At 42.0% G+C, this 72089-nt stretch overlaps 5 protein-coding genes across 5 annotated transcripts; 1 reads left to right on the forward strand and 4 right to left on the reverse strand.

Moving 5' to 3' along the window:
* Positions 1-989: 989 nt before the first annotated feature.
* Positions 990-2106, reverse strand: LOC138940348 (uncharacterized). Its single transcript, XM_070309175.1, has one exon. The coding sequence runs from the start codon at positions 2088-2090 to the stop codon at positions 990-992; it is 1101 nt and encodes a 366-aa protein (XP_070165276.1). The 5' UTR covers positions 2091-2106.
* A 7273-nt stretch (positions 2107-9379) lies between these two features.
* Positions 9380-10105, reverse strand: LOC138940197 (uncharacterized). The gene has a single exon (XM_070308823.1). It carries the CDS (start codon positions 10103-10105, stop codon positions 9380-9382), a length of 726 nt encoding a protein of 241 aa, XP_070164924.1.
* Positions 10106-22007: 11902 nt separating this feature from the next.
* Positions 22008-25790, reverse strand: LOC138940353 (uncharacterized). Its single transcript, XM_070309190.1, has 2 exons — positions 25496-25790; positions 22008-25027 (listed from the first exon to the last, which is right to left on the reverse strand). The coding sequence occupies exons 1-2, from the start codon at positions 25788-25790 to the stop codon at positions 22008-22010; spliced, it is 3315 nt and encodes a 1104-aa protein (XP_070165291.1).
* Positions 25791-27412: 1622 nt separating this feature from the next.
* Positions 27413-48648, reverse strand: LOC138940354 (uncharacterized). Its single transcript, XM_070309191.1, has 3 exons — positions 48160-48648; positions 30901-31219; positions 27413-30432 (listed from the first exon to the last, which is right to left on the reverse strand). Exons 1-3 carry the CDS (start codon positions 48646-48648, stop codon positions 27413-27415), a joined length of 3828 nt encoding a protein of 1275 aa, XP_070165292.1.
* A 4814-nt stretch (positions 48649-53462) lies between these two features.
* On the forward strand, positions 53463-54663 carry LOC138940355 (uncharacterized). Its single transcript, XM_070309192.1, has 2 exons — positions 53463-54379; positions 54528-54663. The coding sequence occupies exons 1-2, from the start codon at positions 53463-53465 to the stop codon at positions 54661-54663; spliced, it is 1053 nt and encodes a 350-aa protein (XP_070165293.1).
* Positions 54664-72089: the final 17426 nt, after the last annotated feature.

Genomic DNA, 72089 nt, shown 5'->3' on the forward strand with positions numbered 1-72089 from the left:
AAAATGATTCGCGCGGCGGTAAACACGTATCTTGCAACCTGTCGACGCAGTCAATATATTCGTACGGAAAGACGCCCTTCCGTGTTAATAAATTGAAATTGTCATTCGATAAATTTTGAAATTCAGATTTTAAAATTTTGAGTTTGTCTTTATTCAAGAATGATGCCAATTTATCGAGACTAGCTGTGAGAAATTTATACGAATCGATAAAACGCAATTTAATATGATGTTTTGATTTCTCTTCGGTAAGATTAACATTTTTCGTAAATGATATATATTTTTCCTTTGTTATTGGAAGTAACTCGATTCCCCCTTCGAACGCTGTAGCTATTTCCTTGATAATGAAGTACGCGTCGTAACCGGATAAATTATGAAAAACTATTGGAATGCAAAAAGAATCTTTATAATTTAGATTACAATTTGAATGCGCGGGACCTCTGTATCGCCCGGTCAGATGGCAATGATCGCGTACGCGTGTATCGTCTTGTACAAATGGTTTCTCGCAAATGTGGCATTGTGTCGCGCTATGAAAATTTTCCCATTCATCAGATGTTAAATTTACCATGGGGACATTAGCTGATAAAATACTTTTTACACACAGTGCTAAATTTTTAAGTTCTTCGACGAACCATGATATGCAATCGATATCGCGACGAGAATGATACGCGGATAACGAATCATCGTACAAACAATGTACATAATATGCTAAGCTAAATACTTTGTGATGTTGGTAGTTTCTCTCTTCCTCCGTCTTCTCTAAAACGCACTCCAGATCGGCGTACACGACGAAAGGAAGCCGCTCCTTCCGATTATAGTTGTTGAACGTGAGCCACTTGTCCTTATCGCTCGGTAATCGGATAGCGCACTCGTTCATCTCGCGACAGTCCACCGTATGTGATTGTAACTTGTTGTTCGAGCCAAAGTAGTGCAAACATCTGTAAAAGAAATAATTTTTAATTTTTGTTCAAAGATTTCTGTAATATAATTTATTAAATATATACGTACCGATCGCAGATATATTGTCTTCGTTTGCCACAACTCAATTGCGAGCTCACGAGGTGGGATAGATTCTTGATCCACGCGAAATGTCCAACGTTGTTGTTTTCCACGTACAACAGGTTGACGTGTTTGTCTTTTTTCAGCTCACTCAGACGTATCGGGACAATGTTCTTTTCCTCGATACTATATACATTGATTGAGATATTGTCGGCATGTTCGAATTTTTTAATTTGATTCACATTCACTGGAAACTCAATGTCTTGGAGATTCAGCACTGTCGTGTAATGCGGGTACGAAGATTCCCGATAAACATAATTTTCAGCTGGGTATAGAGCGGCGACCACAGACCACGCGAAACACGCATTGTCATTAGATTGCACGTTGATTACTGCTCTCTTCATCGTTATTTCTCGCGGTAATTTTATGTGGCATCCTGCGCGCAATGGATTATATTTATTTATATTTACATTTAAATCGAGTATTCGTGATAATGCCCACCCGCTATCGCGTTCTTGAAATTCTTCGAGCGATGCTAGAGTGGGCTCGACAACGCGCCGCTCGTACCATTCGCGTAAATCGGATGTGCGAAAGAGTTCATAGTTTCTCGTATTGATACTTTTATTTGCGCGTTTATCACCCGTCACAAATTCACCATTGAACACTGTATTAATTTTCACATTAAAGTGTTTTTTCAGCATGGTTTGCACGTGTTTGAGCACAATGTCTTTAGCATCCTCGAAAAATTGACGAGGCTCGATGTGATTATGATTTATAACCGCACCAGTCAATATGCGGCTCTCGAACGCCGTATCGATCTCTCGCCAAATCAATCCGTGTTGCCGCGTGCTGCATCCTGCACCCGCGTGTACAAAACGTGTGCGTAACGAGTTCTTCAATCCCTCGAGTCGTGCAATTCGGGCAATCAGCGATTGTCGAATCCCAATCGATAATCGTGGACGTTTGATTCGACTTTGCCCTTCTAATGATTCGATATATTCGTCGCATCGTTGCTCCCACGCAACGTACTCCTCTATCGAATTCACCCTTGCAGATTGCTCGCGTAGATTTCGTTCGGCATTGTTTTCCGCCATATTTCCAAATTTATACAAAAAATTTTTTGCTTACAAGATGTGCTTATTAACAGCTCTTGTCTCGGAACTCTTGGCGAAAATACTGACAGGATGTGCCTCTTTACCATGATTTTATATTCTATCTTGATGTCTCTTTCCATCATGTGTATCTAAATCTTTATTTCGCGATTTGTCACGTACATTTTGGCTAATGTCGATTATTGCATTTTGTCGTCTAGAGATGATGTCAAATCCCAGATGTATCGCAAAAGTTTCAAATTACATGCAGCTGTCCAATGTTAGTGCAATTTAATCATGAGGATTATCCTTATATTATAGGATTTTGTCATGTTTTGAAACGCGTTTGAAATCTGATATCTATAGGCGATGTCATCGCGAAGCAGCTGCACATCGGCGCTTGCAAATTTTATATTACGTTGCATTTTTGTGCATTCGGCTAAATCTCACATCTGGTGATGATGTCATCGCGAAGCAGCCGTATATCGGCGCTTGAATGGAAAAATTGAAAAAAATATCGCGTCATCAATAATCCCCCACCACATTGCAATTTTGAAACGCTAATACATATTTTAAATATATTCAATACGTTCAGTATTGCATCAACCACTTGTGTGAAAGGTTCATATAAAAATGTATCCTACTGAAGGAAGCCGCATGAATTATTACGTTCCGATTCAAGATGCTGATGAAACTTCACCGTGTAAGAAGAAATGTAACAAGTAAGTTTTAATTAACTTGAATATTTTTTATACTTTTTAAATATTTTTTATACTTTTTAAATATTTTTTATACTTTTTAAATATTTATATAAATAATATTGTTTTTACTCCCTAGCATTTCATCCGAGTCTCGTCGCGCGGTTCGTATACTCGGAAGACGATACGCCTTAACTCCGACGTCGTACAAATATTTGGACATTGGAATAAACGTTGGAGCTGTATCTTGCGTGGAATTGGTTCTCGGCGATAATCGGGGCAATCAAATAATATTGCCCTTTGAAACGTGGAAATCGCTAATGCAGAAACGTGCGGACATTGAACGACTTCTACAATCGGCTGAAATCCCATTGCGGATTCGAGATTTGACATTCGAAGTGGTTAAAATATCTGATTCGAATATTATAAAAATTGGATTATCAAATAATTCTTTTTATATGAAGCCGCCAACTCTATTCTATTTATTCGATTTTGAAAAATGTATAGATCATATGTATTACTGGTTATGCGAAAATACGCATATTGTAAATGAAAAATTCAAACAATTTGTAACTGTTTTATAACAGAATAATATCGCTAATGTATGCGACGCTACAAAAACTATACATGAAAGTGATATATTTAACAGCGAATCGCTCATAGATTGCGAGTTATTGACATGTGCTGTAAATGATATTCTTCACGAGGCTTGTAATAAATAAGTGATTTTACTAATTATCTGTGAATTTAATTATTTATCCCATCCTTTATGTATGAATAAAACTGTGTAATAGATATGCACAGTCTGCAAAACTTAAATTTTTCTCTCGACACACTCTGCTAAAGATGTAGAAAAAATGATGAGGTAGATGAGACGTGATACTCCAGTTAGAAGGAGACAAAAGATATGAAACTACAATATATAATTGAGAGGAGTGTGTAACGTTATAATACGCAACCGTCTTCATCCTTACGACAATCTTAACAATATGTGTTATGACTGATCAAGAAGTTATTATTATTGAAGATGAGGATGTCATTCTCGAAGATGACAACTTGATGGAAATTGAGATTTTGTCGGACGATTCATCAGACGAAGACCGCATACTTTCTGAGGATTCCGATTACAATAGTGATTGCAGTAGTGTTATTACGGACATAAATCAACGTACTTTAAACCGAGTTGAAATAAATAGTTTAGGTGCGGTAAAAATGTGCTTTTATATATACTTTTATTATAAAAGTGAAGACAAAAAAAAAATTTGCACATGCTGTTTTATGCGTATTTCAGATTTATTTTCGAATATTCGTGTTGTGCGAGAACATGAAAGTGCAATTTATGAACTAATCCTGGGATCGTTTTGCAGAGAATGTGGAAAACCGCTGTACCAGATAATGCCCTGCAATATGTGCCCAATTTGCACAGTATAAGCTGGACAAAACTTGTGTTGTGAAAAGACTTAAATAGGAAATATGGGGGCCTCCGAACATTTTGCGGAATTAGAACAATTTCTATGGGAGGATTTCATACAGGTGAACTCGGTGTGTGCATGTGAGTTATGGGAAAGAACATGCCTTAAATGTCTTGAGTGGTTGGAAGAACAGTACCGACACGAGATGTTACAACAGGGGCATGGAATTCAATCGCTGGCTAGCTGAATCGCGCGACTTGAAAGTTTAAGACATTCGTTACGTACAAAATACAAACCTTTAGATGTCCGTGTCCCAGCGCTATCGACAAACACTCCTGTCACTTCAATTGTACAAATGGTGCAAGGTCAAGCAATCGGTTTGAAGAAATCTCGTACAATAGATTTGGATCATTGTCTGCGAGATCATTATATAGTGATGTCCAAGGATCGGGATTTTGATATATAAAAATGTATCTATTTAAAAAAATATTATATTAATATAAATTTAATTTTTAATATTTAATATTTTTCTGTTTCAGAAGGAGCGCCGCCTATATATATATTATTATTATTATTATTATTATTTTTATTATTATTTTTATTTTTATTTTAACACACACACACACACACATTGTAATATACACACAATTATGAAATAAACTTATTATTATTATAATTGTAATTAAAGTATCAATTATTTCTACACCTTCTTCTTTCCTTTTCCAACATGTATGCCTCGCGCTATCTCATCGGTACATGCATGCCTCGCGCTATCTCTCTTTATCTCTTTCTTCCGCGAACGTCATCCTTTTCCAACACCAATGCGGACGCTATCCTTGTCCCTCGTGCCTGTGATCGCTTCGCGCCGCCTCGCATATGCTCTCTCTCGCACCGCCTCGCGTATGCTCTCTCCCGCATCGCCTCGCGCTATCTCATCGGTACATGCATGTCTCGCGCTATCTCTCTTTCTCCCGCGAACGTCATCCTTTTCCAACACCAATGCCACACCTACTCGCGGCATCGTACCTTCGCGTTCCTTCTTCCCCGCGGCCCCTTACCTACCGTTCCGCCGCGGTCCCCCTTCCCCTCTCCGCGGCCCCCGCGCCTGCCGTTCCGCCGCGATCCCCCTTCCCCCTCGCCGCGGACCCCGCGCCAACCGTTCCGCTGCGGTCCCCTCCCCCTCTCCGCGGACCCCGCATCTACCGTTCCCCCGCGGTCCCCCTTCCCCTCTTCGCGGCCCGCGCACCTACCGTTCCGCCGCGGTCCCCCTTCCCCTCTCCGCGGACCACGCGGCTACCGTTCCGCCGCGGTCACCCCCGCGTGACGTCATTCCCACCCCATGACGTCATTCCCACCCCCGTGATGTCATACCCACCCCCATGACTTCATTCCCCCCCCCGACGTCATTCCCGACCCGTGACGTCATACCACCCCCTGACGTCATTCCCACCCCGTGACGTCATCCCCCCCGTGACGTCATACCCCACCGGTTTCCCCTCACCCCTCAACCCCCCTCAGAGGACCATGGCTTAGAACCGGCCTAGATACCCTACTTGCGTCGAAAGGGCGACGAGGTTTATGTGAAATGGTTAGGAATGGATGAATCGCACAATTCTTGGATAAATAAAACAGCTGTATTATGCTAAAAATGTATTTTTATTAAATAAAACTACATATATTAAATATAACTACATATATTAAATTATTATCGCGTTCCATACGAGTTCTCTCTCGCGCTCCATATAGATTCTTTCTCGCGCCGCTACGCGGCCGCCGCGTCCTGCGTTCTCTCTTTCGCGCTTTATACGGACTCTTTCTTACATTCTATATACATTCTTCATCGCGTCATTAAGCGAACGTCGTATCTCGTGGTAACCTTTTTTTCGCGTTGCTCGATATATAACACTTTCTAAAACATAATAAAGAGTCATGGAAATCATCGATCTGTCTAACTCGCGGCTAATCTCGACCCGATTTGTGGTAAGATTCGTTGCGTTCTCTTTCGCTTGCATGTAGCATGATATGCTCTATGCAAATGAGAGAGAACGCGAGAATTTGCCAAATCGAGTCCAGATTAGAGATTTAGACTGAATGGTGGTTTCCATGATTTTTTATATCGCAAAAACACGCGCGAGTTCGTCTTTTTGACGTTATATACGAATTTTTTTTCGCGTTCTATACAAGTTCTCTCTCGCGCCGCTACGTGGCCGCCGTATCCTGCGTTCTCTCTTTCAAACTTTATACGTACTCTTTCTCACGCTCTATATACATTCTCTATTACGTCACTATGATAACATCGTAACTCGCATTAACATTTTTTTCACATTACTCTATATAAAACACTTTCGAGAGCATAATAGAAAGATCGTGAAAATGTCCGATCGGTCCTATTTATAATAGATTTTAACAAAATCTATTACATATAAGACTGATCGAATATTTCCGCGATTTTTTATTAAAATCTATTATAAATAGGACTGATCGAATATTTATTTTTTTATTTTTTTATTTATCGCATTTTCGGATATACAAATTATATTATTTATAACAACAAATTATATTATTCGCGCAAAACGCGCGTTCTTCGAGACGATTCGTAGAACGTCCACCGATGTTTCGAGTCTCGAAATTCCAAGTCAAAGAATACAAACCTGTGATGTAAAATTTGTATATATTGACATGAAATTTAGAAGCGCGTCTCTTCGCGATAATTCGTAGAATGTTAACCAACGTTTTCTCATCGCGCGTTCTTCGAGACGATTCGTAGAACGTCCACCGATGTTTCGAGTCTCGAAATTCCAAATCAAAGAATACAAGCCTGTGATATAAAACTCATATATTTTGATGTGAAATTTAGAAGCGCGTCTCTTCGGTATAATTACGATGGTAATATATTATTTATAAAATATGTTTATACTAACAATAAAGACGATTCGTAGAACGTCCACCGATGTTTCGAGTCTTGAAATTCCAAGTCAAAGAATACAAATCTGTGATGTAAAATTTGTAATGTACGACTATAAATACTTGTTATTAGCGCGCGCGTATCTGTTGGAACATTGACTTAGCCCGCCGCGTATTCCGCGTTCCACGAACATCACCATATCAATGTCGGTTAACAATTCGAATCGCACACCCGTATACTTTAACATAGCGTCCCATGTGTATCCCGGTAACGTGTAATAGTACGCGGGATCTAAATTATAACTCCTCATCCACGCGTCGCGAAAATTTTCGAAGACATCGGCCAATAGAAGAACGTCGGTCTTTAAATACAAATCGCTATAATCGCCCAACGTTTCGACGCGAAACCGCTCCCAGACTCTTATCGCACGCGTGTAATCGCTCTCGGATATCGCGTCACCGGTTAGCGAACTGTGAAAAACCTCGCACGGCGGTAGACGAGTCTCCAGTAATTTATCTACGTCGTCGACATACTCGTACGGAAATACGCCCTTTCGCGCGAGAAGCTCGAAATCGGCGTCGCTAAGATCGGAAAATTCCGAACGCGCGATCCTCAACTCGCTCTTGACTAGATACGACGCCAATTTTTCGAAACTCGCGCTTAGAAATTTGAAAGAATCCACGAAACGCAATTTCAAGCGTCTCCCGAACCATCCCTCGTCCCACGCATCCTCGACGTTCTTCGTGAAAGAGATGTACGTTTCTTTCGTTATCGGCAATACTTCCACGCTGCCGGGAAAAGCGTTAGCTACATCTTTAATGATAAAATGCGCATCGTAGCCCGATAAATTGTGAAAGAATATAATGCGCCGGACCTCTGTATCGTCCGGTCAGATGACAGTGATCGCGCACGCGAGCGTCTCCCGATTCGAACGGTCTCTCGCATACGCAGCAGCGCGTCGCGTTTACGAATCTCTCCCATTCGTCCGGTATAAGATCCGTCATAGGAGCATCGGTATCGAGAATAGTCTTCGCGCGAAGCGCTAGATCGCGCAGTTCTTTAACGAACCACAATACGCAATCCTCGCCGCGATAAGCTCTGTAGGTCGAGCTCACGGAGTGGCCTTCATTTGGACACAGTACAATTGGACACGGTGCAAATGGACACGTTACAAATGGACACGAGATTGTGCACACGGTTCAATTGGACACAGTGCATTTGGACACAGTAATTTTGGATACAGTAGCTTTTGGACACATAAGAAAATACGCATCGTTTACTTGGACACCGCTCAATTGGACACTGTTCATTTGGACACCGTTCGTTTGGACACAGAAAGATGCGCACCGTTCATTTGGACACCGTTCGTTTGGACACCGTTATTTGCCCACTGTTCGTTTGGACACCGTTCATTTGCCCACCGTTCGTTTGGACACCGTTCATTTGCCCACCGTTCGTTTGGACACCGTTCATTTGTACACAGAAACATGCGCACTGTTTGTTTGAATATGTAACAGATGGAGAGAAATAAAAATCATTTTGGGAAAATATAATCAGTATTCTTATAACACTTTATACTGGTAAATCTATGTAAAATATGAAATCGTGAAAAGGAGATACATTTGAAGGTTATAATATCTGTCAAAATAAAATATATTCATACTTATATATCTCTGATACTGATGTCATTAATTTTACATTGCTTTTAGCACTTTGTTTAGCCTTTCGCATATTTGGATGTCATGCATGGATACAGTGGGTTCCGCCCCCCCCCTGCGGGGGGGCTCCACTTCCGGAAGATATAACCTAACCCAAACCTATTTCTTATTTAAAACAAAAATTTGGTGTGGATTACGTCGTATAATTTAAATCAAATTTTGGTGTCCAAACGAACGGTGTCCAAACGAACGGTGGGCAAATGAACGGTGTCCAAACAAACGGTGGGCAAATGAACGGTGTCCAAACGAACAGTGGGCAAATGGTGCTGAACGATAGATGTGTTCGACGTTCTCGTCTCCTCTTTCTTCTTCAGCACACATTCGAGATCGGCGTACACCACGAATGGAAGTCGCTCCTTTTTACTATAGTTGCGAAACTCTAACCATTTGTCGTCTTTGGTAGGAAGGACTATAGCGCACTCGTTCATCCTTCCGCAGTCCATGCTGTGAGCCGATAACTTATCGCTCGTTTGAAAATAGTTCATGCATCTGCGACATAACGCACATTTTAAAATCGCGCGCATTATCAACATCGCGCGACGATTCTTTTAATTCGTACTCACCGATCGCATATATGCGATTTACGTCGCCTACCGCTCAGTTGCGAGCCGACGAGTCGCGACAGATTCTTGATCCACGCGAAATGCGTCGCGTTATTTCGTCGCGTCGTATCGTCAAAATACAACAGATTAATATGTCTGTCCTTTTTATCGTCAGTAAGACGCAGAGGAACGACGCGGCAACCGCCTTTTCCCTCCTTTTTATCTCGAACGGTGTACACATTGATAGATATGTCGTTAATACGCTCGAATCTAGTAATTTTGTTCAAACTCATAGGAAACTTAACGCCCTCCATATTCAGCACTGTCGTGTAATGCGGGTACGAAGATTCCCGAACCACGTTTTTTTCAGCTGGATACAGAGCGGCGACCACCGCCCATGCGAAACACGCATTGTCATGAGATTGCACGTTTATTACCGCTCTCTTCAACATGATCTCTCGCGGTAATTTAACGTAGCACCCCGCGCGCATAGGATTGTATCTGTTCACGTTCACCGTTAAATTGAATATTCGCGATAACGCCCATCCGCTATCGTGCTCCTGAAATTCCTCCAACGAGGCTAGAGTAGCGTCGACCACTCGCTTCTCGTACCACTCTCGCAAGTCGGAAAGAGGTAGAAGCTGATAATTCTTCGTGACGATAGTCTTAACACCGATCTTGTCGCCCGAGACGAACTCGCCGATGAACATGGTATTGACTTTAACACTGTTATATCCATCCATAACATCGCGTATTCGATCGAGCACGGTATCTCTAGCGTCCTCGAGAAATCGCCGAGGTTCAATATAATCGAAATTAATAACCGCGCCTGTTAAAACGCGTCTAGAGAAAGCCGTCTCGATCTCGGACCACGAGAATCCCTCGCGTCTCTCTACACCGCCTCCCACGCGTTCGAAACGTTGACGCAGATCGTCTCTCGCGCCCGTCAATCGAACGATTCGAGCGATAAGAGAATTGATCGCTCCGGTCGATCTCCCCCGGCGCTCGCCTCGACACCTCTCCCGCAGAGACTCGAGACACTCGTCGCACCGTCGCGCCCACGCGCGATACGCGTTCTCCGTCGCGACGTCCCGCGCGCTTTCGAGAAGATCGCGCGCCTCCATCGTTTCTCGATTCGTTACTCGTCGTCTAACGAACGCCAAGATTTTTTACAAATAAACCACGTCTCTTCCTTGTCGTAATTCTCGATATAGAACAAAGCTCTCGTCTCGCAGCCGGCGCACCAATTATTCGACACGTCGAAAACCTCGTCGACGAGATCGCAAGCGGGCACCATCTCGCTATACACCGTTTTCGTCACGTGCGTCGATACGCTTTTCGCGAAACTCGAGCTACGCGCGCAATACGCGCAATATCTCTCGTCCTCCTCGAAATAATTTCCGTTCTCGAATCGGCAACCGAACTTAAAAAACAATGCACGACGTGATTCACCTCCCACGAAAATTTCGGAATTCCGTATCGCCGTTTCCAATTGCGATAAAGCAAATAGCCATCGGCTCCGACATTCGCGAAAGGCTCGTCGAATCGCGTCTCGCTCGCTTCTCGCACGAACTCTTCCGCGAAGCCGATCTCTTCTATACAGTACAAACGGTCCTCTATATAACGTTCGCGTAGTTCCTTCTTCAAACAATTCGGTATCTTCAAATTCCGTATATCCTCGATACTTCCGATTCGAACATTCACCGCTCTTCCGGCTAATCTCGTTAAAGCGCTCGGCGCGCGCTTCATCGCGCCGCGAAATATTCTCGAACGTACTAATACCTCGAGACCGTCGCGGCGTCCTTTTATAACGGGGAAAAATAGCGAGGACGCGCCCCCGATTAACCGAGCCGGATACTCGCTCTCGGACGCGTCTCGCCACCGGACGCGCGACGTCGTCGGAAAATGGAAAAAAACTCGCCATCTCGCTAAAGCGACAAGGGCGCTCGTATCGCCGCTAACGCGCGCCTCGAGAAGAGGAAAGCGACGAGGGACGCCCCTCCGTCCGCTCGACCGCCCACCGACGATCCCCCGCCCTTTCGACGCTGGGCGCCCGCCGTCCGCTCGCGGATCGCGCGCTAGAAGCGTCGCGCGCGTCCCTAAAGAATCGCGACAGCGGATCGCGCATCTAGAAGCGGCGCGCGTCCCTAAAGAATCGCGACAGCGGATCGCGCGCTAGAAGCGGCGCGTCCCCCTAAAGAACGAGTCGCGTCAAGGTCGAATCGGGAGGAACCCCGAACGCCATCTCTCGAGCGCTCTCGGCGACTCGTACCCACCGCTCCCCCCGGCCGCGCTTCCCCTCTCACCCTACTTACCCCCCTATACACCCGCCCAGCCCGATCTCCATCCCTCGGGCGCCTACAAACTGCTCCGAAACTATTTCTCTCTCTTCCTCCCCAACGGTACCCTCTCTCTCACACTCACGACAAACTGAGCCAAAACCGGCCTTACTATCCTACTGCTATGTTTTACTAAATTGTTCGCACTTTTTCAGAGGTAATGCTTATTTCGAAAAATTAATAGATCATATTTTATCCAAATATACTACTACGGTAAATGTCCAGATTAACTTACACCTCATGGATCGTTTTCATTTTCACATATATTATAGAAAGTGCCCTCTATAATATATGTAAAAATGAAAATGATCCGTGAAGTGTAAGTTAATCTGAACATTTACCCAACAATAATTTTAAAATAAAGAAAAAAATACCATTACTTTCATCGATTTGCGCGAGAACATATAAATTAATGTTTAAAATCTAATGTGAAAAACGTTTGGTACATATGCGTAATAAATAGTCTTTTCAACTAATAAATCTTCAAATAATTCGAAAAAATAAATCAGAAAAAACCTCTTATGTAATAAAACAAAGCTTAAAACCATTAATTATGTTAATATGAAATACTAATGTATAAATACTTTCATTGCAGTTAAACAAAATAGAAAAAAGAAGCGAAACAAAATATAAAAATACAATAATAAGATTTTCACCTTTGAACACGCTGTCGAAATTCAATATCACCGATGGAATCGTTAAGAAATGGATCGAATGATCGCAAACTCGTTCCCTGCGGCAGTTCTCGGCAGTTTTCGGCACTATTCTCCGCAGTTTAAAACTTTCAATTTGTTAATTATTTCGTCAATTCACGAATATTGATAGAAAATGCCAAAATGTACACACACTTGCGACAGTTAAACACGAAATAAAATAAAATACAAAAATCCGACAAGATCTTAAGCTTTAGGAATGTTATTTGATCCGTGGAGCTGTCGGCACTGACTGAAATGATATGGCAGCTTGTTGCCAGAACGAGGTCCCGGCTAACATGCACACAATCAAAGAACCTCGTACACATACTGCGCAGAGCGCTCTGCGCAGTACGTGTACGGGGTTCTCTGATTGTGTGCGTGTGAGCCAGGATCTCGTGTGGCAACACAGCTATGGCAGTAGCGGCAGCCGGACAACCAGTTCACCGCGGAATCGAGATGCTTATGTTTAACAAAAGACGAATATCTATAGTTCTTTGTTGCCGGCAATACTATGAAGCCGTTTTAGTAAATTTTTAATTTTACTTACCATTGAACATATATATCTATATGCACTTGAACCAAATTCACTTTCCTTCACAGAAAATGAAACATACGCACTTCAGAATACACTTACACATATTAAAATGCAATGATTATTCCAATGAGCTGTATATAATCCATGCGATATATTTTATAAATCATTAAAATATTTATATTTTAATGTAATAATATATCTCATTCGGCTGTAAAACAGCCATTGGAATGTGTACCTCTCGCCATTTGAGCCGAGTAAATATTTGTACTGATGTACTTTACTATTTATTGTAAACTCGGTTAAATAAAGACGTTATTATTATTATCATAACAATAAAATTGCGTGTCACATTAGTTTTAGGAGAAATCCATAAAATTATTAATACTATAATCAAAATTCAAAATACATATTGTTGTGTCCGCGGATCGAAATCGATATAACTCGAATCCGCGTGACACAACCGACACTCGCGTATCGCAAGTAAATAATTAACACTCCTTTGAAAGAACGAAAGGAACTTTAATATAATAACACAGAACATTATTATACAAGGAACACAGAACAATAACGGTTATCGTAATCTCGAATACGTCCGCCCGGAATGGCATCCGTCGTGAGACTCCAAGATGGCCGATCTCTCCTCAGATGAACGCCGTTGTTTAACAACAACCCTTAGCAACGTTCTCCCGGAGACGGGTACAGCAGATTCAGGAATAACGGTCACAGACGACCCGTAGGGACGCAACACTACTCCCCCTCTTCAAGATTGTCGTCCCGACAATCAATGGTAGAAGGGCTCTTCTAAATTAAATGGGTTGATCGTTGTCCTCCTCTTCTAAGGCGTTGACTCCAGGGTGCCTTAATGACTTCCTGCTCTACCCTGAGCTGCTACTACAGGTTACCGAGCGCCATTATTTATCGGCCCCAATCACACACCCTCCAGGAATATACAGGATACTGCCATCGAACCCGCTTGACAAGAATATCCAATGTCGACTCCAGGGTACAAAAACGGTTTCCTGCCCTACCCTGAGCTGCTGCTGCAGGTTACCGAGCACCGTCAAAATCCAGAACCCAATCGACTTCGATAAATCTTGAAGTTGCAGTAGCTGTCCCCCGTTCTTCGCCTGATTTCCGGAAATATCCAATGCTGCCGCATCTCCGCATCTCAACATAAGGGAGCGAATCTTCGGACAAGAGGGGGGTAACACCCGTGGACCCACCGTCCTTCTAAGAGGACACCTCAAGTCCCTGTCTCGGCATTCGCCCTTCGTCCCACGGGAAAACCACGGTCAAAAACCGGGGAGAGACAAAGTCTTCAATGATGGTCTTTGAAGAATAAATTTCGAATGAAGATTCTATAAAACATCTTCTTCAATTCCTTAAGAAAAAGAAACAGAAAGAAAATTAACAAATATCAAGTAACATAAACTATAAATCGGGTTTCGGATGTGATTTAAATCTGCCTTTCATGATACGAAGCTAATCGATCTAAATGAACTATTTTATTTCTATGCCTTCTAGACTTCCGGATACAATAAACAACATCATTAAGCTTCTTAATTATTTCATAAGGACCTTCCCAATTGCTTTGTAATTTGGGAGACCTACCAACAATCCTACGAGGATTAAACAACCAGACTTTCTGTCCACACTCAAAATGAATTTGACGAGCCTTTCGATCATAGTAAGCTTTTGCTCTTGAAGACTTCATATTTAAGCGTTGCCTAACCCTATCATGAATTCTATTCAATTTTTCTTTTAGTTCCATCACATAACTTTCTTCCGAAAAACTTTCTTCCACTCCAACTTCTGGAGGACTACCACGAAGAAGATCTAAAGGTAGTTTCAAATCTCGACCAAAACATGATTCGGCTGGAGAAATTCCTGTAGTCTCGTGTTTGGCTGACCTATAAGCTAATAAACACATTCCTATCCAACGATCCCAATCTCGTTGATTTTCCGCAACAAACTTAGCCAAATAATTTATAATTGTTTGATGCTGTCGTTCGACCAAACCATTGGACTGAGGATGAAATGGGGTAGTTCTGGTCTTTTTAATTCCCAATAAACTTGACAATTCGTGGAAAACACGAGAATCAAAATTCCTCCCTTGATCGGTGTGTAATTCTGAAGGTACACCGTATCTTGAAATTACTTGATTTACGAAGACTTCCGCAACAGTATTCGCCCTGAAATTCTTCAACGGAAAAGCTTCGACCCATTTGGTGAAACAATCAGAAACAACTAATAAGTATTTATTCCCTGTAGAAGATGTCGGAAATGGACCCAAAATATCCATTTGCATTCTCTCAAATGGAACTCCAGCGTTATAAATTCGTAATTCAGATTTCCCTTTATCAAAAGGTCCTTTTTTAGCAATACAAACGTAACAAGACCTGCACCAATTTTTAACGTCCTGCTTACAGGTGCCCCAAAAAAATCGTTTTCGGATCTTTCCCAAGGTCTTGTTCACTTCGAAATGTCCACCAGAAGAAGAATCATGAGCTTCTTCCAAGATCTGCCGAATTCTCCTTTGTGGAACTACAATTTGAAAAACAGAAGTCTGTAAATTAGGAAATTCCCACTTCCTAAATAAAACACCATTTTTTAAAACGAGAGAATCCCACTGCGACCAATAAATTTTGGAAAACAAATTTTCTGAAACAATTTCCTGCCAAGGAGGACGCTGATCCTTTTCTTTTCCAAGTAAGATCTTCGCTATCGCCGGATCTTCTAATTGATCCTTTCTCCAATTTCCTAAATTTTCCAACCCAAAGACAATTCTTCCAACGAATTCCTCCTTTTTCAAATCAATTTTGTTGCAATAGTTGCAATTGATTTCTGCACAAGGGCGTTTCGATAATCCATCAGCGTTCCCATGAAGTTTCCCTTTTCGGTGAAAAATTTCAAAATCATATTGCTGGATTCGCTCTAACCATCGCGCCATTTGTCCTTTTAGATTTTTGAATGACATCAACCACCGTAAAGAAATGTGATCAGTTCTAATCACAAATTTACGTCCGTATAAATAGTGATGAAATGACTTCAATGAATCTATAATAGCAAGTAACTCTCGTCGAGTTACACAATAATTCCTTTCTGATTTCCCCAACACACGACTATAATAAGCAATAACTTTTTCTGAGCCGTCCTGAATTTGAGATAACACTGCCAATACCATGGTTTGAGGCGTCAGTATCAAGCAAAAATTGACCTTCATTCCTGGGAAAAGATAAAATAGGAGAGGACATTAAATGTTTCTTTAATTCCTGAAAAGCTGATTCGCACTGTTTCGTCCACACAAACTTTGTCAAATTCTCGGTCAAAGAAAATAATGGCTTAGCTATTAAAGAAAATCCCTTCACAAATTTTCTATAATAAGAACAAAAACCCAAGAAACTACGTACCTGCTTCTTGGTGCGAGGAACTGGCCAATCCCTAACAGCAGAAATTTTCTCAGGATCCGTTGTCACTCCTCCTTCAGAGACAACATGACCGAGATATTTAATTTCCCTTTTGAAGAAAGAACACTTCTTCGGATTCAATTTTAAATTGGCAGAGCGCAAACGCAAGAAGACTTGCCTCAAATGGTTCAACATCTCCTCGAAATTTTTACCGAAGATAATTACATCATCTAAATACACCAGACAAATCTTGGATAATTTTCGTAAAACCTTTTCCATCAATCGCTCAAAAGTAGCAGGGGCATTGCAGAGTCCAAATGGCATACATGTAAACTGCCACAAGCCATTTCCAATTGAAAATGCTGTCTTCTCTTTATCTTCTGAACGAATTTTCACTTGCCAATATCCGCTCTTCAAATCTAACGAAGAAAACCAAGAGTTTCCGGATAACTGGTCAAGTATATCATCAATCCGAGGCATTGGATAGGAATCTTTTTTAGTCACGGCGTTTAATTTCCTGTAGTCGACACAGAATCTAATCGTCCCATCTTTCTTTTTCACCAAAACCGCAGGAGACGCCCATGGACTTTGTGATTTCTCAATTACTCCTTGACGTCTCATATCTTCAATAATCGTATCTACCTTTTCCCGCATTTGTAACGGAATTCGTCGGGGAGTCTGTTTAATTGGATTAGAATTGTTCACATTAATTTCATGCGCCTCCCCATTACAATTTCCAGCCACTATTTCCTCCGAAAATATATCCTGAAAATCTACCAAAAATCGAGCAAAAATATATCCTTCTGTTTACTTGAAAAATCTTGAGATTCCTTTTGAAAGAGTTCTTTCAAAAATGTAGGAACTTCATTTGTACAATCTTCAATGCGTGAACATAAAAACTTTTCTTTTTTTTCCACACTAGGATTGCCAAAGATTGGCTCAAAAATGTTTTCCAAATTAACCATGGACAGAAAATCATTTCCCAATAAACAATCTTCAACTATATTAGCAACAAAAACCAGAAGTTCTACAGAACATTTTTCCAAGCTAATCATCACGATTACCTTGAATTTTACGGGGACTTCTTCCCCCGTGGGATATTTTAAATGAAAAGAATTATCAAGAGGGATTCGCCGCTTAGGCATTCTAACAAAATTACTCCTGATAAGAGACACATCCGAACCCGTATCAATTTTAAAATTACACAATTGTTCATCAATAAACCCTTTAAAATTAAACAATTTCTTATTATTAGTGCCAGTATTATTGCTAACATTTTTACAATTACATAAATAACTTTGTAATTCTATTGGGGCTCCTTGTTCTCGCGTCGAACCTGCCCCGAACAGCTCGACAAAATTCAGTTTCCCCCTTTCTTTAGGAATGGACACTCCGCTCGAAAATGGCCTGAGCCTCCACATTGCCAACATTCTTTTACAAATGTTTTATTATTATTTGTGCCAGAACTTTTGTAAAAATTTTTATATTGTTCCTGTTTCTTTTCTTTAGCTTTATCGCCAGAATTTCCAGAACTTCTTTTATTGTCAAATTTGTTAAAATTATTTCTATTCCCGAAATAAAAATTCCTTCCTCTAGCGAAATTATTTTTATTATTATTATTATTGCCAAAATTGAAATTATTATTCCGTCTTTCAAAATCACTTTCCTGTATAACTTTCACCGCCATGGCCCTTTGTATGGCCATTTTCAAGGAGGTGATTCCCTCCAACTGCAGAGTCCTTCTTACAAATCTATTAGACAACGCGGTAACAAACTGCGCGCAAGCAATTTTATCTCGAACTTTTCGTGCGTGCATTCGGGATATGCTAACTGCGAAAGCCGTTCAATTTCAGAGCCCAAGGTAGCCTCATCTTCCCTCAACTTTTGCCTTCTGTTTGTAAATTGGGAATAATATGACTGTGACAAAAATCCTTCCCCAAACCGCAATTCTAATTTGGATTTCAATTCCGCGTAATCGAGATTCTCAATATTAACGACACACTCCAATACCGCACGCGCCTTTCCTCTAAGACATGATACGAGAGCGACGCTTTTCGCAGCGTCACTCCACCTATTTGCTCGCGCGATTAACTCGAACTGTGAGAAGAACTCCCTTAGCGGAACAGTCCCGTCAAAAATATCCGGCTTTAATTTAAAGCCTAATTCCGTATTAATATTAATTGAATTACGCGCGTCTCTCTCAAAATTAGGCGTAACATTAGGCATAAAATTTCTGTTAATAGAGCGACTTAGCTGGTTGTTATCATCCAGCAGACGAATCCTCTGCTCCATTCCACGTAACGCTTCGTCGCGTTGGCGTAGTTGTGTCTCAAATATAGCTCGCTGCTCATCGTGTTGACGCAATTGCGTCTCAAAATCTGTTCGCTGCTGCAATCGCTCCTCGCGTAGCTCACGGATATCACGCATCGCTGACTGAAGCGTAACCGTTTCCAATGATGGTCCCGATGTTGTAGCCGCCGTTGAAGTCAGACGACTCCTCTTTCTCGTCGTAACTCCTGCCGTCGGCGAATTTTCCTGTTCCATCTCCATTTTTATGGACGAAAAAACACACAATTCTCCAGAAAATCGTCCACTCCGTTGTATCCCGGACGAGCCCCCAAAATGTTGTGTCCGCGGATCGAAATCGATATAATTCGAATCCGCGTGACACAACCGACACTCGCGTACCGCAAGTAAATAATTAACACTCCTTTGAAAGAACGAAAGGAACTTTAATATAATAACACAGAACACTATTATACAAGGAACACAGAACAATAACGGTTATCGTAATCTCGAATACGTCCGCCCGGAATGGCATCCGTCGAGAGACTCCAAGATGGCCGATCTCTCCTCAGATGAACGCCGTTGTTTAACAACAAACCTTAGCAACGTTCTCCCGGAGACGGGTACAGCAGATTCAGGAATAACGGTCACAGACAACCCGCAGGGACGCAACAATATGTATCATGACATGGATATTAGGAATAGTTGTATAACGCGATATCTTTATACGTTTATAAAAGGAAGTTCGTGTAATCATTATAAATGTTGAGAACATATCTCTATTTAGCTTAATATATGGTTAAATATAAATAATATAAAATATATTTAAAATATTTTTATTAGTCGTATAATATTTTAGTTGTAAAATCATGTGTGTATATATTATTTTTGTGCAACAGTTTATTGACGTTTTAAAAACATAGATTATATTATTTATACAATAGTATTTTCTAAACATTTATAAATGAGATCTTTTTCACAAATTATATACGTTTTCAATAAACGTTTTTTCGATTACATAAATATACGATTTTAAGGAATAAAATAGACATAGATACATTCTAGAAATTAAATCTTTCTTTTCGTATACTCGTATACTATTTTTCAACGTATAAAATTCGTTTTGTATTATAAAAACATAATAAAAACGGATATCATTATCGTATATTATATGATCGTATAAAAATCATAAAAATTAAAACGTTTATCTGGTATACTTATACCACTTTTATACTAATTCTACGTTTAATAAACGCTTAGTATACCATCATGTGTTTATTGGGAAGGTCGCGGGACGTAACTATTGTTGAGATTCTTTAATATAGATTTAGGCTGCTCTGCATCTGGAGGTCTTTGGTTGCCTAAATCTGAGCGCATTAGTGGGAATTGTCGCGGCGGATTTTGTAGTTCGCGTTGTCTTTCGACTTCCAGATTTTTTGAAATTTTAACGGCCCATTCGATGGCCTCGTCTAGTGTGGCAATATTCCGATATTCCATACGCGTGATAACATTTGAGGGTAAGCCGTTTATAAACGCTTCGAGGACTTCCTCCTCGACGTCGTCATGGAACCCGCGATGGTTCTTTCCTTGGCGTCTGTTCCCATCCAATATTGCGGTTTTTAAATCTTTGATCCTCCCCGCGTATTTTAGAATGGACTCGTTGGGTGATTTATAAGCGTTGGCTAGTTCTCCGCGATACTGCGCAACCGACTTGTTTGGGACAAAGATAGCTTTTAGTTTATCTAGAAGATCTACGACGCGCATATATATATTTCCCTCAACTACTTGATACGCGTCGCCTTCAATTTTGTTCATTATGAACTGTACAAGTTGTGGTTCTTGTACGGGATGCAATAAATCTCGGGCGCGCTCGCATGCGCGAGCAAATTGGAAAATGGAGATTCGATACCCGTTAAATGGGGGAATATTCGCTATCACGTCTTTTATTTTTAAGGCTGGCATTACTACGGGTGGTACCTCTTCATGTATGAGAAGCCTTCACTTGCGCACAGCACAATTGGACACGTTGCAATTGCACACTGTGATATTAGACACATAAAGTTGCGCACCGTTCGATTGGACACATTTCAATTGCGCACGGTTCGTTTAGACACATGTTATTTGCACACCGTTCAATTGGACACGTTGTTTTTGGACACAACACATATTTTTGTATAATTTAAAATACATACACACGCATGTATGCATGTATAATTTTGAAATTTTTTGACATTTATTATTAATTTCATTTGGTAAATAAACGTTTGTTACTGTTCGTTTACACACAGTTCTTTTGCGCACAGTTCTTTTGCACACATTTCTTTTGCGCACATTTCTTTCGCGCACAGTTCTTTTGCGCACATTTCTTTAACGCACATTTCTTTTGCGCATATTTCGATCAAGCGTGTATCGCATCTGAATATTCATACATTCTGACTGTTGATATATTTAAGAAAAGGCTGTTACAACTGTGATTTCTTGCTGTCAGATTTGCTGTAATCGCTTATAATTAGAAAAAGAAGATGAAAAAGCTTATAATTATTGTAGCCGCGCCTTCGATTTACACGTCCACATTAACAGAATTTATTTGTTTCGCCGATCGGAGAGATAGGACGTAATTGATTTGTCCGGGTTTAGTTTGTTGAACAGTATTTATTCCTTTCGACACCAACTCCCGGACCGTCTTAGGTAATCGCACGCGACAGCAAGATATGAGCGGACACGCGAATTATCGTTTAATTATAACTTTATGAGCGTGAGGCGTTCGGTGTGCTCCCGGTGAAGGCTTGCGACGAAGTGTCTTAACGAAAAACCTTCTCTGCGATCCACGTACAATAGTTCTGGTTGATACGGGTACTACAAAAAAGGAGGAATTTCGATCGTTCGATTCCGAGAGCCAATCGGCTATCGACAACGAGGTGTTTGTCAGAATCGAACGATACGAAGAAACCGCAAAAACGGAATGAAAACAAGGCTTCGCACGTAACGTCTCGCTTTAGAACGTTCGAGAAACAGAATTAATAATATAATTTATAAAACGCTTACTTTCTTGAACATCCCGCTCGCCTCGTATACCGGGTAGGTTACGAAATAACTGGTTAAATCCTACCACCATAATCGATACACGGCATCTTAATGATAATTCTCGATCAGACGGTCCGAAGAGCTCTACAGCAAATTTTTCAACATACAATAATAGGAAAAGAGTACCGATAAAGATCGTTGGTGATTCAATCGAAATACATGAGTTAACTTAATCAGTAAATCTTAGCATAGGGTTATTTACATAGGCGTTCTTAGAATAGATATATGTACATATACAGAGCGTGACGATAATTAAAGTCAAACTTAATTATTAACGCATAAAGAAAACGCAAATTAATTTAAGAGCCAGTGTCACTTGATATCGGTAGCTGACAGATCTGCGTTATTGGTCGCTTTAGAGTGGTTTTGGCAGTACGCAATGTAACTACTCGGACATGCCCATCCGATCCCGGATGTACGTCTAATATTCGGGCGAGTTCCCATTTCGAAGGAGGTGCCAAATTATTTTTCAATAATACCAGCTCGTTAATTTTGAGCTCCGGTTCGTTTTCTCGCCATTTACGCCTTTGTTGCAATGTATGCAAATAATCAGAAGACCAAGAACGCCAGATCTGCTCTAAAAGCGCACGCACTTGCTGCCATCGAGACAGCCGATTCGAATCGATATCTAAAACAGATTCTTCAGGCGGACTTACTAACGGGCGACCGACTAAAAAATGACCCGGAGTTAACGCGGAAAAGTCATTCGGATCATCATGTAACGCGGAAATTGGGCGGGAATTTAGGCAAGCCTCGATTTGACACAGCAGCGTAGCGAACTCGATCTGCGATAATGTTCGGGAACCAATCGCTCGTTTCAAATGAAACTTTAATCCTTTGACACCGGCTTCCCAAAGTCCGCCGAAATGCGGAGCAGAGGGAGGTATAAAATGCCATTTTATGTTATCATTAGCGATAGCGTCTTGTATTTGAGGGTCGGCGACAAGTCGCTGAAAGGTAGTGTTTAATTCGCGGTCCGCGCCTTGAAAATTAGTGCCGTTATCACTGTACATGTCGGATGGAAGACCGCGACGGCTTGCAAATCTCCGAAAGGCGGAGAGAAAACCGTTAGTAGCGTAATCATCTACGTATTCTAAATGGACGGCCTTTGTCGAGAGACAAATAAAAACGGCAACATAATATTTTTTGGATCGTTGACCGCGGCCGACTGACGGAATAATATTCATCGGCCCGGCGTAATCGACGCCTGTGTGCGAGAACGGAGCCGAAGGCGTGACGCGGGGCTGGGGGAGATTCCCCATCAGCTGTTGCGAGGTACGTGCGCGTTCGCGTACGCACTTTACCCAACTACGTATAAGAGATTTTACACTGGTGCGCGCTGAAATTATCCAATAATTTTGGCGTAAAATTCTTAACATCAATTGAGTGCCTCCATGAAGAGAGGCTTTATGAGCTTGAGCGATTAATAATTCCGAAATTCGATGTTTCGGTAAAATTATAGGGTGCCGTTCATCATAACTGAGTGACGAATGGTCAATCCGCCCGCCAAGGCGAATTAATTTATCTTTCCCGAGAAAGGGATAAAGCGATAACAAAGAACTGGATCTTGGCAGTAAACTTTTATCGTTTAACGCTTGAATTTCGGATGGAAAATGACGTTGTTGCACGTAACGAAGCCAAAACAAGGAAGCTTCTTTGAGTTCGGCAGTGTACACATAACGGAACTGACGCCAACGAAGGATAATTGAGGACAAATCGCGTTGTAATTTAGGCCTGGTCATTAAATGATTATTTAATGTAGAACCATTGCTCGTTTTGCACGACGCGTTAAATACTACGCGAAGTTTCGTCGTGCAGCTAGACTCGCGTAGTACCGGATGATGCGGTATATACACCGCTTGGTTAAGCGTCGGATTTTCGTCGGAGACAGGTTCCATATGACCCATAGATTTATATTCATTTAAGAAAGAATGATAGGGTTTCGCGAGATCCGGATTTTTTCGTAGGCGTTGTTCTAATTTCGAATAAAGAAGCGCGGCAGTTTTGCGCGAAGATCCTATATCGAGCGGAGGGTTGGTTTTAAATGGTAACCGTATTATATAGCGGCCGTCTTCGGCACGCTTATGTGTTTCGATAAAATGTTGTTCGCATTTTTTATCTTCTTCCGACAGCTGAAGTTCGGAAGAAATTTCCTCGATCTCCCAAAATTTTTGAAGGAGAGAATCGAGCGAAGGAATTGTTACGCAATTTAATGAAGTCGCGGAACCGGTAATTGAATTAGAAGTGCCGGTAGGACCGGATAATATCCATCCTAAAGCAGTAAGCTGGGCCGTCGGAGTTCCGGTCGGACCATGTTTTACCTTTTGCTTTAATAACGATCCATATAAATCTGATCCGATGAGCAGATGGATCGGATGATTGCTAAACGGATCCGGATCCGCGAGTGGTAATTTCCGTAAATGCGGCCAATAATCTACGGTTTTAGTCCTTGAGCCAGCGTATGACGTAATTTTTTGATATACGAAAGCAGTCAAAGAAAAGGTTGAGGAACCTCGCCCATTACAAGACTCGAGAGTAAGAGACACCTGAGATTTCGCTATGCCACTGTATCGTTCGCCGAAACACTGTACGTGGAGGCTCGCGCGGGAACGTTTCGTGCGCATAGTTTGACACAACGATTCCGAAATAAAGCTAACAGCCGAGCCTTGATCTAACAACGCACGAACTTTAAATTTACGTCCTTCGATGGTACGCAGTATTACCCATGCGGTGGCTAGTAACACGTTCGGCGGATTTTTCAGCGGCGAATGAATCGTTTGAACGGAAGCGACGGCGGTCTCGTTCTTTATCTCAGGGGTGGCTGAGCCGCTCGGTTGAGCGTTAAGAGTTTTGTTTTCCAAAACAGAATTTTCACTAATCTTCTGTACTGGTATATTTGAGTCACGATGCAAGAGCGTATGATGTGCTCGTCGGCACAAATTACAGCGTTTTTTACTCTTGCAAGAGGTCGGGAAATGGCCGACCTTTAAACAATTAAAGCAACATTTGTGTGATTTGAGAAACTGAGTTCTCTGTTCGACGGATTTACGCTTAAACTCGTCGCATAACATCAAATTATGATTGCCGGAACAATTCAAACATTTTTCGGTGGCTACGTTATTCACCGAGGCCCGATTAGAGCCTTTATTTTTATGAGACGAAGTGTTGGCATTTAACTTAGAATGATCGGTTAGTCCTCGAATTCGCAGCGTCATAAAATCTCGAATCTCTTCATACGTCGGAGATGCGGTTGATTTACCGCGTTGCAGATTCCACTCATTACGTGTGCGTGGACTAAATTTTTGCGAAACAATATAGACTAATAAGTCATCCCATTTTTCAACAGGTCTGCCTAAATTTGTTAACGCGGCTAATGACGCGGCAACGGTATCGCGTAAACCTTTGAGTTCGACAGCGGATTCCGTTTTCATAATAGGCAAATCAGCGAAAGCATGAATAATCGCGTTTTGATTATCGTACTCTTCGATAAGTAATTTCCACGCACCATCGTAATTTGCGTCTGCAATCTTAACATGATTAATTAATACAGCGGCTTCGCCCGTGACACTGACTTTTAAATAATGTAATTTCTGCGTATTCGACAGCGATTCTTTCGAGGCGACGAGCGATTCGAATATTCCGCGGAAGTTTTCCCATTCCGCGAAATTACCGGAAAATTTCGGCAACGGGATGCGCGGTAATTGCAATGAAACCGCACCAGACAATTCGCGAGAAGAAATGTCGCTTACCGTTGATGCCGCATTTGGGTCGCACCGAGAGAATTTACCTATCACGTCTGCGAGGTAGTCCGCCGCTTCGTGGTAGACGTCCTCGGCCGTAAAGAATTCCTCCTCGGTGAAGTATTGGACTGTACGCTGTTCGTCGGCCGTTGCTATTTGCTGAAGCTGGACGTTGAGACGTTGACACCTTTCCCATAATGTCTCCAAGGCGTCCAGTCGACTCTTCGCCTTGTATTGCGTGACGTTGGCCTTGCCCATTTTCTTAAAGTTGGGGAACACTCGCTTCATCGAGCTTATTGTAATAGATTGCTCGATGAGGAGGTCCTGCAGCGAGTCCGTCATGACAGTAGGCATATAAGATGAAACCTTTCAGCAACAATTCACCATCTGGTGGTTGTAGAGATGCTGAAGCGTGACGACTGGTCCGTCGCACGCGGATGTGCGAAGACGCACTATAATTTTCACTTAACCGTGCCGCGCGCTAAAGCGTGCGACAACTATGTGTGACTGCGGATTACGCAGGTCGCACTCTGAGGTGCGGAGTGCTAAAGAGCACAAAGATTGCACTTAAGCTGTGCAAAGCGCTAAGAAGCGCGAGATTTGCGCGGCACTGCGGATTACGCAGGACGCACTTTGAAGTGCGGAGTGCTAAAGAGCACAGAGATTGCACTTAAGCTGTGCAAAGCGCTAAGAAGCGCGAGATTTGCGCGGCACTGCGGATTACGCAGGACACACTTTGAGGTGCGGAGTGCTAAAGAGCACAGAGATTGCACTTAAGCTGTGCAAAGCGCTAAGAAGCGCGAGATTTGCGCGGCACTGCGGATGACGCAGGGCGCAAATAATAATGATACGTTGTGCTTAAGAGCACAACTTTAATAATGCAAAGGGATGCAAAGTTGACTTCGCGCACTTTATTTTCCCGGAAGTCCTTTCAACGCACTCGAGTTATTATTTACGGCAGCGGAATGCGGATAGATGTTTTGATATCGCGCACCGTCTCCGTCTCGCGATAGTTTTTATAAGTGCTGTTACCTTAGCGTGTCAGCGTTCTCACTCGCACTCCGCGAACTGATTACCGAATCACTATCTTTTTTTCCAAAATCCGGCTCGAAGGACCATTTAATGTAGCCGCGCCTTCGATTTACACGTCCACATTAACAGAATTTATTTGTTTCGCCGATCGGAGAGATAGGACGTAATTGATTTGTCCGGGTTTAGTTTGTTGAACAGTATTTATTCCTTTCGACACCAACTCCCGGACCGTCTTAGGTAATCGCACGCGACAGCAAGATATGAGCAGACACGCGAATTATCGTTTAATTATAACTTTATGAGCGTGAGGCGTTCGGTGTGCTCCCGGTGAAGGCTTGCGACGAAGTGTCTTAACGAAAAACCTTCTCTGCGATCCACGTACAATAGTTCTGGTTGATACGGGTACTACAAAAAAGGAGGAATTTCGATCGTTCGATTCCGAGAGCCAATCGGCTATCGACAACGAGGTGTTTGTCAGAATCGAACGATACGAAGAAACCGCAAAAACGGAATGAAAACAAGGCTTCGCACGTAACGTCTCGCTTTAGAACGTTCGAGAAACAGAATTAATAATATAATTTATAAAACGCTTACTTTCTTGAACATCCCGCTCGCCTCGTATACCGGGTAGGTTACGAAATAACTGGTTAAATCCTACCACCATAATCGATACACGGCATCTTAATGATAATTCTCGATCAGACGGTCCGAAGAGCTCTACAGCAAATTTTTCAACATACAATAATAGGAAAAGAGTACCGATAAAGATCGTTGGTGATTCAATCGAAATACATGAGTTAACTTAATCAGTAAATCTTAGCATAGGGTTATTTACATAGGCGTTCTTAGAATAGATATATGTACATATACAGAGCGTGACGATAATTAAAGTCAAACTTAATTATTAACGCATAAAGAAAACGCAAATTAATTTAAGAGCCAGTGTCACTTGATATCGGTAGCTGACAGATCTGCGTTATTGGTCGCTTTAGAGTGGTTTTGGCAGTACGCAATGTAACTACTCGGACATGCCCATCCGATCCCGGATGTACGTCTAATATTCGGGCGAGTTCCCATTTCGAAGGAGGTGCCAAATTATTTTTCAATAATACCAGCTCGTTAATTTTGAGCTCCGGTTCGTTTTCTCGCCATTTACGCCTTTGTTGCAATGTATGCAAATAATCAGAAGACCAAGAACGCCAGATCTGCTCTAAAAGCGCACGCACTTGCTGCCATCGAGACAGCCGATTCGAATCGATATCTAAAACAGATTCTTCAGGCGGACTTACTAACGGGCGACCGACTAAAAAATGACCCGGAGTTAACGCGGAAAAGTCATTCGGATCATCATGTAACGCGGAAATTGGGCGGGAATTTAGGCAAGCCTCGATTTGACACAGCAGCGTAGCGAACTCGATCTGCGATAATGTTCGGGAACCAATCGCTCGTTTCAAATGAAACTTTAATCCTTTGACACCGGCTTCCCAAAGTCCGCCGAAATGCGGAGCAGAGGGAGGTATAAAATGCCATTTTATGTTATCATTAGCGATAGCGTCTTGTATTTGAGGGTCGGCGACAAGTCGCTGAAAGGTAGTGTTTAATTCGCGGTCCGCGCCTTGAAAATTAGTGCCGTTATCACTGTACATGTCGGATGGAAGACCGCGACGGCTTGCAAATCTCCGAAAGGCGGAGAGAAAACCGTTAGTAGCGTAATCATCTACGTATTCTAAATGGACGGCCTTTGTCGAGAGACAAATAAAAACGGCAACATAATATTTTTTGGATCGTTGACCGCGGCCGACTGACGGAATAATATTCATCGGCCCGGCGTAATCGACGCCTGTGTGCGAGAACGGAGCCGAAGGCGTGACGCGGGGCTGGGGGAGATTCCCCATCAGCTGTTGCGAGGTACGTGCGCGTTCGCGTACGCACTTTACCCAACTACGTATAAGAGATTTTACACTGGTGCGCGCTGAAATTATCCAATAATTTTGGCGTAAAATTCTTAACATCAATTGAGTGCCTCCATGAAGAGAGGCTTTATGAGCTTGAGCGATTAATAATTCCGAAATTCGATGTTTCGGTAAAATTATAGGGTGCCGTTCATCATAACTGAGTGACGAATGGTCAATCCGCCCGCCAAGGCGAATTAATTTATCTTTCCCGAGAAAGGGATAAAGCGATAACAAAGAACTGGATCTTGGCAGTAAACTTTTATCGTTTAACGCTTGAATTTCGGATGGAAAATGACGTTGTTGCACGTAACGAAGCCAAAACAAGGAAGCTTCTTTGAGTTCGGCAGTGTACACATAACGGAACTGACGCCAACGAAGGATAATTGAGGACAAATCGCGTTGTAATTTAGGCCTGGTCATTAAATGATTATTTAATGTAGAACCATTGCTCGTTTTGCACGACGCGTTAAATACTACGCGAAGTTTCGTCGTGCAGCTAGACTCGCGTAGTACCGGATGATGCGGTATATACACCGCTTGGTTAAGCGTCGGATTTTCGTCGGAGACAGGTTCCATATGACCCATAGATTTATATTCATTTAAGAAAGAATGATAGGGTTTCGCGAGATCCGGATTTTTTCGTAGGCGTTGTTCTAATTTCGAATAAAGAAGCGCGGCAGTTTTGCGCGAAGATCCTATATCGAGCGGAGGGTTGGTTTTAAATGGTAACCGTATTATATAGCGGCCGTCTTCGGCACGCTTATGTGTTTCGATAAAATGTTGTTCGCATTTTTTATCTTCTTCCGACAGCTGAAGTTCGGAAGAAATTTCCTCGATCTCCCAAAATTTTTGAAGGAGAGAATCGAGCGAAGGAATTGTTACGCAATTTAATGAAGTCGCGGAACCGGTAATTGAATTAGAAGTGCCGGTAGGACCGGATAATATCCATCCTAAAGCAGTAAGCTGGGCCGTCGGAGTTCCGGTCGGACCATGTTTTACCTTTTGCTTTAATAACGATCCATATAAATCTGATCCGATGAGCAGATGGATCGGATGATTGCTAAACGGATCCGGATCCGCGAGTGGTAATTTCCGTAAATGCGGCCAATAATCTACGGTTTTAGTCCTTGAGCCAGCGTATGACGTAATTTTTTGATATACGAAAGCAGTCAAAGAAAAGGTTGAGGAACCTCGCCCATTACAAGACTCGAGAGTAAGAGACACCTGAGATTTCGCTATGCCACTGTATCGTTCGCCGAAACACTGTACGTGGAGGCTCGCGCGGGAACGTTTCGTGCGCATAGTTTGACACAACGATTCCGAAATAAAGCTAACAGCCGAGCCTTGATCTAACAACGCACGAACTTTAAATTTACGTCCTTCGATGGTACGCAGTATTACCCATGCGGTGGCTAGTAACACGTTCGGCGGATTTTTCAGCGGCGAATGAATCGTTTGAACGGAAGCGACGGCGGTCTCGTTCTTTATCTCAGGGGTGGCTGAGCCGCTCGGTTGAGCGTTAAGAGTTTTGTTTTCCAAAACAGAATTTTCACTAATCTTCTGTACTGGTATATTTGAGTCACGATGCAAGAGCGTATGATGTGCTCGTCGGCACAAATTACAGCGTTTTTTACTCTTGCAAGAGGTCGGGAAATGGCCGACCTTTAAACAATTAAAGCAACATTTGTGTGATTTGAGAAACTGAGTTCTCTGTTCGACGGATTTACGCTTAAACTCGTCGCATAACATCAAATTATGATTGCCGGAACAATTCAAACATTTTTCGGTGGCTACGTTATTCACCGAGGCCCGATTAGAGCCTTTATTTTTATGAGACGAAGTGTTGGCATTTAACTTAGAATGATCGGTTAGTCCTCGAATTCGCAGCGTCATAAAATCTCGAATCTCTTCATACGTCGGAGATGCGGTTGATTTACCGCGTTGCAGATTCCACTCATTACGTGTGCGTGGACTAAATTTTTGCGAAACAATATAGACTAATAAGTCATCCCATTTTTCAACAGGTCTGCCTAAATTTGTTAACGCGGCTAATGACGCGGCAACGGTATCGCGTAAACCTTTGAGTTCGACAGCGGATTCCGTTTTCATAATAGGCAAATCAGCGAAAGCATGAATAATCGCGTTTTGATTATCGTACTCTTCGATAAGTAATTTCCACGCACCATCGTAATTTGCGTCTGCAATCTTAACATGATTAATTAATACAGCGGCTTCGCCCGTGACACTGACTTTTAAATAATGTAATTTCTGCGTATTCGACAGCGATTCTTTCGAGGCGACGAGCGATTCGAATATTCCGCGGAAGTTTTCCCATTCCGCGAAATTACCGGAAAATTTCGGCAACGGGATGCGCGGTAATTGCAATGAAACCGCACCAGACAATTCGCGAGAAGAAATGTCGCTTACCGTTGATGCCGCATTTGGGTCGCACCGAGAGAATTTACCTATCACGTCTGCGAGGTAGTCCGCCGCTTCGTGGTAGACGTCCTCGGCCGTAAAGAATTCCTCCTCGGTGAAGTATTGGACTGTACGCTGTTCGTCGGCCGTTGCTATTTGCTGAAGCTGGACGTTGAGACGTTGACACCTTTCCCATAATGTCTCCAAGGCGTCCAGTCGACTCTTCGCCTTGTATTGCGTGACGTTGGCCTTGCCCATTTTCTTAAAGTTGGGGAACACTCGCTTCATCGAGCTTATTGTAATAGATTGCTCGATGAGGAGGTCCTGCAGCGAGTCCGTCATGACAGTAGGCATATAAGATGAAACCTTTCAGCAACAATTCACCATCTGGTGGTTGTAGAGATGCTGAAGCGTGACGACTGGTCCGTCGCACGCGGATGTGCGAAGACGCACTATAATTTTCACTTAACCGTGCCGCGCGCTAAAGCGTGCGACAACTATGTGTGACTGCGGATTACGCAGGTCGCACTCTGAGGTGCGGAGTGCTAAAGAGCACAAAGATTGCACTTAAGCTGTGCAAAGCGCTAAGAAGCGCGAGATTTGCGCGGCACTGCGGATTACGCAGGACGCACTTTGAAGTGCGGAGTGCTAAAGAGCACAGAGATTGCACTTAAGCTGTGCAAAGCGCTAAGAAGCGCGAGATTTGCGCGGCACTGCGGATTACGCAGGACACACTTTGAGGTGCGGAGTGCTAAAGAGCACAGAGATTGCACTTAAGCTGTGCAAAGCGCTAAGAAGCGCGAGATTTGCGCGGCACTGCGGATGACGCAGGGCGCAAATAATAATGATACGTTGTGCTTAAGAGCACAACTTTAATAATGCAAAGGGATGCAAAGTTGACTTCGCGCACTTTATTTTCCCGGAAGTCCTTTCAACGCACTCGAGTTATTATTTACGGCAGCGGAATGCGGATAGATGTTTTGATATCGCGCACCGTCTCCGTCTCGCGATAGTTTTTATAAGTGCTGTTACCTTAGCGTGTCAGCGTTCTCACTCGCACTCCGCGAACTGATTACCGAATCACTATCTTTTTTTCCAAAATCCGGCTCGAAGGACCATTTAATGTAGCCGCGCCTTCGATTTACACGTCCACATTAACAGAATTTATTTGTTTCGCCGATCGGAGAGATAGGACGTAATTGATTTGTCCGGGTTTAGTTTGTTGAACAGTATTTATTCCTTTCGACACCAACTCCCGGACCGTCTTAGGTAATCGCACGCGACAGCAAGATATGAGCAGACACGCGAATTATCGTTTAATTATAACTTTATGAGCGTGAGGCGTTCGGTGTGCTCCCGGTGAAGGCTTGCGACGAAGTGTCTTAACGAAAAACCTTCTCTGCGATCCACGTACAATAGTTCTGGTTGATACGGGTACTACAAAAAAGGAGGAATTTCGATCGTTCGATTCCGAGAGCCAATCGGCTATCGACAACGAGGTGTTTGTCAGAATCGAACGATACGAAGAAACCGCAAAAACGGAATGAAAACAAGGCTTCGCACGTAACGTCTCGCTTTAGAACGTTCGAGAAACAGAATTAATAATATAATTTATAAAACGCTTACTTTCTTGAACAATTATAAACATATTTCTACTTTTTATATGGTACGTGCTGTCCATAAATAATAATTAATAAATTTATTATACCATTTTGTATCTTTGCCTTGGACATAGTTATTATGACAAATTTCCTAACCTCTCGTAATGACACAGCGTAATAATTAATTTTTTATTTTTAAAGAGTCAAACTTGACTGTAAATTATCCAAATCTTTTTTTCCGGTCAGTGTCATTGCACACGTAACAGACACAACGTAATGTAATCAGGAAGTAAGAAAACATATCAGTTAAATATAAAGTTTAATTGTAATTTTCATCTGAGATAAATTCTTCTTTGAGCTTCAATTAGATACATCACAATTTCAGTAAGTATTGTGTATTCAAATACTTTGAAATAAGACAAGAATGCAGTTTAATGATATTCCTAGCAATAGTCCAAGAAGTAATAGATCTTTCTTATTTTCAGTGATGAATCATATCTTTGTTATAGATAGCATATCATGGTATTTTGTGCAACATCTCCATCAGTTCTGTGAAAGAATTCTGTGTATGAAATTCTAATATATTATGCTATTTATTAACATTTTTTAACGCCTATTTCAGATATAAGAGAATTGAGAGCCATGTATGCTATACATCCATAGTAATTTGCACAGCAGATCTGTCATCGAGCACTAAAAAAGAATTCATTAACAAAATACGAGATTCTTTTAAGCAAGAGTTTATTAAAATTTTCTCCGCTATTAGAATCTTGTGAAATATTATGAAAATATCGATATCTCCATCAGTGTTGTGAAAGAAGTCATTTACAATACAAGTTGCTGTTTCCGTAGCCTTAATGCCTATAGGCTACACAAGCCTATTTAATAAACTGTACGTACGTATACTATAATATAATATAATAATATAATATACTCATGAGATTTGATAATATTTCTACTAAAGTTATTCTGTATATGAAATTCTAATATATTATGCTATTTATTAATATTTTTAAACGCCTATTTCAAATATAACAGAACTGAGAGCCACATATCCTACGCATCTATAGTAATTTGCACAGCAGATCTGTCATGGAGCACTAGAAAAGAATTGATTAACAAAGCATGAGATTCTTTTAAGCGAGAGTTTACTATAATTTTCTCCGCTATTAGAATCCTGTGAAATGTTATGAAAATATCAACAATCATCTATTTATATTTTTGGGAAATTAATTTTTTATTCTCAAAGCATGTTTGTACAATGACATTTATTGTTCATTATAAGCAATCAATACAAAACTCTACAAAAAGCTACATCATACTATATATATAATATAGTAAAAGTGTAAATTTTTTTAGTAAGTGTATGTACTTACTAGCCAATGTATGCATTTACGATAGGATTTCAGCAAAAGTATCACCTAAATATAAAAATGTCTATTTCTGATAAATGTATTCATTTACTAGACAATGTATACATTTGCTACGATACATTATAGTAGAAAATGTATGCTTCTACTGGTAAAAGTTTAAATTCCGTTGCTTGTGAATACATTTACTTTTATCAAATTAATACACATTTACTGTTACACACACACCCACACACACACACACACATACATATATATATATATATATATATATATATATATATATATATACATATATTATATATAATTTAACAACTAAGCTTCGGATAAAATTTTGGTAAAGGAAAAATCGTCTTAGAATTAATTCAAGAATACGACATTTTAAGAACTAAAAGTTGTTTTAAATCACCCTGTATACACACCAAAAAAAATCAAATGTGGTACACACACAATAAATGTATATGGTGTGCACGGAGCACGCGTTTGTGATGTTGTAGTTCTTCTCTAAAAAAGGCATGATTGATATATTGTTATCGCTTTTAAATTATAAATAAATATATCGCAACTTTCCTCTCTCAAAATCTTTCAATTTCTTGTTTCTGCATAATTCTCTTCCTTTTACGAATTCTTTTTACAAGGTTTTAACAAAAATGTATACATTGACATCTGTTCAAAATTGAAACATTCAATGCCTAAATTTCAATCGGCGAACGTCGCCGTTAAATTAACACGATTGCCTCGAAAAATAAAAACACGAGCGAGAGTAAGCATCGTCGCGATCAACAAAGAAAAAGGCGCGTGATCGCATTCCTTTTAGAATGAAAAACTGTGACAAACAGCTAGTTCTCGAAGGTTCGAAATCGGAAAAACTTGTTATTCACATCGGCAGAGCGCGAGTTTCAGCGGTCGGTCGATTTAGTCTTACGCTGACACCGATACGAGCTGGTCGATAGCAATCGATCATAGTTTCGAATATCATCATTTCTCGTATGATATTCTTTCGCACATTCGAGCTCGTGTCGCTTACTCAGTGGGAGTACTCGTCTCAAAATCGGTCCGAAGAGTTTGCCGCTTACGACGATTCGAGCTGGTCGATAGCAATCGATCCTAATTTCTCGTTTCGTACTCTCTCGTATGATATTCTCTCGTGTCATATTCTCGCTCGTGTCGTTTTGCGCTACTTATTGTGAACTTCGCGCTGTTTTGTTTAATCTCGCTCGTGTCATATGCGATTTAGTCATTCTCGTTGGAAATTCTCAACCGACATTCTAGCAGACTATCGAGAATTGAACTTAGTGCGAAAGACGCCTCAGTGTCTGTATTCCTACCTGTTATGTACTTATCGAGTTTGTGAGTGTTAAGCGTTTGGAGTCCGAGAGTCGACGCGCGTTCACCGTTCCGCGAATGTCCTCTGCCTCGCGCCAAGCAACATCCGGCGGCCGCGTGCAAGATATCCGTTCTCGCGAGAGCTTCTAGCAAGAAGCTCTACAAGATTTCCGATACGCGTTGAAGGCAGTCATTAACAGGACATTTTGAAGATATCCGTCGGAGATGCGGAATACGTGCCGTCGCTCGCTCCGATTATTCTAAATAAACGAATAATCAAAACAATCCGCATTCAAATCGTTTCTCATTCTCCTTATCCTCCAGCGGATCTACGGATTCGCGTAACACACTGCTTCTCGCTCATTTCTGAGCGTCTCTAAAGATTCGGGCGACTTCGTCGAGGTCGACTCCCGAACAACATCAATAAAATAATGTTAATGTTACATGTTTAACATAACGTTACAATTATGTCGTTAAAGTTACATAGCATTTATGAAATTTTTAGAGTATATAAGTTTACATTCACCAAAATACAATACATAAATGTTACGTATTTAACATAACGGATACACTTATGTCGTTAGAGTTATGTAGCATTTATGAAGTTTTTAGAGTGTACACATTTACATTCACCAAAATACATAACTGGTACGTATTTAACATAACGTTTCAATTATGTCATTAGAGTTACGTAGCATTTATAAAACTTTTAGAGTATACATATTTACATTTCACCAAAATACATAAATGTTACGTATTTATTATAACGTTACAATTACGTCGTTAGAGTTACGTAGCATTTACGAAACTTTTAGAGTATGCACATTAACATTCACAAAACTGTATAAATGTTACATAACAAAGTAACGACAAAATTACATAACAATTCTATGCAACAATTATAGATTCATTACGTTATTGATATAACTGATACGTTATAGTTTCATTTTAATGATCTGTAATATATACATATAGAACATTATATAATTGTTACGGAAATGAGCCCTGCGTGTTTACTGGGAGCTAGCTCACAAAGAAAATCTAAATCTTCGAAGAAAGATTTAAATTCATCATAATTTATAGACATTTCTTGCAAGAAAAGGAAGATTTCTTTTCTTATTGCAAAGAATTTCTCTAAACATTTCCCTGCGCTAAGCCATCGAACTTCGGAATACAGAGGTATATCTATATAAATTGCATTATGCTCTTCGAGAAAGGATTGGAAATTTCTGTGATTCAGAAATTTGTGACCGCCTTTTATTGCATTAATAATTTTAGTAATAATCTGCATTGCGGTACACAATTTGTAACGATACCGTTACCAGCCTCGCGGGCCGACCAGCTGCCCGCAAATTTTGAGGCTCGGCGCCTATGGCGCCCCTAAATTCCCACACCCGTGTTGCGGCCCCACCGTGGGGCCGCCCCACCACGCGCTCCCACCACGCGCCGACTCGCGTAAGTGGGAGGCCGGCCGCCGGTATATAAGGCGCTCCGACGAGCGTAGCGTTACCAGTTCCCGATCCCGAGTCCTACCTCGTACAACTCCAGATCCGAAACCCATACCGCGTTACACCAGGCTACGGGCTACCCGTAGTTACGCCGGGTTATCCGGTTGCTGGGACGGCGCACCCTGATACCTAGCGTTACACCAGGTCACGGGCTACCCGTGGTTAGGCCGGGCTTCCCGGTTGCTGGGACGGCGCATCCTACCCCGCGTTAAACCAGGTCACGGGCTACCCGTGGTTAGGCCGGGCTTCCCGGTTGCTGGGACGGCGCATCCTACCCCGCGTTAAACCAGGTCACGGGCTACCCGTGGTTATGCCGGGCTTCCCGGTTGCTGGGACGGCGCATCCTACCCCACGTTAAACCAGGTCACGGGCTATCCGTGGTTATGCCGGGCTTCCCGGTTGCTGGAACGGCGCATCCTACTTGTAGATAAGTTCGCACCGCGTTATACCGTAAGACCGTTTGTATCGTAAGACCACTTTGGTCTCCGTGTTCTAGTAGCTTCTAGTACCGCTTTGTACATATACCGCGACCTGATACATTGTAATACCGTTGTACCTATACCGTAATCAGTAAGACCACTCCGCGCCCTGATAGATTCTAGCACCGGTTGTATATATACCGCGACCCATTCGTATTATAAGACCGCATTGTATATACCGCGACTTTTAACTAGAGAGATAATTAGACCTTAGGATTCCCGCCGGTGTCGCGCCGTTTCTATCTTCACCCACGGCCCTCAAACTACTACGGGAGCGTCAGTCCTTTTAAGGATAGACCGCCGACGCCTCGTCCTTTTAAGGATAAGGCAGTCAGGCAGTTGGAATTACATTGAGGGCCCCGCGACACCCCGTAGTGTTTAAGATCTGTATTGTACCACGAATAATAAGCGTAATTTAATTGCATGCGAACACCGCGAATGCAGAACACGGCCGCTTGAGCCACGCTCGCTTCCCGAGCTCCACGCGCAAACTCTGTACGCACCGTGCTTACACGTTGCCTTGTGAATAACAACCGCTCACGCACGAAACTTTGTACGCGCACCGCTCCCGCATGTTGCTTCGCGCATAGCTTTAAGTGTTAAATATCTTTCATAATAAACAGACTTGTTTAAACCGATTACCCGAAGGTAAAGTAAGTTGGAGTTTCCCCCTTCTCCCGAATCCTGGCACCGGCGAGCCTTGATCCGCGGCGTACGGGAAAGGTGAAACGTTACAAATTTAATCGCTTTCCCACATAATGCTTCTTGATGAATTATGCAATGAATAAGGGGGAATTTTAAGAATTAAAAGAAAGGCTACGAGCAAGAAATCAGCTCGCAAAAGAGCATGTTAAAGAAAAAATTAAAGTAAATTATACGATTAAAAAGGGGTGAAAAGCAATCCGCATGCATACAAATAAGCTGAAGCAGTTTATTGAAAATTAAAGTAAACACCCTATTCGTTGCGAGAACGACCAGGATACCGCATAAGGTCAAGAGCACGACGAAGGTTCGCCAAGCTCGCACGACTCCGACCCTCAGAGGGACGGCGAACTCCACCATCCGCTCGAAACGATCTCGGCGATTAAGACCAGTGCCCACGGGAAGTCGAATAGGATTCAACGCTCGAGAGACCCTCAAGTTACGGAAAGTCCCTGCATCCGCAAGCCGACAAATATCCATCGCCGTCCAGAATAAAGGCAAACTATGCCAAGGATGAGGCACCACCTCACGCACAGTACGACAACCACTTGCACAATCCACAGAAATATGGAGCGAAAACGGCTCCCTACTGCGATATACAGCCTCACAGGCCCGCTCAAAAGTATCGCGCGGTAAAACAGGGCCGTACAAAGTAGAATTATTGCACGCTCTGCATATCAAGTTAGAAGGGTTGGACACAGATTCCAAACACCAAAAACAGAAATTATAAGATTCCATGACTACTAGCGAGTATGTGACCGGACGAACGTCAATAGGAGACTGAACAATAAACGAAAATGACTCGCGGGATATAATCGCGGGATATAACCGCGAGATAAAAAACTAAAGTATATAATATCACAGGATACTCGTCAGCTGAAACAGCCGACGGTCCGAGGGTCTCACGGAGTCATATGAAACGGACTCACAGTATGAAATTCAAGACTTTCAATACAACCCAGGCCTATACTTTGAAAAAATTGGGCAGCTATACTACGTCAAGGTAACATAGAAATTAGTAATCAAATTAGATCTAACAATATTAAACGACGGATACGAACAAATATTGAAGTATTTGCAACAAACAGAGACAATACAATGAGACGGGAGTGGTGCACTTGGACACAGTATAATTGGACACGGTGCAAATGGACACGTTACAAATGGACACGAGATTTTGCACACGGTTCAATTGGACACAGTGCATTTGGACACAGTAATTTTGGATACAGTAGCTTTTGGACACATAAGAAAATACGCATCGCTTACTTGGACACCGCTCAATTGGACACTGTTCATTTGGACACCGTTCGTTTGGACACAGAAAGATGCGCACCGTTCATTTGGACACCGTTCGTTTGGACACCGTTATTTGCCCACTGTTCGTTTGGACACCGTTCATTTGCCCACTGTTCGTTTGGACACCGTTCATTTGCCCACCGTTCGTTTGGACACCGTTCGTTTGGACACCAAAATTTGATTTAAGTTATACGACGTAATCCACACCAAATTTTTGTTTTAAATAAGAAATAGGTTTGGGTTAGGTTATATCTTCCGGAAGTGGAGCCCCCCCGCAGGGGGGGCGGAACCCACTGTATCCATGCATGACATCCAAATATGCGAAAGGCTAAACAAAGTGCTAAAAGCAATGTAAAATTAATGACATCAGTATCAGAGATATATAAGTATGAATATATTTTATTTTGACAGATATTATAACTTTCAAATGTATCTCCTTTTCACGATTTCATATTTTACATAGATTTACCAGTATAAAGTGTTATAAGAATACTGATTATATTTTCCCCAAATGATTTTTATTTCTCTCCATCTGTTACATATTCAAATAAACAGTGCGCATGTTTCTGTGTACAAATGAACGGTGTCTAAACGAACGGTGGGCAAATGAACGGTGTCCAAACGAACGGTGGGCAAATGAACGGTGTCCAAACGAACAGTGGGCAAATGAACGGTGTCCAAACGAACGGTGGGCAAATGAACGGTGTCCAAACGAACGGTGGGCAAATAACGGTGTCCAAACGAACGGTGTCCAAATGAACGGTGCGCATCTTTCTGTGTCCAAACGAACGGTATCCAAATGAACAGTGTCCAATTGAGCGGTGTCCAAGTAAACGATGCGTATTTTCTTATGTGTCCAAAAGCTACTGTATCCAAAATTACTGTGTCCAAATGCACTGTGTCCAATTGAACCGTGTGCACAATCTCGTGTCCATTTGTAACGTGTCCATTTGCACCGTGTCCAATTGTATTGTGTCCAAGTGAAGGCCACTCCAATGAGACTACAGAATCACTACCATCAAGACGCATACAATAATCTTGACACTATAGCAAAACGAGAGGCAAAATATCTTAAAAATGTAATGACACAAATTCAGACAATATAAACCACCGACTAACAGACGCAGAGGACTGATAGACGGAATAGGCTCGATAGTAAAAACATTGTTCGGAACAATGGACGCGAATAATAAAAAGCATATTAACGAACAATTAAATTTATTAAAAAATAGACAACACGTGATCCGAACTCAAATAAAAGTAGTAAATAATACTATAGCACATGAAAAATTAGAAAATATAATAGATCGAAATGGAAAACTTTTACAAAAACGGGTAACGGTATATACTGAACGCGCCGAAATGAATGAGCATTTTATAATAATCACCGCAGTTATAATAATCACCGCAGTTATAATAAAATTAATACGCGACGCGGAGAATACAATCGAATATTTGACATATTGTATATACGCGAAGGAACAATGCATCCGAAATTAATGCCGATAGAAACGATTATTACACATTTAAAAGAAGCGACACAACAATTACAACAATTACAACAAGGAATGTATTTCCCGTTTAAAATTCACGAAGATTCAGGAAGATTGGCTAGCGATAGAGGAATATACCACAATAAGCGCGTTTTACGACAAAAGAAATATTTATACCATATATTGCGATTCCCATTAATTACACAACCGAGTTACGATATTAAAATGTAATTACATTTCCTGTACCGATGAATAATAACATAGAGTAACAAAAGCAACCACGAGACGGACATTTGTACCCGTTTTAATAATAACGAAAATCCCATCTGATCTCGCGACGACAGCCGCGATATCGAGAAAGAAAAGAAGAGTTGAAGTGCGAGAAAGAAAAGAAAAGTTAAAGTAGATATATCTGAATAAATGACTTTCGTTCTAATAAAACTACATATTTAATTCAACAGCGAGACGACCCCGCATGATCCTGAACTCCTTAGTTCCTAGTGACCAACGATCCCAGTAAATACCCCGTGCCTCCACCGAGGGGCACAACAAAACGTTCCATACAGCTTGGCTAGGCGTTTGATTACAAGGGCTGTGATAGGTGCGACGGAAGAGAAAGATGGAGCATCTCCTATCGTAGTTGTATAAAGAGAGTTCAAACACAATTTGCAGCATTCTTGCCAGAAAGGTCCCGCGGCTCACTCTGATCTTGCGACGACAGCCGCGATATCGAGAAAGAAAAGAAAAGTTGAAGTGCGAGAAAGAAAAGAAGAGTTAAAGTAGATATATCTGAATAAATGACTTTTGTTCTAATAAAACTACATATTTAATTCAACAGCGAGACGACCCCGCACGATCCTAAACTCCTTAATTCCTAGTGGCCAACGATCCCAGTAAATACCCCGTGCCTCCACCGAGGGGCGCAACAAAACGTTCCATACAGCTTGGCTAGGCGTTTGATTACGAGGGCTTTGATAGGTGCGACGGAAGAGAAAGATGGAGCATCTCCTATAGTTATAATTATGTATGTAATGCTTTATTGGTCCCCTAAGGGTTTCAAGGCGCTTTTAAGGAGCGTACCCGAACCTTTACAAAACTCCAACTTCTTTCCACTTTCTCTCTCTTAATTCCTCTCACTTCATCCTCCATCTCTCCTTTTTCTCGTCCCATGTCCATTCCTTCCCGTCTATCCACATCCTTCTGTTGCTTACCACCACGCTTCTTCCATACCCTCTTTCCCTCTTCGCTTTTTCCACCCGCCTCTCTCTCCTTTCACTTCCTTCCCCTCTTCACCTCTTTTCTCACAGCACACTTTATCCTTTCCAGCTTTTCCATCCGCTACCTTTCACCTAATCTAGCTCCCATTGCGTCACTCCTTCTTTTAGCTCTCGTTTCCGTATCGATCTACGACGTGCTCGATCCATCTCGATCCTCTTGCCTCTGTCGTTGTTGTTGACCTTCCTCTCTCTTTTTCTTCTCTCCATAGTCTTAATTCATTACTTATTCCCCTCACTCCTCCACTAGTTCTTTCATCTACTTTTCCATGTCTTTCTTCCTTCCGTCTTTCCTCTCCTTTCGTTTCCTTCTGCTCTTCTCACCTTTTCTCACTCACACTCTTACTTCTTCCGCCTCTCTGCACTTTAACCTATCAGGCTCTACTGTCCGCATCCTCTCCCTAACCTAGCTTTCGTCGTACTATTCTTAATTCGCCTGACCTTCCTTTCTCCGTTTTTCTCTTCTCCTTTTGACATCCGTTTCCGTGTTCAACCGCCATATGTTCATTCCACTTTCTTTCATCTGCGCCATCACCTATCATGCTTCTTCCCTCTCAGCTCTTTGCCACTTATCCTGTTAATCTGCTCTGCCTTATCCGCCTCTATTCTCCTCCTTATCAGCCGTCTTTCCGTCGCTTCCCACGTGACTCTCCTCTTCTCTCACTTTCCATCTTCTTTCCAGCTTTTCTATCCGCTACCTTTCACCTAACCTAGCTTCCATTGCGTCTTCCTTCTTTTAGCTCTCGTTTCCGTATCGATCTACGACCTGCTCGATCAATCTCAGTCCTCTGACGCTCTCTCTTGCCTCTGTCGTTGTTGTTGACCTTCCTCTCTCTTTTTCTTGTCTCCATAGTCTTAATTCATTGCTTATTCCCCTTACTCCTCCACTAGTTCTTTCATCCATTTTTCCCTGTTTTCCATCTTTCTTCCTTCCGTCTTTCCTCTCCTTTCGTTTCCTTCTGCTCTTCTCACCTTTTCTCACTCACACTCTTACTTCTTCCGCCTCTCTGCACTTTAACCTATCAGGCTCTATCGTTCGCATCTTCTCCCTAACCTAGCTTTCGTCATACTATTCTTAATTTGCCTGACCTTCCTTTCTCCGTTCCTCTCTTCTCCCTTTGACATTTGTTTCCGTGCTCAACCGCCATATGTTCGTTCTACTTTCTTCCATTTGTGCCATCTCCTCTCATGCTTCTTCCCTCTCAGCTCTTTGCCACTTGTCCTGTTAACCTGCTCTGCCTTATCCGCTTCTACTCTCCTCCTTACCGGCCGTCTTTCCGTCGCTTCCCACGTGACTCTCCTCTTCTCTCACTTTCCATCTTCTCTCTCTTTGCCCGATCTTCCTAACCTCCAAACCGCTCTAACCTTTGCATCCTTCCTCTATCCCGATCCTTCATTTCACATATCTCCCTTCATTCACCTTGCTGCATCTCCTCCTGCTCCTCACTTTTGTCCCTTCCGATCTCTCACACTTCTCCCTATCTTGTCTCCTTCTCCTTTTCTCCACAAGCACATTGCTTACGCAACGTACTCCATGTTGAAACCCCCCACCTATAGTTATAATTATAGCTTAAATTTATTTTCGGTATTCGTGTTTCACAAATTACGATTTGCTAAAGAATATACATTCTATAATATGAATGGATCTGCGTGTTATATGCGTTACCAACGGGTATTCCGAGGCCCTCGTTATCACTTGCATATGCAGCGGTGCACGACATTGACATAAACATCGTCGTAGTTATTCGGGTTTTCATATTGCCCTTGTAATGTAGGAGAAGGATCAGGGACAACAAACGTCTAACACAGGAAATGAAAAAGCGCGATAAATGTAAAAAAATATTGATATTCCTATCATTCGCATTATGCAATATCTGACCGTCAATTTTATGTCATTGATTATTTTAATGAAATGCGCGATGAGAGAGAAAAGAAACGAGATATAGGATATTATAAAGATCGATGTGTTTATTCTTCTTTAAATATATAAATTTTAATTATTATATTAAATTTCAACCGCATGTTTATTTTCATTTTTAATCGCGTAGCATTTTATGAAAATTATACGCATTCCCCCATCGGTGATTTCCTTTTGCAAGCGCAAATAATTTGTAATAATGTCAGTTAATTGGTTCACATCTTTTTCAAATTGATATTAAGAGATACGGTAGTGTCTCGCGCTAAGTCACGCGCAATAACAAGGTATTCCGCTTATTTATACACGAGTCGGCCAATTGAGAGTATCTGAGATTTTTAAATTTGGATAACGGCTGAAGCGATCGAGTTCTTATTAGACTTAACTTATAATCTTATAACTTTAATTAATCTCCATTTTATAATTTTCAAAGTATACGAAATATATATTATATAAGACAAACAAAAAATATCTATACTTTTATGTATTATCTCTAATATCTATTACTTTTATTTACTTAAGAATACACGGCGAGATCATCTCTCAATACGATATTACTTGCAAATTTTTTTCACATTTATTACTTTTTACAGTACCAAAAAGAAGTTATGTAAGAGTTTATCATTAAAAATAATATTCAAGTATAGTTCTGTAACTAATTCTGTATTTTATTTGATTTTCTGTGATGAAAACAAATTGAAAACAAATTGTGATAATAAAGTATGTACGGTTATATATTAATGCCATTATGTTATCTGTGCTGGTGAAAAGACCTGTGTCAAGCCAAGGATAAAACAAATTATACAAATAACTTTTTTCAAAGCGCTTGGTGCTGCTTAGTATCGTCTGAAATCATCAAAAACATGTCAAGAGAGAAACATTAATTTATTTTATATCACTTGATCTTTTAGATGCGCAAATAATTTATTAATCGTAGCTCAATTTTCTGTCTAATCACGGTCGAATATGTCGACATTTCCTCTATTTATCTTTTTAAGCTTTTAACCTTTTAACCTTTTTGTTTACGAGCAAAAATATTCTTGTAAAATGCGAGATTCCTAAATCTCACTAAATTGTAATGTCTACAGATAATTCAATTTCTTTTTTATTACCTTTAGATCATCCGGATGACGGATAGACACACAATACGCGAAGAAAATCCACAATTTAAAAATAGGATAATATTTATCAGATAGGCTACGTTTCAATTTCCATTGTTTTTCTGACAAATAAATTATAAATATCAATACAAAAATTTTGGCGGGATTAATTTTATCGTTATTTTATTACATTTTTACTCAGATATGTTGAAAATAAATAATTAATAATTATGATAATGATTTGCAAATGAATTGTTACGTCGTGGCGACTCCACAATTCCTTTCTTCCGCGACGTTGCGGTAACGATCGTCAGTTGGTGATAAGAACGAACCGTTCAATAAGCAAAGCATCTTGTACCATACGTTTCTTTTAAACACTGACATTTGTCACTAACAATATTCACGAGTATCCGTGGGAAAGACGCAAGGAAATCGGTGATGGAAATCATGCTGGTCTCGAGATAAATAAAAAATAACAGCTACCCCTTGCAATAGAATTTCCGGCGGAAGAACAACGAAATAACAAGAACTTTTAACGAAATGTTTAATAAACTCAGCTGCATTAATACTGATAATAACTTTCTAACGGACAAGTAATAAACACAGCTGAATCAACGTTGACAAAAATAATTATAAGGAAGTAAGACCCTTTTCTAATCAGATCATGTGCGCGAGGTTCCCCCGGAAAGGCTAATGTTTAAAGAACTTTTGAACTAATATCGAACTCACCAACCGACGATCAGCACGGGTAAAAATACGAAAATAGGAGACACCCCTTGCCGAATGAGGACACTGGCACGATTCTAATTCGTTAAAATCTTGAAGAATCCCTACTTTTGCATAATTTCAATTCGTTAAAGTTTTGAAAGATCCCACTCTTAAAATTAGAAGACGCCCTCAAAAAGGGTTATATAAAAGAAAGAACTCGTAAGACTGAGCATTATAATTCAAGTACCGATTATTCAAGTATCGATAGATTCGAGCACATATAGATTCGAGCAGCCATAGATACAGCATTCATAGATTCAGTATTCATAGATTCAGAGATTCAGAGATTCAGTGCCGGGCAATTAGTCTCTTAATGCGCGCATTAAGAGGAAAAAAAAACTCAAAGAGTGACTAGTTCAACATTAGTGTCCTCATCTTGGCGTCGTCTCCAGGGCAACCCGCCACCCGCACAGCATTACACGTCAGCGAAGGACGACAAGTTTGTCAACATATTCAACCAATTAAGGGTCAGCAAAGAACGTAGATTTCTATAATTCGTTTAATTATATTTTTTTTTCCCGCAATAAATAACGTTATCATCGGTTCCATAGTGAGAACCAGATCAGGAAATATTTACAAATTCCGACCCGCTACCGCAAAGGTCCGTTCCGCGAGTCAGAAGACGCGAACTTCTATAAATTTTAAGTCGACGTTAACCAACAGTAGTAGTAGCAATTACACAATCACCACACACAGAGAAACAGTCATTGACTTCCCTTCAAGTTACTCCCCAATATATCTTTCGGAACCATCTTCTCCTGAACTGCCGCTTTCCCTCCGATCGTTCTCCTCGTTGTCAACAATCATCCTTGAAAATTCACCCCCTCCTTCTCCTCCTTTGGAATTAGACGAGTTTGAGAAGGCAGTGCAGGATTTCTGCAACAAACTCTCTAATCTAGAGGACGAATCCTGATATCAATCTCCACTCCCTCTCCTTTCTTTCCCTCCTGAATCTGACGAATTCGAGAGAGCACTGGAAGAATTCTGCCATGAACTCTCAGATCTCGATGACGAATCCTCATACTAATCCTAGAATAACGAAACCAACTTCCTAATATTCCTACTCACACTCACTCACACAAATTATTTTATTTTCTTTTTCTAACAGATATTTTGTAATAACCAGTCAGAAATTCAATATTAATAATAGAATCTTGCCTCATTATTCTGACTCATGTCCTCCATACGATTGTAAGAACCACGAACAACCAAACACACTCCACACACACACCCATGCGCATATTAAAATAAATTGTTCTCATCATTTGATATAATGTACACCAAAGTAGTTTAATTTATTATGAATAAATTTATATTCTAATTTAAATACAATCTTTATTAACTCTCATTCTCCAGTCAAAAGATCGCACCTGGTCCCATCCCGCGTAATAGAGATTAAATTCTTTTACCAAAAAGGGACCGCCGAGCGAACTTCTGAAAAACAGAGTAATAGCGACCCTAACGGTCATTTACCTGATTTTCGGACTGTCAAGTTCGTTCGACCCGATTCTAACGCTTCGAGACGTTTAACTTCGGGATCATAAAGATAGTGGTTGCGCCCTTCTACTGACTCATCCTTCCTCGAGTCTGGACGTAACAGAATATTGCCGAAAAAAGACGCCTATATATAGCTACGGATCATGGACTAATTTCGAAAGTCAGTCACTTTTGAAGAGCGGTTTTCGAAATTAATTTATGATTTTCTCTGAAAAAAGTATATATATCTATAAGTATATACATCCTTTCATTCGCATCATGCAATATCTAACCGTCAATTTTATGTCATTGATTATTTCAATGAAATGCGTGAAAAGAAACGAGATATAGGATACTATAAAGACCGATGTGTTTATTCTTCTTTAAATATATAAATTTTAATTATTATATTAAATTACAACCGCATGTTTATTTTTATTTTTAATCGCGTAAAATTATACGCTTTCTCCCATCGGTAATTTCCTTTTGCAAGCGCGACTAATTTGTAAACACGCGTACATAACGTACACACACATACGTACATAACGTACACACACATACGTACATAACATACACACACGTACGTAACATATACACACGTATGTAACGCGCGCGCGCGCGCACACACATTCGTACGTAACGTACACACATACGTACGTAACGTACACACACGTACGTAAGTAACGCACGCGGATCGCGCGCTAGAAGCAGCGCGCGTCCTTAAAGAACGAGTCGCGTCAAGGTCGAATCGGAAGGAACCGCGACCCCCAATCGACCCGAGCGCCATCTCTCGAGCACTCTCGGCGACTCGTACCCGCTCCCCCCCACGCCCTACGTAATCCCCCGGCCCCCCCGACCCGAACTTTCCCCCGCGGGCGCTAACAAACTGCTCCGACATCTCTCTCTCTCTCTCTCTCTCTCTCTCTCTCTCTCTCTCTCTCCAATGGTACCTCTCTCTTGCACTCATTGCAAAAGTGAGCTGAAACCTGCCTTACTATCCTACTGATCGGTATCAGCTTTGCGATTATTTCTTTATACTTGTATCCCCTATCGCCCATTAATCGACCCTGCGCATCGCGATTGCGTTTATGCGCGTTCGTCGTCAACAGCATACTCTTGTACGTTTTCTTGTCATTTTCCGTATAGATGACGTCATCGGGGACTTTTTTGAAGATCAACTCGTAAAGACCAGGTGTACCGACATATTGTACGCCGTCGATAATTATGTTATCCACGTTGTCCACGTCAAAACGTTTATTACCGAACAACATTCCATCGTTATCGAAATAAACACCGTACACGGTGTCAATACCGCTCTCTCGATCGCCGCTCAGGACAGGCCAGACGTACCTCCGACCCAGCGGACCTAACTGATCTCGCAACGTTTCTCGACCCTCCAGTGTTTGCAACTGATTTCGGACGGATGTTACGAGCGAGTCGTCCGTGGTTTCGAAAACATCCTCGTTCGCGAGTAATTCGGACATCGTAGGTTGTACGGTTCTCATTGACGCGGACGGGGTGTAGAGATTATCGGCGGTACATCCAGTGGAGGGTCCGATCGTTTCGATTTATGCGGTGCTGGTTAGCGATCCGACCTGACGTTGGATCGTTTTCTCTTTTGCGGTGCCACATCATCTTTCTCGCGCTTCGGGATGGATAACGCTTCGATCCCCGCGTCGATGTTACTCCCCGGCACGTTCTTCACCGCGATCGAGCTAGAGTTATCGACGATCTTTTGTAGCGGCTCGATTAGAGGTCTGAAGCGCCTGTCCAACATATCCTCCTCGATCTTACCGGTCTTCAACGCGCGATGTTTCTTGCGAATCGATTCACTAGTTTTCACAATTGCTCTCGCAATCTTCTCGCGCTCGCGAATATCCTCGCTCTTATCGATCGCAGCCATCGCGGAAAAGCAAAAATGTCAATCTCTCTCTCTCTCTCTTACATTTCACCTCCGACGAAGTATCGGCAACAACTAATCGTTTTGCGGTATCGCGAACACGGTAAATCCTTTTCTGTATCGACCATCGTTGAGCGAGCTGTCTTTGTCTATCACTACGAATCCGTACTTGCATTGCCAACAATCGCGACACAACGCGCAAAATTCATCGTACGGCATGTCGGTATTCACGTGATCGTTGTACACGTGTTTCAGGTTGGTACCATCCTGTTTGAACAGGATCAGCAGGTTCGCGTTGTCGCGTATCAGATATTTAGATATTCTCGCGTACGTCTGACAGAGATAAAAGCAGTCGACGCTCGAGTGCCGGCCCATTGAGAAGTACTCACAGCATCTTGCTTATCGCATGCCACATCATCAAACATGAAGATCGAGTTTGGACGCGCCTCGCTCGGCGGAATGACATCACTGTTGTTGGAGAACGTGAAGTAGCCGATTTCGTCGATCGATGTCAGCAAATTCTCCAGATATCGATATTTCGGCTGTTGCAACGACTTTGAGTACACGTACACGTTTTCGAAACGTACACCGTGTGGATTTTCCAGCAGCTTTATCAGAACGTTGGTTTTACCGCAATTCGAGGGGCCGCAAACGATCTCGCGTATAGTAGTCGGTAGCATCGTACCATGCTTGCGCATCTTCGCGTTGCTCCCCATCGATCGTAATCTATCATCGCAATTCGTCACGCGTATCGCCAAAGGTTGTCGCACGAATCTCATTTTCTCACTATCGACTGAGGAACGCTGGATCGAACGCCTATTTATAGGTGCGCGGAACCGTGAATCGCTCAGTAACAAAAATGTTCGTCCTACTGTCGAGACCTTCCGATATTTGCGATTTGAGCGCCGAACAGTTACAATTTGTGCCGAAAGTTGTTCTGCGAATGTGCGGCGATCACGTCCATTACCTGTGGGACGAGCTTCCGGAACATATAAAAGCGGATTTAGAGGTTCAACAATATCGGCGCTGTTACAAACATTACAATCAACCGTGGCAGCGAACGCACATCGACGGTCCAGCACCGTTGATAAAAGATTGCGGCGAATGTCAACGAAAATAGATAGAGGCTTATTAAATCGTGCGATAAACGCCCTTCCTTTCGAGTTACATATCCCCGGCTATCAGTTTTGCGGTCCGGGCACTCATTTAAAAAAACGATTGGCGAGAGGTGATCGGGGTATAAATCCATTGGACGCGGCCTATCGCGAGCACGATACAGTGCATTCCCGGAACACCGATCTCACCGAGAGACATGCGGCTGACAGGATACTCTCCGAGAAAGCGCGAACTCGCATCGTCGCGAAAGATTCGACTCTCGGTGAGAGAGCCGCAGCTACAGCTGTTTGGGCAGCGATGAAAGCCAAGACAAACATCGGCATGGGTGTAAAAACGAAGACGAAGACGAAGATGAGGACTACGCGGAAAAGGTCGACGAAAAAGCGGATACTTCCGACAGCGAAACGAAGCGGTGTATTGCCGATTCTACCGATGTTGGGCGAGCTCGAATCCTTGATCGGTGCAGCGGCTGCCGTGGCCAAGGCGGTGAACGACGGGAGTGGTGCACTTGGACACAGTATAATTGGATACGGTGCAAATGGACACGTTACAAATGGACACGAGATTTTGCACACGGTTCAATTGGACACAGTGCATTTGGACACAGTAGCTTTTGGACACATAAGAAAATACGCATCGTTTACTTGGACACCGCTCACTTGGACACTGTTCATTTGGACACCGTTCGTTTGGACACAGAAAGATGCGCACCGTTCATTTGGACACCGTTCGTTTGGACACCGTTATTTGCCCACCGTTCGTTTGGACACCGTTCATTTGCCCATCGTTCGTTTGGACACCGTTCATTTGCCCACTGTTCGTTTGGACACCGTTCATTTGCCCACCGTTCGTTTGGACACCGTTCATTTGCCCACCGTTCGTTTGGACACCGTTCGTTTGGACACCAAAATTTGATTTAAGTTATACGACGTAATCCACACCAAATTTTTGTTTTAAATAAGAAATAGGTTTGGGTTAGGTTATATCTTCCGGAAGTGGAGCCCCCCTGCAGGGGGGGCGGAACCCACTGTATCCATGCATGACATCCAAATATGCGAAAGGCTAAACAAAGTGCTAAAAGCAATGTAAAATTAATGACATCAGTATCAGAGATATATAAGTATGAATATATTTTATTTTGACAGATATTATAACCTTCAAATGTATCTCCTTTTCACGATTTCATATTTTACATAGATTTACCAGTATAAAGTGTTATAAGAATACTGATTATATTTTCCTAAAATGATTTTTATTTCTCTCCATCTGTTACATATTCAAACAAACAGTGCGCATGTTTCTGTGTACAAATGAACGGTGTCCAAACGAACGGTGGGCAAATGAACGGTGTCCAAACGAACGGTGGGCAAATGAACGGTGTCCAAACGAACAGTGGGCAAATGAACGGTGTCCAAACGAACGGTGGGCAAATAACGATGTCCAAACGAACGGTGTCCAAATGAACGGTGCGCGTCTTTCTGTGTCCAAACGAACGGTGTCCAAATGAACAGTGTCCAAGTGAGCGGTGTCCAAGTAAACGATGCGTATTTTCTTACGTGTCCAGAAGCTACTGTATCCAAAATTACTGTGTCCAAATGCACTGTGTCCAATTGAACGGTGTGCACAATCTCGTGTCCATTTGTAACGTGTCCATTTGCACCGTGTCCAATTGTACTGTGTCCAAGTGAAGGCCACTCATGAACGACAGCAAAGCCGCGCGCCGTCAGCTGGAGGAGCTGCAACGTCACGATCGCGGGATGGAAGGTCGCGGACTTTATCTCGCTCCGTATAAATACGGACAGGGACTGTATCTCGGCCCGTACAAACATGGACAAGGAATGGCAACGAAGAAAAAAAAACGTCGAAAAGACACTAAAAATGCCCATGGGTGTAACAATGAACATACAATTAGAACAATTGGCGAAACGTATACGTATACCGTACTTTAGAGGGATTTTCATGCGTGATTCGTTACCGATCGGTGATATATATCGAAATGAGAGCGGCATCGTGAATTTGGATAACATTAAAGGACCGGGTACTCATTGGGTAGCGTACGCAAAGAGGGGAAATCGCGCTATATATTTCGACGGTTTTGGACTGCCGAATGAATTGGTGCGATATTTTGGATGGAATGTGACGAAGATCGAGTACAATCGCACGTCCTTTCAAACTTACGATCAAAGCATCTGCGGACAATTGTGTCTGCGGTTTCTCCGAACGGTTGACGACAATTGGTATGAACTTAAAGCCTGACGATGCGCCGTTAAGACTCAGTATTCGTTAAACAGTTTTACCGACATGTCTATGACATTCACGCTGACCGGGAAGAGTAGCGTCCTCGCGGCACACTACCATCCAGCCATAGATTTGAGCGACGGTGATTACGAGCTCGGTCTAACGAATTTTGAAACTTATCATACGATATCGAACGTGAATTCCTCGAATAATAAATTTTATTTCGATGAGGATGACACGGAAATTACGATTCCCGAGGGATCGTACGAGATACACGCAATACACGAGTTTTTGAAACGTGCAATTTCACGGAAACGCCCGCGACGCGTAGTTCGCTCCGGCAATCGTGTCGACAAACGCGGTGATATCGCGGGGATATCGCGAAAGGAGACTGTTCGAGCGAACTGTGATGAAGACGAGGCTGTAGAATCCCCGATAGTGCTCCGTGCTAATTACAATACGATGAATAGCGAGATCAAATGCGCTTTCAGAGTAAACTTTAACAAACCCAACAACATTGGATCGCTGCTGGGATTCTCGTCGAAGCGTATATTGCAACCGGGACAATGGCACCAATCGGACATACCGATTAATATCATCAACGTAAACATTATCCGCGTAGAGTGTAACGTGACCGCTGGTGCGTACAGCAATAGCAAACACATTCATACGATACATGAATTTTCACCGAGCGTGCCGCCAGGATATAAGATATCGGAAACGCCGGCGCAGATCATTTATTTGCCGATCATCGCGCGGAGCATTACGGATCTAACGATACGCGTTGCGGATCAAGATGGACGATTGCTCGATTTTCGAGGAGAAGAGATCACCATCAGATTGCACATACGACGGCGACAAAATTAGCGTGCGATACATGAGATGCTTGTGTTGAGCGGAGCGAAAGACGCGAGAGATAACGCGACAACAACAACAACAACGTCAACATTCGCTAATATCCAATTATCCGGTTGCGCCAAGAAAAAAAACTCAACGCGTCAAACATTGAATTTTTGCAATCTTTGGGAAAATCTCTGAGAAAACATGACCGATATCCTTAACATCGAAGGCGAGCCGGTCTTTGACGATCGTATCGTCAAGATCGAGACTCACACGTACAACCCGTACGCCAATACGACGTTTGAGCACAGCGATGAGATACGAATACCCATACAACAACAGGATTTGTATACGTTGCCATATGAGAGTTTTCTATACATCGAGGGAAAACCAAAGATAAACAAACCAGCTGAAGGGTTTGATGTGGTACTGGGAAATAATTGCGTCGCGTTCATGTTCGATGAGATTCGATACGAACTCGACGGTGTGGAGATTGATCGTAGCAGAAATGTGGGAATAACCAGCACAGTCAAGAACTGTCTAACGATATCATCCAATAGAACTGTGATTATGAGGAACGCCGGCTGGGATGCGCATACTAACACGAATGGATACTTTAATTTTTGCGTACCGCTCTACATGTTATTGGGATTTTGCGAGGATTACAGGCGCGTGGTGATTAACGCTCGTCACGAATTGATCTTAATACGATCGCGCAACGACAACAATTGCCTGATTGGAAATTTGGTGTTGGAGCCTGTGATCGACATATTCAAGATACAATGGCGAATGCCACACGTCGTATTGAACGAGATTAACAAGTTGTCGATGCTGCGCGCCTTGGAAAGCGGACAATACCTCAGTATGGGTTTTCACTCGTGGGATCTGTATGAATTTCCGTTATTGCAGCTTACAACCAAACATTCGTGGCCCATTAAGACCGCGACTCAGCTGGAGAAGCTGCGATACGTTGTTTTCGTTCTGCAGACAGGTCGGAAGAACGTCATGTCCGAGGATACGAGTCGATTCGACGACTGCAAATTGACCAACGTAAAACTCTATCTGAACTCGGAATGTTATCCGTATGACGGTATGAATCTGAATTTCGATAAAAACAGATGGTTGATTTTGTACGACACGTATCAACGTTTCTGCAAAAATTATTACGGATACGAGTCTCTCGAGCCGAGGTCTCACCGTCACGCAATTTTTACGTAACGGTCCGTTCATGATCATCGATTGCTCTCGACAAAACAAATCGGTCAAAAGCGCAACCGTGGATGTGAGATTAGAATTCGAGTGTAAGGAGAACGTGCAGCCGAATACCACAGCGTACTGCCTCATCATACACGATCGCGTGATTCAGTACAACCCGTTGACCAATGTTGTGCGCAAAATCACCTAAGTATGGGGGAATGAGACGATATAAAATCTATAATACATCAGGATCAATCGCAGTCTTCTTCTCGAAGAGCTGATATAAAAAGAAAAACGTTATGTCCGTACCAACGTTCGTAGACCTACAAGGATTCTTCGTCGGGATGAAATTTGTCGTAAAGGAGGTGGCGGTGCTGAGAAAGGGGACCGTTCTGGCGCATTACATTTTTACATACCCCCTACTATAGAATCTCCTCACAAAATCCGACAAATCATGTGCTTCCTGACTGATCGCGAATCACCATGGATTACGATGGAAAGACGGAAACGTGCCGTACAGCATGGCTAAACGCTTGATTACATCAGCCGTGCTTGGTACAGAAGAGGATGACGAGACGTCGACTCTCGTGTACGTCAAGGGATGTTAGAAACGAGAATGGCTGGCGGATTTGCTTGAGAATCTTGCGAGAGAAAATTTAATCATCGAGACTTTGGATGCTGATTACGAAGATATTGAATCTTTAAATAATCTAGATGTTACTAATACTATACGATGCGGAAAACATGTTAAGAATTGCGCATTACAGAATGTATTAACAATATTTAGCTGATGGTCGCAACGCCAAAAAAAAATTGTAATATTTTTATAAATAAAATGTGTAAACGTATTTAATGTTTTTTATTTCTTATTCTCCCCACTCCTTTCCTCGCGAGTCGTTTCTAAGAATTCTTTTTAATGTTGACCGTTTCTCCTTCTCCTAAATTTTCAGAGCAATAATCTCCCATCGCATCATACGTTGATCGTTTCCCCTTCTCCTAAATTTTCAGAGCATTGATCTCCCACCACATCATACTTTTGAAAAATAAGCGTCACGTATATTCGATTAATTCTTATACGATCAGTATCGTGTCACCTGCTAGTACCAACGGTTCACTTCTCATAACCGAGAGATAAAATGTACTCCGATGAAGGAAGCACCAGCAACGGTTGCAAACGCGTGAATTACTACGTTCCACGAGACGAAATTAAGCCGTGCAAGAAACCACGAGATGAAATTAAGCCGTACAAGAAACCACTTGATTTGTAAGTATCACAAATGTTTCATACATATATATATACATATTTTTCATATATGTTTTTTCCATGCTATTTCATATTTCTTGTATTTTTCAGATGCGGTAAACCTCGCTGTATACCACGTATTTTGGTACGCAGATTTGCTTTGACGCGCACTGCTTATAAATACTTGGATATCGGAATCAGCGTTGGAATAACATCTTACGTAGAACTGCATCTGGGCGATAACCGAGGCAACCAAATCGTTTTGTCTATCGATACATGGGAATCGCTAATGCTGAAACGAGCGTTGAACAATTTGTACAAACGCCTAATCATGCACCGATATGGATTAACGATATAACAATTGAGATTGTTAAAATAAGTGATGCGAGTGTTGTCAAACTTATGTTGCGCGATTCTTGCTTGTACATGAAACCGTCAACTATATTTTTCTTATTCGAACTCGAACACTGTGTTAATCACGAATATTTGAAGCTGTGCGAGAATCTAGAAGCTGTAAATGAGAGTTTCGATCAATTTGTTCGGAGTTTGCAAAGTAGTATGTTTGGCGCCGAGAGAGATTCTGCGGTTAAAATCTTGCGTGAAGTCTATGATAAAACATCTATCATAGATTGTGAACTATTAGCTTATGCTGTGGATGAAATTTTGTCTGAAACCTTGAGACGGGGTGATGTATGGTAATATAAATAAATAAATAAATGTGTTAAAAAATGAAAAAAAAATTATTATGTATTTCTTTCGCTTCCCTTCCTTGCATATTCTCCGTACAAACCGCATGCGCGATCTTAAGGTACAATGCAGTAATGCGTGGGAGAAAGACGGCGCGAGTCATAGCACTGCGTGTAGAGAAACGTTTCTCCTCAATTTCCTTAATGTTGTACAAGAATTTTCGACAAATCTCACTTACCGACACGTAACTAGGACGTTCCTAACGATCAAAACTTGAGTACATAGCGGTCATAGCACTGCGCGTAGAGAAACGTTTCTCCTCAATTTCCTTAATGTTGTACAAGAATTTTCTACAAATCTGATTTACAGACACGTAACTAAGACGTTCCAAACAAACAAAACTTGCGTACATAGCGATCTTAGCTCTGTGTGCAGAGAAACGTGATTCCTCTATTTCCTTGACGTGGTACAAGAATTTTTAACATATCTCACATGCCGACACGTAACTAAGACGTTCCGAACGAAGGAAACTTGCGTACATAGCGATCTCTAGTCTGTGCGCAGAGAAACGTGATTCCTCTATTTCCTTGACGTGGTACAAAAATTTTTAGCAAATCTCACTTGCCGATACGTAACTAAGACGTTCCGAACGAAGGAAACTTGCGTACGTTGCGATCTCTAGTCTGTGTGCAGAGAAACGTGATTCTTCTATTTCCTTGACGTTGTACAAGAATTTTCTGCATATCTCACTTGCCGACACGTAACTAAGGCGTTCCGAACGGAGGAAACTTGCGTACAAAGCAATATCTTCTCTGTGTGCTGAGAAACGTATCTACTCAATTTCCTTCATGTTGCACAAGAATTTTTTGCATATCTCGCTTCCCGATACGTAACTAACACGTTCCAAACGAACAAAACTTGCGTACATAGCGATCTCAGCTCTGTGCTCAGAGAAGCGTTTCTCCTCAAATTCCTTGACGTGGTACAAGAATTTTTAGCATATCTCACTTGCCGACACGTAACTAAGACGTTCCGAACGGAGGAAACTTGCGTACATAGCGATCTCTTCTCTGTGTGCAGAGAAACGTTTCTACTCAATTTCCTTCATGTTGCACAAGAATTTTCTGCATATCTCACTTGCCGATACGTAACTAAGACGTTCCGAACGAAGGAAACTTGCGTACGTAGTGATCTCTAGTCTGTGTGCAGAGAAACGTGATTCCTCTATTTCCTTGACGTGGTACAAGAATTTTTAGCATATCTCACTTGCCGACACGTAACTAAGACGATCCGAACGAAGGAAACTTGCGTACATAGCAATCTCTAGTCTGTGTGCGTGATTCCTCTCTTTCCTTGACGTGGTACAAGAATTTTTAGCATATCTCACTTGCCGATACGTAACTAAGACGTTCCGAACGAAGGAAACTTGCGTAAATAGCGATCTCTAGTCTGTGTGCAGAGAAACGTGATTCCTATATTTCCTTCATATTGCACAAGAATTTTCTGCATATCTCATTTGCCGATACGTAACAAAGACGTCCCGAACGAAGGAAACTTGTGTACATAGCGATCTCTAGTCTGTGTGCAGAGAAACGTGATTCCTCTATTTCCTTGACGTTGTACAAGAATTTTCTGCATATCTCACTTGCCGACACGTAACTAAGGCGTTCCGAACGAAGGAAACTTGCGTAAATAGCGATCTCTAATCTGTGTGCGGAGAAACGTGATTCCTCTATTTCCTTCATATTGCACAAGAATTTTCTGCATATCTCATTTGCCGATACGTAACTAAGACGTCCCGAGCGAAGGATACTGGCGTACATAGCGATCTCTAGTCTGTGTGCAGAGAAACGTGATTCCTTTATTTCCTTGACGTGGTACAAGAATTTTTAGCATATCTCACTTGCCGATACGTAATTAAGACGTTCCGGACGAACAAAACTTGCGTACATAGCGATCTCAGCTCTGTGCTCAGAGAAGCGTTTCTCTTCAATTTCCTTGACGTGGTACAAGAATTTTTAGCATATCTCACTTGCCGATAAGTAACTAAGACGTTCCGAACGAAGGAAACTTGCGTACATAGCGATCTCTTCTCTGTGTGCAGAGAAACGCTTCTACTCAATTTCCTTCATGTTGCAAAAGAATTTTCTGCATATCTCACTTGCCGATAGGTAACTAAGACGTTCCGAACGAAGGAAACTTGCGTACATAGCGATCCCTAGTCTGTGTGCAGAGAAACATGATTCCTCTATTTCCTTGACGTTGTACAAGAATTTTCTGCATATCTCACTTGCCGACACGTAACTAAGGCGTTCCGAACGAAGGAAACTTGCGTAAATAGGGATCACTAATCTGTGTGCAGAGAAACGTGATTCCTCTATTTCCTTCATATTGCACAAGAATTTTCTGCATATCTCATTTGCCGATACGTAACTAAGACGTCCCGAACGAAGGAAACTGGCGTACATAGCGATCTCTAGTCTGTGTGCAGAGAAACGTGATTCCTTTATGTCCTTGACGTGGTACAAGAATTTTTAGCATATCTCACTTGCCGATACGTAACTAAGACGTTCCGAACGAACAAAACTTGCGTACGTAGCGTTCTCTAGTCTGTGTGCAGAGAAACGTGATTCCTCTATTTCCTTGACGTGGTACAAGAATTTTTAGCATATCTCACTTGCCGATACGTAACTAAGACGTTCCGAACGAAGGAAACTTGCGTACATAGCGATCTCTAGTCTGTGTGCAGAGAAATGTGATTCCTCTATTTCCTTGGCGTGGTACAAGAATTTTTAGCATATCTCACTTGCCGACACGTAACTAAGACGTTCCGAACGAAGGAAACTTGCGTACATAGCGATATCTTCTCTGTGTGCAGAGAAACGTATCTACTCAATTTCCTTCATGTTGCACAAGAATTTTTTGCATATTTCGCTTCCCGATACGTAATTAAGACGTTCCGGACGAACAAAACTTGCGTACATAGCGATCTCAGCTCTGTGCTCAGAGAAGCGTTTCTCTTCAATTTCCTTGACGTGGTACAAGAATTTTTAGCATATCTCACTTGCCGATACGTAACTAAGACGTTCCGAACGAAGGAAACTTGCGTACATAGCGATCTCTTCTCTGTGTGCAGAGAAACGTTTCTACTCAATATCCTTCATGTTGCAAAAGAATTTTCTGCATATCTCACTTGCCGACACGTAACTAAGACGTTCCGAACGAAGGAAACTTGCGTACATAGCGATATCTTCTCTGTGTGCAGAGAAACGTATCTACTCAATTTCCTTCATGTTGCACAAGAATTTTTTGCATATCTCGCTTCCCGATACGTAATTAAGACGTTCCGGACGAACAAAACTTGCGTACATAGCGATCTCAGCTCTGTGCTCAGAGAAGCGTTTCTCTTCAATTTCCTTGACGTGGTACAAGAATTTTTAGCATATCTCGCTTGCCGATACGTAACTAAGACGTTCCGAACGAAGGAAACTTGCGTACATAGCGATCTCTAGTCTGTGTGCGTGATTCCTCTCTTTCCTTGACGTGGTACAAGAATTTTGAGCATATCTCACTTGCCGATACGTAACTAAGACGTTCCGAACGAAGGAAACTTGCGTAACTAGCGATCTCTAATCTGTGTGCAGAGAAACGTGATTCCTCTATTTCCTTCATATTGCACAAGAATTTTCTGCATATCTCATTTGCCGATACGTAACTAAGACGTCCCGAACGAAGGAAACTGGCGTACACAGCGATCTCTAGTCTGTGTGCAGAGAAACGTGATTCTTCTATTTCCTTGACGTTGTACAAGAATTTTTAGCATATCTCACTTGCCGATACGTAACTAAGACGTTCCGAACGAAGGAAACTTGCGTAAATAGCGATCTCTAGTCTGTGTGCAGAGAAACGTGATTCCTATATTTCCTTCATATTGCACAAGAATTTTCTGCATATCTCATTTGCCGATACGTAACAAAGACGTCCCGAACGAAGGAAACTTGTGTACATAGCGATCTCTAGTCTGTGTGCAGAGAAACGTGATTCCTCTATTTCCTTGACGTTGTACAAGAATTTTCTGCATATCTCACTTGCCGACACGTAACTAAGGCGTTCCGAACGAAGGAAACTTGCGTAAATAGCGATCTCTAATCTGTGTGCGGAGAAACGTGATTCCTCTATTTCCTTCATATTGCACAAGAATTTTCTGCATATCTCATTTGCCGATACGTAACTAAGACGTCCCGAGCGAAGGATACTGGCGTACATAGCGATCTCTAGTCTGTGTGCAGAGAAACGTGATTCCTTTATTTCCTTGACGTGGTACAAGAATTTTTAGCATATCTCACTTGCCGATACGTAATTAAGACGTTCCGGACGAACAAAACTTGCGTACATAGCGATCTCAGCTCTGTGCTCAGAGAAGCGTTTCTCTTCAATTTCCTTGACGTGGTACAAGAATTTTTAGCATATCTCACTTGCCGATAAGTAACTAAGACGTTCCGAACGAAGGAAACTTGCGTACATAGCGATCTCTTCTCTGTGTGCAGAGAAACGCTTCTACTCAATTTCCTTCATGTTGCAAAAGAATTTTCTGCATATCTCACTTGCCGATAGGTAACTAAGACGTTCCGAACGAAGGAAACTTGCGTACATAGCGATCCCTAGTCTGTGTGCAGAGAAACATGATTCCTCTATTTCCTTGACGTTGTACAAGAATTTTCTGCATATCTCACTTGCCGACACGTAACTAAGGCGTTCCGAACGAAGGAAACTTGCGTAAATAGGGATCTCTAATCTGTGTGCAGAGAAACGTGATTCCTCTATTTCCTTCATATTGCACAAGAATTTTCTGCATATCTCATTTGCCGATACGTAACTAAGACGTCCCGAACGAAGGAAACTGGCGTACATAGCGATCTCTAGTCTGTGTGCAGAGAAACGTGATTCCTTTATGTCCTTGACGTGGTACAAGAATTTTTAGCATATCTCACTTGCCGATACGTAACTAAGACGTTCCGAACGAACAAAACTTGCGTACGTAGCGTTCTCTAGTCTGTGTGCAGAGAAACGTGATTCCTCTATTTCCTTGACGTGGTACAAGAATTTTTAGCATATCTCACTTGCCGATACGTAACTAAGACGTTCCGAACGAAGGAAACTTGCGTACATAGCGATCTCTAGTCTGTGTGCAGAGAAATGTGATTCCTCTATTTCCTTGGCGTGGTACAAGAATTTTTAGCATATCTCACTTGCCGACACGTAACTAAGACGTTCCGAACGAAGGAAACTTGCGTACATAGCGATATCTTCTCTGTGTGCAGAGAAACGTATCTACTCAATTTCCTTCATGTTGCACAAGAATTTTTTGCATATCTCGCTTCCCGATACGTAATTAAGACGTTCCGGACGAACAAAACTTGCGTACATAGCGATCTCAGCTCTGTGCTCAGAGAAGCGTTTCTCTTCAATTTCCTTGACGTGGTACAAGAATTTTTAGCATATCTCACTTGCCGATACGTAACTAAGACGTTCCGAACGAAGGAAACTTGCGTACATAGCGATCTCTTCTCTGTGTGCAGAGAAACGTTTCTACTCAATATCCTTCATGTTGCAAAAGAATTTTCTGCATATCTCACTTGCCGATACGTAACTAAGACGTTCCGAACGAAGGAAACTTGCGTAAATAGCGATCTCTAATCTGTGTGCAGAGAAACGTGATTCCTCTATTTCCTTCATATTGCACAAGAATTTTCTGCATATCTCATTTGCCGATACGTAACAAAGACGTCCCGAACGAAGGAAACTGGCGTACATAGCGATCTCTAGTCTGTGTGCAGAGAAACGTGATTCTTCTATTTCCTTGACGTTGTACAAGAATTTTTTGCATATCTCATTTGCCGATACGTAACTAAGACGTCCCGAACGAAGGAAACTTGCGTAAATAGCGATCTCTAATCTGTGTGCAGAGAAACGTGATTCCTCTATTTCCTTCATGTTGCACAAGAATTTTTTGCATATCTCGCTTGCCGATACGTAACTAAGACGTTCCGAACGAAGGAAACTTGCGTACATAGCGATCTCTTCTCTGTGTGCAGAGAAACGTGATTCCTCTATTTCCTTGACGTGGTACAAGAATTTTTAGGATATCTCACTTGCCGACACGTAACTAAGACGTTCCGAGCGAAGGAAACTTGCGTACATAGCGATCTCTAGTCTGTGTGCAGAGAAACGTGATTCCTCTATTTCCTTCATGTTGCACAAGAATTTTCTGCATATCTCACTTGCCGATACGTAACTAAGACGTTCCGAACAAAGGAAACTTGCGTACGTATCGATCTCTAGTCTGTGTGCAGAGAAACGTGATTCCTCTATTTCCTTCATATTGCACAAGAATTTTCTGCATATCTCATTTGCCGATACGTAACTAAGACGTCCCGAACGAAGGAAGCTGGCGTACACAGCGATCTCTAGTCTGTGTGCAGAGAAACGTGATTCCTCTATTTCCTTGACGTTGTACAAGAATTTTCTGCATATCTCACTTGCCGACACGTAACTAAGGCGTTCCGAACGGAGGAAACTTGCGTACAAAGCGATATCTTCTCTGTCTGCAGAGAAACGTATCTACTCAATTTCCTTCATGTTGCACAAAAATTTTCTGCATATCTCACTTGCCGATACGTAACTAAGACGTTCCGAACGAAGGAAACTTGCGTACGTAGTGATCTCTAGTCTGTGTGCAGAGAAACGTGATTCCTCTATTTCCTTGACGTGGTACAAGAATTTTTAGCATATCTCACTTGCCGACACGTAACTAAGACGTTCCGAACGAAGGAAACTTGCGTACATAGCGATCTCTAGTCTGTGTGCGTGATTCCTCTCTTTCCTTGACGTGGTACAAGAATTTTTAGCATATCTCACTTGCCGATACGTAACTAAGACGTTCCGAACGAAGGAAACTTGCGTAAATAGCGATCTCTAATCTGTGTGCAGAGAAACGTGATTCCTCTATTTCCTTCATATTGGACAAGAATTTTCTGCATATCTCATTTGCCGATACGTAACTAAGACGTCCCGAACGAAGGAAACTGGCGTACACAGCGATCTCTAGTCTGTGTGCAGAGAAACGTGATTCTTCTATTTCCTTGACGTTGTACAAGAATTTTTTGCATATCTCATTTGCCGATACGTAACTAAGACGTCCCGAACGAAGGAAACTTGTGTACATAGCGATCTCTAGTCTGTGTGCAGAGAAACGTGATTCCTCTATTTCCTTCATATTGCACAAGAATTTTCTGCATATCTCATTTGCCGATACGTAACTAAGACGTCCCGAACGAAGGAAACTTGCGTACATAGCGATCTCTAGTCTGTGTGCAGAGAAACGTGATTCCTCTATTTCCTTGACGTTGTACAAGAATTTTCTGCATATCTCACTTGCAGACACGAAACTAAGGCGTTCCGAACGGAGGAAACTTGCGTACAAAGCGATATCTTCTCTGTGTGCAGAGAAACGTATCTACTCAATTTCCTTCATGTTGCACAAGAATTTTCTGCATATCTCACTTGCCGATACGTAATTAAGACGTTCCAAACGAAGGAAACTTGCGTACGTAGTGATCTCTAGTCTGTGTGCAGAGAAACGTGATTCCTCTATTTCCTTGACGTGGTACAAGAATTTTTAGCATATCTCACTTGCCGACACGTAACTAAGACGTTCCGAACGAAGGAAACTTGCGTACATAGCGATCTCTAGTCTGTGTGCGTGATTCCTCTCTTTCCTTGACGTGGTACAAGAATTTTTAGCATATCTCACTTGCCGATACGTAACTAAGACGTTCCGAACGAAGGAAACTTGCGTAACTAGCGATCTCTAATCTGTGTGCAGAGAAACGTGATTCCTCTATTTCCTTCATATTGCACAAGAATTTTCTGCATATCTCATTTGCCGATACGTAACTAAGACGTCCCGAACGAAGGAAACTGGCGTACACAGCGATCTCTAGTCTGTGTGCAGAGAAACGTGATTCTTCTATTTCCTTGACGTTGTACAAGAATTTTTTGCATATCTCATTTGCCGATACGTAACTAAGACGTCCCGAACGAAGGAAGCTGGCGTACACAGCGATCTCTAGTCTGTGTGCAGAGAAACGTGATTCCTCTATTTCCTTGACGTTGTACAAGAATTTTCTGCATATCTCACTTGCCGACACGTAACTAAGGCGTTCCGAACGGAGGAAACTTGCGTACAAAGCGATATCTTCTCTGTGTGCAGAGAAACGTATCTACTCAATTTCCTTCATGTTGCACAAAAATTTTCTGCATATCTCACTTGCCGATACGTAACTAAGACGTTCCGAACGAAGGAAACTTGCGTACGTAGTGATCTCTAGTCTGTGTGCAGAGAAACGTGATTCCTCTATTTCCTTGACGTGGCACAAGAATTTTTAGCATATCTCACTTGCCGACACGTAACTAAGACGTTCCGAACGAAGGAAACTTGCGTACATAGCGATCTCTAGTCTGTGTGCGTGATTCCTCTCTTTCCTTGACGTGGTACAAGAATTTTTAGCATATCTCACTTGCCGATACGTAACTAAGACGTTCCGAACGAACAAAACTTGCGTACGTAGCGTTCTCTAGTCTGTGTGCAGAGAAACGTGATTCCTCTATTTCCTTGACGTGGTACAAGAATTTTTAGCATATCTCACTTGCCGATACGTAACTAAGACGTTCCGAACGAAGGAAACTTGCGTACATAGCGATCTCTAGTCTGTGTGCGTGATTCCTCTTTCCTTGACGTGGTACAAGAATTTTTAGCATATCTCACTTGCCGATACGTAACTAAGACGTTCCGAACGAAGGAAACTTGCGTAAATAGCGATCTCTAATCTGTGTGCAGAGAAACGTGATTCCTCTATTTCCTTCATATTGCACAAGAATTTTCTGCATATCTCATTTGCCGATACGTAACTAAGACGTCCCGAACGAAGGAAGCTGGCGTACACAGCGATCTCTAGTCTGTGTGCAGAGAAACGTGATTCCTCTATTTCCTTGACGTTGTACAAGAATTTTCTGCATATCTCACTTGCCGACACGTAACTAAGGCGTTCCGAACGGAGGAAACTTGCGTACAAAGCGATATCTTCTCTGTGTGCAGAGAAACGTGATTCCTCTATTTCCTTCATATTGCACAAGAATTTTCTGCATATCTCATTTGCCGATACGTAACTAAGACGTCCCGAGCGAAGGAAACTGGCGTACATAGCGATCTCTAGTCTGTGTGCAGAGAAACGTGATTCCTTTATTTCCTTGACGTGGTACAAGAATTTTTAGCATATCTTACTTGCCGATACGTAACTAAGACGTTCCGAACGAACAAAACTTGCGTACGTAGCGATTTCTAGTCTGTGTGCAGAGAAACGTGATTCCTCTATTTCCTGGACGTGGTACAAGAATTTTTAGCATATCTCACTTGCCGATACGTAACTAAGACGTTCCGAACGAAGGAAACTTGCGTACATAGCAATATCTTCTCTGTGTGCAGAGAAACGTACCTACTCAATTTCCTTCATGTTGCACAAGAATTTTTTGCATATCTCGCTTGCCGATACGTAACTAAGACGTTCCGAACGAACAAAACTTGCGTACGTAGCGATCTCTAGTCTGTGTGCAGAGAAACGTGATTCCTCTATTTCCTTGACGTGGTACAATAATTTTTTGCATATCTCATTTGCCGATACGTAATCAAGACGTCCCGAACGAAGGAAACTTGCGTACATAGCGATCTCTAGTCTGTGTGCAGAGAAACGTGATTCCTCTATTTCCTTCATGTTGCACAAGAATTTTCTGCATATCTAATTTGCCGATACATAACTAAGACGTCCCGAACGAAGGAAACTTGCGTACATAGCGATCTCTAGTCTGTGTGCAGACAAACGTGATTCCTCTATTTCCTTGACGTGGTACAAGAATTTTTAGCATATCTCACTTGCCGATACGTAACTAAGACGTTCCGAACGAACAAAACTTGCGTACGTTGCGATCTCTAGTCTGTGTGCAGAGAAACGTGATTCCTCTATTTCCTTGACGTGGTACAAGAATTTTTAGCATATCTCACTTGCGGACACGTAACTAAGACGTTCCGAACGAAGGAAACTTGTGTACATAGCGATCTCTAGTCTGTGTGCAGAGAAACGTGACTCCTCTATTTCCTTGACGTTGTACAAGAATTTTTTGCATATCTCATTTGCCGATACGTAACTAAGACGTCCCGAACGAAGGAAACTTGTGTACATAGCGATCTCTAGTCTGTGTGCAGAGAAACGTGATTCCTCTATTTCCTTGACGTGGTACAAGAATTTTTTGCATATCTCATTTGCCGATACGTAATCAAGACGTCCCGAACGAAGGAAACTTGCGTACATAGCGAACTCTAGTCTGTCTGCTGAGAAACGTGATTCCTCTATTTCCTTCATGTTGCACAAGAATTTTCTGCAAATCTCATTTGCCGATACGTAACTAAGACGTCCCGAACGAAGGAAACTTGCGTACATAGCGATCTCTAGTCTGTGTGCAGAGAAACGTGATTCCTCTATTTCCTTCTTGTTGCACAAGAATTTTCTGCATATCTAATTTGCCGATACATAACTAAGACGTCCCGAACGAAGGAAACTTGCGTACATAGCGATCTCTAGTCTGTGTGCAGACAAACGTGATTCCTCTATTTCCTTGACGTGGTACAAGAATTTTTAGCATATCTCACTTGCCGATACGTAACTAAGACGTCCCGAACGAAGGAAACTTGCGTACATAGCGATCTCTTCTCTGTGTGCAGAGAAACGTTTCTACTCAATTTCCTTCATGTTGCACAAGAATTTTTTGCATATCTCATTTGCCGATACGTAACCAAGACGTTCCGAACGAAGGAAACTTGCGTACGTAGCGATCTCTAGTCTGTGTGCAGAGAAACGTGATTCTTCTATTTCCTTGACGTTGTACAAGAATTTTTTGCATATCTCATTTGCCGATACGTAACTAAGACGTCCCGAACGAAGGAAACTTGCGTACATAGCGATCTCTAGTCTGTGTGCAGAGAAACGTGATTCTTCTATTTCCTTGACGTTGTACAAGAATTTTTTGCATATCTCATTTGCCGATACGTAACTAAGACGTCCCGAACGAGGGAAACTTGCGTACATAGCGATTTTATCTTTGTGTGCAGAGAAACGTTTCTACTCAATTTCCTTCATGTTGCACAAGAATTTTTTGCATATCTCACTTGCCGATAGGTAACTAAGACGTTCCGAACGAAGGAAACTTGCGTACATAGCGATCTCTAGTCTGTGTGCAGAGAAACGTGATTCCTCTATTTCCTTCATGTTGCACAAGAATTTTCTGCATATCTAATTTGCCGATACATAACTAAGACGTCCCGAACGAAGGAAACTTGCGTACATAGCGATCTCTAGTATGTGTGCAGACAAACGTGATCCCTCTATTTCCTTGACGTGGTACAAGAATTTTTAGCATATCTCACTTGCCGATACGTAACTAAGACGTTCCGAACGAACAAAACTTGCGTACGTAGCGATCTCTAGTCTGTGTGCAGAGAAACGTGATTCCTCTATTTCCTTGACGTGGTACAAGAATTTTTAGCATATCTCACTTGCGGACACGTAACTAAGACGTTCCGAACGAAGGAAACTTGCGTACATAGCGATCTCTTCTCTGTGTGCAGAGAAACGTTTCTACTCAATTTCCTTCATGTTGCACAAGAATTTTCTGCATATCTCACTTGCCGATACGTAACTAAGACGTTCAGAACGAAGGAAACTTGCGTACATAGCGATATCTTCTCTGTGTGCAGAGAAACGTATCTACTCAATTTCCTTCATGTTGCACAAGAATTTTTTGCATATCTCGCTTGCCGATACGTAACTAAGACGTTCCGAACGAACAAAACTTGCGTAAGTAGCGATCTCTAGTCTGTGTGCAGAGAAACGTGATTCTTCTATTTCCTTGACGTTGTACAAGAATTTTTTGCATATCTCATTTGCCGATACGTAACTAAGACGTCCCGAACGAAGGAAACTTGCGTACATAGCGATCTCTAGTCTGTGTGCAGAGAAACGTGATTTCTCAATTTCCTTGACGTTGTACAAGAATTTTCTGCATATCTCACTTGCCGACTCGTAACTAAGGCGTTCCGAACGGAGGAAACTTGCGTACATAGCGATATCTTCTCTGTGTGCAGAGAAACGTATCTACTCAATTTCCTTCATGTTGCACAAGAATTTTTTGCATATCTCGCTTTCCGATACGTAACTAAGACGTTCCGAACGAACAAAACTTGCGTAAGTAGCGATCTCTAGTCTGTGTGCAGAGAAACGTGATTCTTCTATTTCCTTGACGTTGTACAAGAATTTTTTGCATATCTCATTTGCCGATACGTAACTAAGACGTCCCGAACGAAGGAAACTTGCGTACATAGCGATCTCTAGTCTGTGTGCAGAGAAACGTGATTCCTCAATTTCCTTGACGTTGTACAAGAATTTTCTGCATATCTCACTTGCCGACTCGTAACTAAGGCGTTCCGAACGGAGGAAACTTGCGTACATAGCGATATCTTCTCTGTGTGCAGAGAAACGTATCTACTCAATTTCCTTCATGTTGCACAAGAATTTTTTGCATATCTCGCTTGCCGATTCGTAACTAAGACGTTCCGAACGAAGGAAACTTGCGTACATAGCGATCTCTAGTCTGTGTGCAGAGAAACGTGATTCCTCTATTTCCTTCATGTTGCACAAGAATTTTCTGCATATCTCACTTGCCGATACGTAACTAAGACGTTCCGAACGAAGGAAACTTGCGTACGTAGCGATCTCTAGTCTGTGTGCAGAGAAATGTGATTCCTCTATTTCCTTGACGTGGTACAAGAATTTTTAGCATATCTCACTTGCCGACACGTAACTAAGACGTTCCGAACGAAGGAAACTTGCGTACATAGCGATATCTTCTCTGTGTGCAGAGAAACGTATCTACTCAATTTCCTTCATGTTGCACAAGAATTTTTTGCATATCTCGCTTCCCGATACGTAATTAAGACGTTCCGGACGAACAAAACTTGCGTACATAGCGATCTCAGCTCTGTGCTCAGAGAAGCGTTTCTGTTCAATTTCCTGGACGTGGTACAAGAATTTTTAGCATATCTCACTTGCCGATACGTAACTAAGACGTTCCGAACGAAGGAAACTTGCGTACATAGCCATATCTTCTCTGTGTGCAGAGAAACGTACCTACTCAATTTCCTTCATGTTGCACAAGAATTTTTTGCATATCTCGCTTGCCGATACGTAACTAAGACGTTCCGAACGAACAAAACTTGCGTACGTAGCGATCTCTAGTCTGTGTGCAGAGAAACGTGATTCCTCTATTTCCTTGACGTGGTACAAGAATTTTTTGCATATCTCATTTGCCGATACGTAATCAAGACGTCCCGAACGAAGGAAACTTGCGTACATAGCGAACTCTAGTCTGTGTGCTGAGAAACGTGATTCCTCTATTTCCTTCATGTTGCACAAGAATTTTCTGCAAATCTCATTTGCCGATACGTAACTAAGACGTCCCGAACGAAGGAAACTTGCGTACATAGCGATCTCTAGTCTGTGTGCAGAGAAACGTGATTCCTCTATTTCCTTCATGTTGCACAAGAATTTTCTGCATATCTAATTTGCCGATACATAACTAAGACGTCCCGAACGAAGGAAACTTGCGTACATAGCGATCTCTAGTCTGTGTGCAGACAAACGTGATTCCTCTATTTCCTTGACGTGGTACAAGAATTTTTAGCATATCTCACTTGCCGATACGTAACTAAGACGTTCCGAACGAACAAAGCTTGCGTACGTAGCGATCTCTAGTCTGTGTGCTGAGAAACGTGATTCCTCTATTTCCTTCATGTTGCACAAGAATTTTCTGCAAATCTCACTTGCGGACACGTAACTAAGACGTTCCGAACGAAGGAAACTTGCGTACATAGCGATATCTTCTCTGTGTGCAGAGAAACGTATCTACTCAATTTCCTTCATGTTGCACAAGAATTTTTTGCATATCTCGCTTGCCGATACGTAACTAAGACGTTCCGAACGAACAAAACTTGCGTAAGTAGCGATCTCTAGTCTGTGTGCAGAGAAACGTGATTCTTCTATTTCCTTGACGTTGTACAAGAATTTTTTGCATATCTCATTTGCCGATACGTAACTAAGACGTCCCGAACGAAGGAAACTTGCGTACATAGCGATCTCTAGTCTGTGTGCAGAGAAACGTGATTCCTCAATTTCCTTGACGTTGTACAAGAATTTTCTGCATATCTCACTTGCCGACTCGTAACTAAGGCGTTCCGAACGGAGGAAACTTGCGTACATAGCGATATCTTCTCTGTGTGCAGAGAAACGTATCTACTCAATTTCCTTCATGTTGCACAAGAATTTTCTGCATATCTCATTTGCCGATACGTAACTAAGACGTCCCGAACGAAGGAAACTGGCGTACATAGCGATCTCTAGTCTGTGTGCAGAGAAACGTGATTCTTCTATTTCCTTGACGTTGTACAAGAATTTTTTGCATATCTCATTTGCCGATACGTAACTAAGACGTCCCGAACGAAGGAAACTTGTGTACATAGCGATCTCTAGTCTGTGTGCAGAGAAACGTGACTCCTCTATTTCCTTGACGTTGTACAAGAATTTTCTGCATATCTCACTTGCCGACACGTAACTAAGACGTTCCGAACGAACAAAACTTGCGTACGTAGCGTTCTCTAGTCTGTGTGCAGAGAAACGTGATTTCTCTATTTCCTTGACGTGGTACAAGAATTTTTAGCATATCTCACTTGCCGATACGTAACTAAGACGTTCCGAACGAAGGAAACTTGCGTACATAGCGATCTCTAGTCTGTGTGCAGAGAAATGTGATTCCTCTATTTCCTTGACGTGGTACAAGAATTTTTAGCATATCTCACTTGCCGACACGTAACTAAGACGTTCCGAACGAAGGAAACTTGCGTACATAGCGATATCTTCTCTGTGTGCAGAGAAACGTATCTACTCAATTTCCTTCATGTTGCACAAGAATTTTTTGCATATCTCGCTTCCCGATACGTAATTAAGACGTTCCGGACGAACAAAACTTGCGTACATAGCGATCTCAGCTCTGTGCTCAGAGAAGCGTTTCTCTTCAATTTCCTGGACGTGGTACAAGAATTTTTAGCATATCTCACTTGCCGATACGTAACTAAGACGTTCCGAACGAAGGAAACTTGCGTACATAGCAATACCTTCTCTGTGTGCAGAGAAACGTATCTACTCAATTTCCTTCATGTTGCACAAGAATTTTTTGCATATCTCGCTTGCCGATACGTAACTAAGACGTTCCGAACGAACAAAACTTGCGTAAGTAGCGATCTCTAGTCTGTGTGCAGAGAAACGTGATTCTTCTATTTCCTTGACGTTGTACAAGAATTTTTTGCATATCTCATTTGCCGATACGTAACTAAGACGTCCCGAACGAAGGAAACTTGCGTACATAGCGATCTCTAGTCTGTGTGCAGAGAAACGTGATTCCTCAATTTCCTTGACGTTGTACAAGAATTTTCTGCATATCTCACTTGCCGACTCGTAACTAAGGCGTTCCGAACGGAGGAAACT

Source organism: Polyergus mexicanus, unplaced genomic scaffold, assembly GCF_030449975.1.
Source record: "Polyergus mexicanus isolate NDT 795.1 unplaced genomic scaffold, iyPolMexi1.0 SCAF_16, whole genome shotgun sequence".
Lineage (NCBI taxonomy): Eukaryota > Metazoa > Arthropoda > Insecta > Hymenoptera > Formicidae > Polyergus > Polyergus mexicanus.

Coding starts and splice junctions, on each gene's coding strand:
- LOC138940348 (XM_070309175.1), bottom strand. CDS start 2,090: ATGGCGGAAAACAATGCCGAACGAAATCTACGCGAGCAATCTGCAAGG.
- LOC138940197 (XM_070308823.1), bottom strand. CDS start 10,105: ATGGATGGATATAACAGTGTTAAAGTCAATACCATGTTCATCGGCGAG.
- LOC138940353 (XM_070309190.1), bottom strand. CDS start 25,790: ATGACGGACTCGCTGCAGGACCTCCTCATCGAGCAATCTATTACAATA. Junction 25,028..25,495: donor CTACCTCGCAGACGTGATAG/GTAAATTCTCTC, acceptor ATGACTTATTAG/TCTATATTGTTTCGCAAAAA.
- LOC138940354 (XM_070309191.1), bottom strand. CDS start 48,648: ATGTCCGAATTACTCGCGAACGAGGATGTTTTCGAAACCACGGACGAC. Junction 31,220..48,159: donor TGATACCGATCAGTAGGATA/GTAAGGCAGGTT, acceptor TGTTGCTGAAAG/GTTTCATCTTATATGCCTAC. Junction 30,433..30,900: donor CTACCTCGCAGACGTGATAG/GTAAATTCTCTC, acceptor ATGACTTATTAG/TCTATATTGTTTCGCAAAAA.
- LOC138940355 (XM_070309192.1), top strand. CDS start 53,463: ATGACCGATATCCTTAACATCGAAGGCGAGCCGGTCTTTGACGATCGT. Junction 54,380..54,527: donor AATTTCGATAAAAACAGATG/GTTGATTTTGTA, acceptor ATCGGTCAAAAG/CGCAACCGTGGATGTGAGAT.